Source organism: Aegilops tauschii, chromosome 3 (genome assembly GCF_002575655.3).
Source record: "Aegilops tauschii subsp. strangulata cultivar AL8/78 chromosome 3, Aet v6.0, whole genome shotgun sequence".
Taxonomy (NCBI): domain Eukaryota; kingdom Viridiplantae; phylum Streptophyta; class Magnoliopsida; order Poales; family Poaceae; genus Aegilops; species Aegilops tauschii.
Genome location: NC_053037.3, coordinates 244,020,401 through 244,092,489, shown reverse-complemented (window position 1 = coordinate 244,092,489; position 72,089 = coordinate 244,020,401). Strand labels below are relative to the sequence as shown.

The 72,089-nt window shown below is 46.0% G+C and overlaps 1 protein-coding gene across 1 annotated transcript; it reads right to left on the bottom strand.

Annotated features, from left to right (window-relative positions):
- Positions 1 to 37,645: 37,645 nt before the first annotated feature.
- LOC141042867 (uncharacterized) lies at positions 37,646 to 67,265 on the bottom strand. The gene is made up of 4 exons (XM_073511774.1): positions 67,176 to 67,265; positions 42,478 to 43,194; positions 37,968 to 38,676; positions 37,646 to 37,653 (listed from the first exon to the last, which is right to left on the bottom strand). The coding sequence occupies exons 1-4, from the start codon at positions 67,263 to 67,265 to the stop codon at positions 37,646 to 37,648; spliced, it is 1,524 nt and encodes a 507-aa protein (XP_073367875.1).
- Positions 67,266 to 72,089: the final 4,824 nt, after the last annotated feature.

Here is a 72,089-nt window from a genome sequence, read left to right as displayed (position 1 = left end):
GGTTCAAATGAACAAGATGTGTCTGATACGAGGCAAACAGGCCTGTAATTGGAAACGTGTGTGAAGACCGATAACAAAACAGACGGTTAATGCTAACAAGCTGTGTGTGTTGTGAGCAAATGATTGCTGGTATACAATTGTGAGTGATTGATGAAAACATCACCGACGGGTTCCATTGTTTAGTCCATGTGCGATGTGATTTTCTTTGTCCGCACAACATCTATGCTCTGTCCACAGAGCATCAACATATATACTTAAAAAGACAACATTGCATAACCAAATTAAGCATACAATTACACAAGTGACTACACACATAACATTTCCACACACCAAAGAAGGAAATTACATGCGTACTAAAGTAGGAGAAACGAGGATCTAATCATCTACTTATTGTTGCGATGACGCTTGCCATTGCTCTGCTTCCGGATGGATCCCTGGCCGTTTTGGGGAAGGAGGCACTTCCTCATGTCAACGATCCTCCTATACATGTCGTAGCTCGTGTACGCCTCCTTGGCCGCGTACACGACGTGAGCTTTGTCCAGTTTCTCCATCCAGGCCGAGTGCCAGGCACGCTTGTCCTTGTTGCATGAATCCTTCATGTCTCTGTAGTAGGGGTCGATGATGGCCTCGGCGAGGTGAACCAGTGAGTCCTTCTCATGCTCCTTGCTGCCCCAGATCTTGTATTGGCCCTGGATGTCGACAAGATTCTGGCAGGCGATGCCCGAATTCTCAAGCGCCTTTACATCGTTGGTGATGTCCACCGTAGCGAACATGTAGTGGGGGTTGTTGACAAACCTGGCGAAACGCTCGCAAGGCCTTGTGGCCAGGCAGTAGTGGTAGACGAGGACATGGTGGCACACGCACATCTGGGCGACGGCGACCTTGGGACGAGACCCGGCACGAGCGCTGGTGTACTCGAGGTCGAACCCAACCACCTTGTACTTCTCCGCGGCAAGCAATAGCTCCATGATGTGGATGGAGTGCTCCACCCAGACCGGGTCGTTGGTGTACACCACCGAGAGGTCCACGAACCTTCTGTGGGTGTCCACCACGGCACGCATGGTGAACTGTTGCTCGTCGTCGGCAGCCACTCGGAGCGCCATTGGAGCCGCGCATGATACCCTCTAAGAATTTCTCGTGGTGGGTGTGCTTCTTGCAATGGTGAGGCGCGATCGAAAGGTTGAAGAGACACAAGGGTAGGTTAAATGGCCACTGTAATAAATGGGGGCTGGCTGGCCTATAATTGTCACGTCTTGTCACATCGTTCATAGTGGAGGATTCCAGTGCACGCTTGACAACACCGCACCGCACGCGTGAGCTCAAAGAGGCGCCAAATGTATCATCGGTGAGCCTGTTCCCGCACTACTGTGCTGTTTACCGCGCAAGGTTCCCGCCTGGCTAGTTTGGCCATGCGTCGGCTAGAAGAGAGACAAATCGTGGGCGTTTATTGGTAAAAAGCTTTGTAAAAACAAAGTGTGTGGAATGACTTCGGTCATAAGTTTACCCTTGGGTGATGAGGTCAAAGTTACACAGAAGGGTGATGATGGACACTCGAGTGCGATAATTAATTCTGCACTCTACAGTGCAGACGGTGGAAGAAACCAACTGTGTGCAATAATGTCGAAGATCGCAGTTGAGTTAGCTATACAGATCGTGTGCTGTGAGATCGACAAGGTAAACTGATTCTAGAATGGTTAATAAAATCTAAGACCATTGCATATTAAGGTCAAAATAGTGCTAGCAATATACGAGTGTCATACGATGCCATTTCAACGATTGTACCACAAAAGCTCGAAATGTTACAAGGTTCAAATTCCAGAGTTATATGGCTCAAATTCGAAGATTATAAGGTTCAAACTGATATTAGAAATGAAATTCAGCTCATCAGCTACAAACGCTCGCGCTGATCCGCTGAACATGGATATCAGAGAGGTTCAAACTAATATCACCGCTTCTAAGTCTGGTTTCGAAACCTCACAATTTTTGCAAAGGGGTCAGCCACTGAGAATTCATGTATGGGGTTGACACGATGACCTCCGATTACTCTGTCATTTGAAGTTCCAAAATAAAATTCATCATTTTTGGAGCCTACTCCATTCTGTCATAGGCGCCGGCGCTGATCAACAAACCATTCATTTTTGCGAAATAAATGTAGGGCAAACCTCATTTCCTTCAGCACCCTTGCTCTGAGAACAAAGAACCCAGCGAATATAATCTCCGGTAAGGTCCCTCGGTAGGAGTTCAAAGTAATTTTTGAGAGATGCAGATCTAGGCATTCGACCAGATTGTTATATTGTATCACATTATCCACCACTGGGCCTAATCTTATCTACAAAAGAAGAAAACATGTTAGTGCCTACAAGCTGTTTTGAACATTACTACAGGCCTAGCTATTTGGTTTGCAGGATTTATAAAATGCACTAACATGCCATCTTTGATCTGACATGATTAACATGGGCATTTGATTACATTCTAGAAAAATGTAGCCTTCTTCACAAGAGGTTGGAGTGGATGAAAAGTTCCCTAAGAAAACTAGTACAGATGAATCCAAAGGAGAAATGCTTATTGATTGTAACCATATGGATCAAGCAACCAATATGGGGGGGGGCATGTATGTACTGAAATCCTCCAATAGAACCTTCAGAAATCGTAGTACATTGTCATTGTAAACTTGGAAAAAGGTGTCACAAATTGAACTCCCTTATGGTTAACATTTAACAAGAAAGGAACATCACCTCGATATATAGCTTCTCCAGGCACGGAAAGCATCTCAGGAAACTGACAACTTGCTCCAGTTCGGGGCCGATAGATTCTAGTGCCAAGACCTTCACTGTGCGCAGTTTCGGGGTCAAGCTTGTCGGAATCATTTTCTGAATGATAGACGAACACACATCTCCAAAATTAGAAATAATGTTAATTTGTAGAAGGAGAGGTAGAAGGCGGCTGTTGTACCTGAACGGGTGTGGATCCAATAACAAGTTAAGAGTATTTGTCAGATGAGTAGCCCACCACTGTCAATTTTGGCGCAGAAATACATTGATTCTTGTTGGACCTTCTTGATCAACTACAGGTAATCTCTCAAGTGCAGGTATGTCCTCAATGACCATACCGTGGTACCCATCTTGTGATGTCTTCCTGCCGCACCAACAACACACATAAATAGTCCGGAGAGTCATGGAGGTGATGTGGAAGGTACTCAACCCATTGATCGCCTGAAGACGAAGGTACTCGAGTGCAGTACAGCCATGGAGCAGGCGCTCCATGTCACCCTTTGAGAGGCAGATGACGACGAGCTCGAGGTGCTTCAGTCATGGTAGAATAAGAGCGGGCGCGTCATTAAGGGGCGGGAAATGGTAGTTCCTGAACTTGGCGACGTGCAGCGTGGGCGCGAGGCGGAGTGCGGATGTTGGCGGCGACTACATATGCCCATCATCAAAAGTGAGCTCCTCGAGCTGATCTAGGGCGGGGGATCGGAACCAGTCGTCAAGCTTTGCTCGGTCCTTGCCGTTGGAACGGAACTTGCCCATTCTAAGGCCTTTGGTTGGGCCAAGGTGACTGCCGAGGATCTTGGAGAACGCATCCAAGCTTTTTTGATAGCCATGGCAGAGCTCGTGGGTGTCGATGAGGTCGAGAGGGCTGGAGTTCCATAGGGGGCGCCACCGCCGGGAAAGGAGGGTTGTCCGCGCCCCATATTTGATTGGGAGGAGGGAGATGATGACTTTCAACATATCATCGGGGAGGCTGCTGATGAAGTCTAGGCCCGCTGGAGTCGCTTGCGGTTCTAGCTCGCCCTGCCTCCGCTTGTTGGCAGCCCCATTCTCCACCTCCGGAGTCTCCTTGTCAGCGGCGCTTTCTGATAGAAATGGGAGTACAGGGAATATTTAGTTAAAACAGGGCAATAGAAAAGTGTATTGGTAACTAGAAGTTATTAGGTAGGAATATAGTAAGAAGACAATTGGTTGCTTAAATACTACACAATACATTTGACATTGCTGGGTAAGTCAACATGTAGATAGTTAAAAAGAAAACTTACTTCGAACAAAGTCTGGACGGCTGATTTTGTCGGGGAAGTTAGCATATATCTCATGACCAGGCCCTTTTATGTGCAGTTCAATTTTAGTGCCAGCTTTCAGTACATAAAACTTTATAATTTCTTTCCAAAAGCCAGTGCCAAAATAGGAGTCACCACGTTCATCAAGTCTTACAGTAGTAACGATTGTAAATCCATGGTTTGTGTGCAGTATGACATCCATGGAGCCTTGATCTATGTAAAGGGAAAAATTGTGCACTACATAATCTGTTGCATAGCAAGGGATGTTCTGCAGAAAATGGTAGGATTGTTAAAGAAAATATGGTAACATGCAAATATGGGCCCAAATTGAAAGAACTGTACAATAGTTGAAATCGAAGGACAAAAATCTATAATTAAACAGATAGGGTAAACATGATATCATGCAAATATGAGAGTAATCGAAAGAACGATACATCATTAATTTGCCTAATATATAAAGAAGAGGGGAAAATCCCGTTTGACGTATATGGTGCATGTGGCACCTTTTATCCAAATATAGCAATATTCAGAATATGTTCAGGAAAGTAGGCCATGCCAACCGATTTAGGGTAAGATTGAACATACCGCGCGCGTCCTCAAGTTATCTGGTACGGAGAGATGGAATCTCTGGCGGTGGACGCAAAGTCCTAAAGTGTCGGCGCACTGTACATTCTATGAATGAAAGAAAACCCTCAAATCAGCTCGAATAAAAATGAATTCACAGCGATTTCCGCCGGGTAATTAAAGGAGGCAGATGAACTGGGATAAGAGATGAGATAATATCTCGTTAAATTAGTTACCTTGTCGTCCATGAGAAAGAACCCTCAGTACGACAGATTCCCCAACCGAGCAGAGCTGGGTCGACCACGAGCAGCGTCGATGGAGATAGGCTATAGCGACCCGACCTCAGACGGTCAAGTCTCTGTGCTTAAGTGTCATCCCCAGATCGGTATGCTGACACACACAGTACTCGAGGATTTATAACAGAGGTAAATCACATGTATAAATAACGTAAATACTATTACCTCAATCCAAATAGCGGAAGTAACGACAAGGTTGTGGATTCCCATCAACACCAACGACAAAGTTGAGTGTAGAAATCGTAACCCTAACGTATCACTTACTCGTCGTAAGATCCTGCAACATGAGACGTTGCAGCCACAAAGGGTCAGTACATTGAATGTACTGGCAAATTCACACCACAGGATACAAATGAATCATCGCTATCACTACATGCATATTTGGCTGGTGGAAAGCTCTAAGTTTATTTTTGCATAAAGCCAATTTTTTCCTACAACAAAGGAATATATTTTATTTAACTACAAAGTTTGTTGAAAACATTGAGAAGGTTCCTCCAACTCAATCCCAATTAAAGGTTAACAACCCAACAAATTAATTAAATAGAGTGATGAGATCAACATGATAATTCAAGAACCAGATACTCAAGATGTCCACAACCGGGGACACGGCTAACCATGATTAGTTTGTACACTCTACAGAGGTTTGCACACTTTTCCCCACAAGACTCGATCGCCTCCGTTTGATTTCTCGCACTACATGGTGTTTGAGAAACGGATGACCGAGACACAGTCTTTCAGAAGCAATTACTCTCTACTCCGGGCAGAGCGGTACACCTACAATCCCCCTACCTCTGCTAGTCCACCTCTTCAAGACCTCACGCAACTTACTCAACTATGCCAGAGCCCATAATGGCTTGTGGCTGCACACGGAAGTTTCTAGCATGAATAATCTTATGATCCCTTTGAGCCTGGGTGGCATTCCATAGGGTGATCACACGGGTCCTCCGGGATCCCCTTGGGCAAGCACTGGGTTCTCCAGGTGCCCGGGCAAACCACTGGATGCTCCAGGGTGCCCCAACCATTCCACCCAGATGTGTATTAAAGTAGCCACCTTAAGTTAACCATTAAATAATAATCTCACATCTGTCATGGATACACTCAAACCCAATCCACGTCTACAAGCATAGCATAGTAGAATAAGCATAACGTAGTAACTCCCAGGGGTTGAATGCAAGTCAATAGGTTCCTACCTCATCAACTACTTCCCAATACCCACATGTTATCAATCTTACTCAAGCAATTTTTGAGGGTGAAACTAATGCATAAAAACTGGGTATGAAAGGGATATGATCAAAGTGTGAACTTGCCTGCAATGTTGATGAAGATGATTCGCACTCAACACTCTTGATAGTTCTACTCGTCACACTCCGGTCAATCTAGCGTAAGCAAGCAATATTAACCACACATAGGCAATCACTCAAAAGATCGGAAAGAACGAAGAACAATTCGGAAAACATCAAAACCAAGCAAATAACTCTTGCAACATAAAACAATTTCTAACATTACCAAAATTATGTTAATTTGGCCTTATTAGAAGGTTTTAGGTCAAGAGCTTCGATTTGCAAAAAGAATCAACCAAAACGGAGTTACGAAACTCAAGTTATGATCAAACGAAGTTCAAATACAAAACTGGTTGAATTCAAATTTAAAACTTTCAAAAACATGTTTAAGTTGTTTTACTGGATAGAGGGGATCATAACAAAGAAGTGGGCGTTGGTTTCATTGGATTTGGACAAACGAGTAAAAAGTTATGCTAGTTTGAAAAACAGGGGCCAATCTGTAAATAAAATACTCACAAACGAGTCCCTGGCAGAAAACTAAAATAAAAGAACAAGACTAAATAGCGAACATTCGCTACAGAAACTTATATGACGAAAACGTTCGCTGCGAAGACTAAAACAACGAACGTTCACTACTTAACTAGGTTATTAAGAAAAACCGGGTTTAACCAAAAGAACCGAAGGCTGAAAATAAACTGGATCGGACCGGGTGGTTTTACCTGTCCACGGCGGATCAACGGGACGGCAATTTCCGGCGGCTGCAACGGGAAGTGCGGCAGCGGATGCGGCGCGGCAACGGCGAGACGGTGGCGGGGCTGCGCGGTGCGGGAGGTGGCTACGGCGGCGCGGGGCGGTGCTAGGCAGCGAGCGGCAGCTAGCGGCGCGGGACGGCGAGAGGCGGCGATGCGGGAAGTGCGGCGGCGGCGGCGGATCACGCCGGGGCGGCGGCGGTTGCTGCGAGGATTGGCGCGGGGCGAGGGGGCGGCGCTATTTATGGAGGGAGGGGATGAGATGGCGTGCGGGACGGGCAAGGGGGCGGCGCAGAGTCCGGAGGCGGCACGGACGTCGAGGCGGTGGCGCGGCAGCGGAGTCCCGCTCGGGGGCGAAGGCGATGGCGCGCTGGGCCTTGGCCTGGCTTCGGCTGGGCCGGCCCGAAGAAGTTTTTTTTAAAATAAACATTTTTTTTCAAACAAACAAAATAAATAAAAATATTATATAGGCATATAATATATCAAAATTTTCAGAAAAAGATTATCTACAATGTGAACATTTTTCTATCATCAAATAAAATACACAAAAATTCAAATAAATCAAACAGTGCTACTGCTATAATAAAATCCAATAAAAAATTATTTTAAAAATACCAAAATGCTTTCAGATTTATTTATCTCCAATTTTCTGATGTAGGGAATCATGTTACCCTAATTTCCATATATTTTATTTTTGGAGAAAAATAATTTGAATAAAAACCAAATAACTCCAAATTGAAAATAATTTCCAAAAAGGACTTTAAATTTGATCCTTTTAACTTCCAACAAATATTTCATATAATTTGAAGAAGTCATTTTATCTTCTCTCGTGAAAACCATTGAGTTGCATAAAGTTTCAGAATTGGAAATATTTTCAAATGAAATTCAAATATTTTCAACACCCATTTTCATTTAAATAAATGGAAGAAGTCATGTCATCTTCTCTCTAGGGTTTTGTATTTGAAAAGAATTTGAATTCACAGAGATCATAAATGAAAATGAAAGTTTGGGATAGTCCTTTTGTTCCCTCTCATTTAACTTTCAAAAAGTTTCAATTTCACTCACTTTCAGTCAATCAATCACACAACAGTCAAACAAACAATCAAATCTATCTATTTATTATAACATTCCAAAATTTAGAATTTTGGGATGTTACAAAACTACCACCCTTAAAATGAATCTCGTCCTCTAGATTCGGAGAGGCGAGAAAGAAATAGGTTAGGGGTTGGGGGTCTTCTCAAAATCCATCGATCATCACCGGGGTCTGGGGTGCTACCACCCTTAAAAGCATTGTTACGGTTCCATCAAAAACTCATATACTCCATCCTTATTCTTGACAGTGTCGGTCTTCTCATTCTCGGGAAAATTCCTTCTCCGGGCTCTTCCGGTAGTGGCATAACCTTTTCCTCAATTTCTTCTGTCCTTTCATCTTGGTAAGGTTCTTCCATGACTAGGTCTTCTTAGCTGATGGGTCTGGCGACAATACTAAACAAATATCGATATCTCATGGCGGTCAACAATTTTTGGTTTCTCCTGCAGGAAATGGGTATGGGCTTCATTCTCACTGTATATCCTACAATTGGCAAGAACTGCCTTGTACAAGGGGAAAATACTTATACCATTCTAAGGTTCAAACAAGGTTTTGATCGTCGTCGCTCTACTATAGGTAAGTCACTCAGATTTACCATCCCATATAGCAAGGCGAATAATAAGAGTAAGTCGGTATGGTGATCAATCCATCCCGCACCCAAATCATTACCCTGTATATGGTTTAGCGAATCTCGCATTCTAACACTCGGTCATCCTTACAAGCATTGCAGAATTTTGCTTGTCGATGAACCAAGTTCGGATAATTCCATTGATTCTACAAGCCAAACAAACATCTATTGTTCCTTCACAACTCTCAGGTTTTGCGTTACTCCTATAAGATCGTCTATCGATAAAATCGTAACCTCTTCCAGGGTTTTTCCTTCAGCAAGAATGTGCTTGCTTCTTGGCAGGTCATGGGGCTTGTGGGTTATGGCCCATCTCATCACTTGTAAACCTTGAACTCATCATCGGGGCCAATTGATCATTATCTCAACATCTAACTTCCGGCTTCCTAGCATTCTTAATTCCATCCAATTTTGTTGTCCTTCTTCCTTCTATTGGCACCAAACTAAGACGTGATTACTCAGACTTATCATGGATTTACAATTGCTCCATATTACCAACATTATACCCCTTTATATCCAACAGTACTTCATCCCTTCATATTCTTGGGGTATCCCACATACTGAGATAAAACTTATACTTATGAAGTCCACTTCGTGGAACATCATTATCCTTTCCAGGGGTCAAATCTCCTCACAGGGTACTACCACCCTTGAAATGCACAAATTCTTCCATAGACCATATCTCATATCCTCGAAAATGGTCAAAATCTTTCTTCATAGAGTAACTACTCATCAAATCCAAATCAGTACCAATGAGGCTAACTTTATTGATTCTCCAATGATTACAATCTCTTGCTTTTCCATTACATGCCTCAACTCATCACCTCAATATAAAAGAGTTGTTCCCACTACTACTGCTATACTTCTCACAAACACAACTAATTATCACAAGTCTTCTTCTCCTTGGGACAATCTCTGGCAAAGTGCCCTGCTTCCTTACAACGAAAACACATTACTTCCGACAAGTCTCGTGGTTTCCTTATGACTACATAGCCTCCTTGGGTCCTCGGCTTCCTTTTTGGGCAACTGTTGAAGTAGTGCCCTGACTCCTTGCACCTGAAACAGGTGATATGACTCAGGTCCTTCCTGGAATCCAATCTACTTCTCTTCCTGGACTTTTCCGTTCCAATCAGAGCTTCTATTTCCTGTGGGTCATACTCTACTTCCTCCGTCGGGAATTCTACTAGATCCCCATTCATACAATTCTGGGAGATGTGTCCTTCTTCTCCACATGAATAGCATGACTTGGTGCAGGGTTAATTGGTTCTTCTTTGGGTGTGTCCTCCACCTCTTCCTTCATCATTGGTTCTTCTAGAATTTCCATGAGGGCTCCTTTCATTGCTTCTTTCTTTTGCTGGATGGTTCTTTGTACCATGGGGTAAATGTGACACTGAGCAGGGTAGTGGGTAGTCCCTTCACATAAGAACAAGTAATCTGCCTAGTTGGGCATTCTTCAGCTGGGTGACTTCCTTCACAATGAGGGCATTCATCCTTGTGTTCTTTATGGTTGTGTCCTATTTCTCCACAAAGCTTGCATGCACAAGTTTTCTTCATATCCTTTCCATAAGGCTTCAATTTTTGGGACACAAACCGAGACTTTGGCAAAGTCAACTTAAATTCTTTCCAAGTGGTTACTCCTTGCCATCCATTGATGGTTTGGTACATCCTCCACCAAGTAGCAGCACCTCTTTCAAAGCACTGAAGAGCATGCCGGGTCATATCCTTTCCGACTATAGGGTTATTCTCCATACGATCTTCCATGTTCTGAATCCATTGGTCCGTCTCCAATTGACTTATCAATCCAGGAAAGGTGAGTTCATCTCCATTCATCCTCTATTGGGTCCAGGGGTTTTGGGGTGAGATAAGAGAGATAGAGAGGGATACACACAATGCAAACAATAGTTTTGAAAAGAAAGATTTTATTTGTGGCTGTCGGAAAGACATCAAACAAATGATAGCTCACAAACATCGCGTCTAACGTAGGTATATAACAGGGGTTTGGTCTTCTAAAGGTTAATAACTCCTCAAAGTCGTCAAACTCTTCAAGTCTCGTTCATGCCTCCAATGGCTTCTTCCGATCAGACTTGTCCTTCTCAAGTTCTTTTGCCAGATCATCTCTGTTGACGTGAAGTCTCTCGCGACGTCCTTTATTATTTCTGGAGTTGCATTCAAACTTCTGGTTTTCAATATCCTTGGCATGAACCCTGGTCCTACTGTCCTTCAGTTCCTGACGAATTCTCCGATGTCTCGAGGTTTTGCTCCTCCAGCTTGGCTACTTTCAGCTTCTAGGTTCCGAGTTCTTCACGAAACACTTCTTTGTCAAATACGGCTTCCTGAAGGTCCATCAAATTCTTGATGTAATACTCCAAATCCTGGCGATACACCAGCTAAGGTTAAAACTTCATCTTTTGCTGACAGATGCTCCATCAGCCTTCTACCATCCAATCCTTCCATGCATATGCATGCTTAACTCAGCACGGTGACAATAGCATAAGCGGGCGATAACATCATGGATAGCCGTGTTTATTCCCTTGTCGTTGCCATGAGCTATCATTCCATAGTTGATATCGCATGCCTTAGGGTTTTCTTGACAAAACTTTGAGTTTCTAACTCTCCATGTTCCGGTCTTTCTCCGACACACCTTGATCTCGGGTATTGATGGCTTCCATAGTCTGACAAAATCCATAAGGGTAGCCTTCCTATACCAATCTGGAAATTCTTCAAAGCCTTCAAATTCTCCTAGTCTTCGGAGTCTTCAACCGTTGTAGTTTCCATTATTATAATGCTCCGTAAAATCCTCTTCATTCCAAAGTGGTCTTAGTTGTCCGATATCTTGTACTTCTTGGAGTGGTCTCATCAGCCGAATCTTCGTGGTCAAAAGGGAAAAAGGTATGGTCTCACTAAAAGGGAATATTTGAATAAACTCAGAAGAGAAGAGAGGTAAAAGATCTTTTTCAAAATGAAGTTGTAGAGAAATCTTTACTATGGGCTTGCCAGTTTCTAGGGCCACGTCCTCCAGTCAACATGTGCTCTGATACCATCTTGTAGCGACCCGACCTCAGACGGTCAAGTCTCTGTGCTTAAGTGTCATCCCTGGATCGGTATGCTGACACACACAGTACTCGAGGATTTATAACAGAGGTAAATCACATGTATAAATAACGTAAATACTATTACCTCAATCCAAATAGCGGAAGTAACGACAAGGTTGTGGATTCCCATTAACACCAACGGCAAAGTTGAGTGTAGAAATCATAACCCTAACGTATTACTTACTCGTCGTAAGATCCTGCAACATGAGACGTTGTAGCCACAAAGGGTTAGTACATTGAATGTACTGGCAAATTCACACCATAGGATAATAATGAATCATAGCTATCACTACATGCATATTTGGCTGGTGGAGAGCTCTAAGTTTATTTTTGCATAAAGCCAATTTTTCCCTACAACAAAGGAATATATTTTATTTAACTACAAAGTTAGTTGAAAACATTGAGAAGGTTCCTCCAACTCAATCCCAATTAAAGGTTAACAACCCAATAAATTAATTAAATAGAGTGATGAGATCAACATGATAATTCAAGAACCAGAGACTCAAGATGTCCATAACCGGGAACACGGCTAACCATGATTAGCTTGTACACTCTACAGAGGTTTGTGCACTTTTCCCCACAAGAATCGGTCGCCTCTGTTTGATTTCTCGCACTACATGGTGTTTGAGAAACGGATGATGGAGACACGGTCTTTCAGAAGCATTTACTCTCTACTCTAGGCAAACCGGTACACCTACAATCCCCCTACATCTGCTAGTCCACCTCTTCAAGAGCTCACGCAACTTACTCAACTATGCCAGAGCCCATAATGGCTTGTGGCTGCACATGGAAGTTTCTAGCATGAATAATCTTATGATCCCTTTGAGCCTGGGTGGCATTCCATAGGGTGATCACACGGGTCCTCCGGGATCCCCTTGGGCAAGCACTGGGTTCTCCAGGTGCCCGGGCAAACCACTGGATGCTCCAGGGTGCCCCAACCATTCCACCCAGATGTGTATTAAAGTAGCCACCTTAAGTTAACCATTAAATAATAATCTCACATCTGTCATGGATACACTCAAACCCAATCCACGTCTACAAGCATAGCATAGTAGAATAAGCATAACGTAGTAACTCCCAGGGGTTGAATGCAAGTCAATAGGTTCCTACCTCATCAACTACTTCCCAATACCCACATGTTATCAATCTTACTCAAGCAATGTTTGAGGGTGAAACTAATGCATAAAAACTGGGTATGAAAGGAATATGATCAAAGTGTGAACTTGCCTCCAATGTTGATGAAGATGATTCGCACTCAACACTCTTGATAGTTCTACTCATCACATTCCGGTCAATCTAGCGGAAGCAAGCAATAGTAACCACACATAAGCAATCACTCAAAAGATCGGAAAGAACGAAGAACAATTCGGAAAACATCAAAACCAAGCAAATAACTCTGGCAACATAAAACAATTTCTAACAGTACCAAAATTATGTGAATTTTGCCTTATCAGAAGGTTTTAGGTCAAGAGCTTCGATTTGCAAAAACAATCAACCAAAACGGAGTTACGAAACTCAAGTTATGATCAAACGAAGTTCAAATACAAAACTGGTTGAATTCAAATTTTAAAACTTTCAAAAACATGTTTAAGTTGTTTTACTGGATAGAGGGGATCATAACGAAGAAGTGGGCGTTGGTTTCATTGGATTTGGACAAACGAGTAAAAAGTTCTGCTAGTTTGAAAAACAGGGGCCAATCTTTAAATAAAATACTCACAAACGAGTCCCTAGCAGAAAACTAATATAAAAGAAAAGGACTAAATAGCGAACATTCACTACAGAAACTTATATGACGAAAACGTTCGCTGCGAAGACTAAAACAACGAACATTCACTACTTAACTAGGTTATTAAGAAAAACCGGGTTTAACCAAAAGAACTGAATGCTGAAAATAAACCGGATCGGACCGGGCGGTTTTACCGGTCCACGGCGGGTCAACAGTATGGCAGTTTCCGGCGGCTGCAATGGGAAGTGCGGCGGCGGATGCGGCGCGGCAACGGCGAGACGGCGGCGGGGCTGTGCGGCGCGGGGGTGGCTACGGTGGCGCTGGGCGGTGCTAGGCGGCGAGCTGCAGCTAGCGGCGCGGGACGGCGAGAAGCGGCGATGCGGGAAGTGCGGCGGCGGCGGCGGATCTCGCCAGGGCGGCGGCGGTTGCTGCGAGGAGCGGCGCGGGGCGAGGGGGCGGCGCTATTTATGGAGGGAGGGGACGAGATGGCGTGCGGGAGGGGCAAGGGGGCGGCGCAGAATCCGGAGGCGGCACGGACGTCGAGGCAGTGGCGCGGCGGCGGACTCCCGAGCGGAGTCCCGCTCGGGGGCGGAGGCGATGGCGCGTTGGGCCGGCCCGAAGAAGTTTTTTTTTTAAATAAACATTTTTTTCAAACAAACAAACAAAAACAAAATAAATAAAAATACTATATAGGCATATAATATATCAAAATTTCCAGAAAAAGATTATCTACAACGTGATCATTTTTCTATCATCAAATAAAATACACAAAAATTCAAATAAATCAAACAGTGCTACTGCTATAATAAAATCCAATAAAAATTATTTTAAAAATACCAAAATGCTTTCAAATTTATTTATCTCCAATTTTCTGATGTAGGGAATCATGTTACCCTAATTTCCATATATTTTATTTTTGGAGAAAAATAAATTGAATAAAAACCAAATAACTCCAAATTGAAAATAATTTCCAAAAAGGACTTTAAATTTGATACTTTTAACTTCCAACTCATATTTCATATAATTTGAAGAAGTCATTCTATCTTCTCTCGTGAAAATCATTGAGTTGCATAAAGTTTCAGAATTGGAAATATTTTCAAATGAAATTCAAATATTTTCAACACCCCTTTTCATTTAAATAAATGGAAGAAGTCATGTCATCTTCTCTCTAGGGTTTTGTCTTTGAAAATAATTTGAGATCATAAATGAAAATGAAAGTTTGGGATAGTCCTTTTATTCCCTCTCATTTAACTTTCAAAAAGTTTCAATTTCACTCACTTTCAGTCAATCAATCACACAACAATCAAACAAACAATCAAATCTATCTATGCATTATAACATTCCAAAATTTAGAATTTTGGGATGTTACATAGGCGGCGGCAAGCCGAAGTGGCGAAACGCGGTGGGCTTTGCCTGCAGCCTGGCAGCGGCGGCAGACATCGAGGTAAGTGTTTACCGCCGCGATAGGCGATGCCATGGCATAGACGCGGAGGAGCTTGTGCAGGTGTGAATGGGGAACGTACCGGAGGGGCCGAGGGGGTGGCGGGCGGGGTGAGGGTTTTTGTGACGTGGGGATGGTGAGGGTTTTCTTTCTTCTTTTTTGAATTGGGTGGTGAGGGTTTTCTGTCCCACAAAGAATTTTGGGGGCGACGGTTTGCTAGAGCGAACCATGTGTGATTGACGCAGCAGGCAAAATGAAAGTCATTGCACACGGTTCCAATTTTGGGAACCGTGTGTGATTGACGTACTACCTCCATCCTGGTTTATTGGTCCCCCGTTGTAATTTTTACCAAAATTTGGTGAAATATTTAACATACTCAGACATAGATAATAAGAGTACACGTACATAAGCATAGTTCAACCATAAGTACATAGTTCAACCGTCATTAAGCATACTCAAGCGTACATAGCTCGATCCATCCCACATCTCATCTCACATGTGGCCGACACGATCCTGAAGCTTCTCCAAGTACTCGGCATACGCGTCGTGCGCCACCCTGCGAGAATACTTCTGCTTGAAGGAGCCAACGGCCCGTCCTCTTGCATGCGCCAGAACACTTAGATACGCGTCATGAAGCTTCTGGTTGCAAAATGGGCATCCATAGCCGCCGTTCCAGGTCCTAATACGCCTGTTATGCATTCCCGCATAAAGCTCCCTCAGGATTTGCCTCTTGTACCTCCTCTGGCCATCTTCATCCTCGTTGTCCACATCGTCAGACAGCACCTATACAAATAGTAAAACAAATTTGGCATCAAATCAATGATTACATGCCGTGAAGTAGGATTAGGAATTTATGGCTATTTATTTATACATATCCAGAGATTATGGTTCGATTTTTAAGCACACTCGTCTATGTACAGACCAATCTTGAAGAAAATAATGGCACAAACATATGTAGGTCATTCAAAATCAATTGTCAAGCCCTGGCTAGGAATTATTAGCACGAACACTAATCCTAGTCGGATTATTAGCAGAAATCATTTGCACAGATGAAACAACTAATGACTTATCACCTGTACCATTCAAACAATCAATACACTACAGGATCTAACGAAACTTACTCAGATTTCATGGATTGGGAGAACATAACCATAGGATTTCTATTCCAAAAAGGGGGAGGCAGGAGTAACCAGAGAAACCCTATGATCTATTTGACACATAAATGGGTATAGATGACTAACCAGCTGTCCGTCGTCGTCGGAGTCGTCGCCGGAGTGGTCGTCGAAGTCATCGCCGGAGTGGTCATTGAATTCGGTGTGGAACTCCGCCTCCGGCTGCGGAAGCTCTACACCGTCGACGACCTCAGGGTGCAACGATAACTCGCCAGCAGTGACGGCAACCTCTGTCTCCATCTCCACACCGTGCTCCGGTGCTTTAGCAGCCCTGGCGTCGCCACTCCTTCCGATGGGGCGCTTCGGGGCATCCTCATACACTGACGGCTTTGAGGACTGAGAGCGGCGTCGAGGATGCAAGCGGAGAGAGAGGATTGTGTGTGCGTAGCGAGGATGGGGGGTGCGGCCGCTCGGGCGCACCATTAATATGGAGTAGTGGGAGTTGTGGGAGAGAGGCGGGCGGCGGTCAAACCGATGGCTCGCCTCCCGGTGAGCCTGCGCACCGGACTGCTGGTATGCCTACCAAAGTTTCACACAGGTACTCGCACGCCTCCCGATGACACTGCGCAGCGAGCATGCCTCCATTAATTCACACACACCTGCACGCACGCCTCCCCGTCTGCCTGCGCGGCGGACTGCTCGCATGCGTCCTGTCAACTCACGCCTGCTCGCACGCCACATGGGTCGCGCGGAGGCACGTATATTGTTTTTCTATTTGGATGATTAATGTTGCCGCTTTATTGCTTAACCGAAGCATGGCACGTATCCATTGTTGGTCCAACGCTCACGGTTCGAATAAATAATCCGTTTGGGATATTGGTTCCCAATTATTAATAATCTCCCGTCTGTAATTAGATAAAGATTACATCAAAACTGATCTCAAATTTGACAAAAAAAGTACAATGCCACTTTGTATTGGTGTCCATATGACAACATGATAAGTTTCATGAACTTCAAATAAGTTTTGGATGTACTAGAATTTAAAAATCAAGATTCTCAATGTTTGAAATTTGTTGCACGGGGAGTAAACATGCATCCAGTAAGACACATGTGTTTTTGCAATCCATTTAGGTGCACTGTCACGTGTGCATGTAGCTCAAATTTGATTTTTGCACATTATACCCGTAGAAAATCAATCAATCAATGTACTAAAACGTCTTAATGATCTCTGTGATTTTTTTGAAATTAAAACGTCCCTCCTTTGGTAACATGTATGTTCACTGCGGGATAATTAATTTAACATGCATCGTAGTTGCGGTGGATTCGTGGTGTGTGTGTGTGGGTGTGTGCGTCTGGGGGTGGCGGGTGGCTTGCACTACACTACGAGTTGTGAGCCACAGTGTGGGTTGGCCGTTTTGTTAGGCAGGCCGGTGCCACATCAGAGTCGTGAAACCGTTATTTAAAACATTACACAACCCTTTCATACATAAATGTTTTGGCCACATGCAGTCGATGGTTGTCCTACACGACACTCGATACTCGCGTGTGACACTTTCTATGGGCCCGCGAGGTCGTCGTCCATCACTTTGACGAACAGCCGGCAGTGAGGTTAATTTGACCAGCAAGGTAGAATCCTTTTTGTTTGTCTTATGGTGGTATATAGTACGCGTCGAAGGGGTGGGAGGGGACTAGCATATATACTATACGTACGCGTCCGTGAAAAAGTACACCTCACTCAGTGTCAAGACTTTTTGGTTACCGAGGCACGTGCCACATCAAAATTGTGAAAGTGGTTATTCAAACATCACACAACACCTTTTTGGGCCACATGCATATCCTAGCTAGGACACTCCCGTGTGACGCTTCCATCTGTGGGCCCACGAGGCCATCGTCGATGCATGCATGCATCACCTTGACCTACATCGGGAGAGGTTAATTAATTTCACCATCGATGAGGATTCTTTTGGGTTGCACATATATTACGGCAGGAGCATATAGTATGCGGTGAAGAGGGGGGAAGGGGACCATCATATGTAATACGCTTGATATGAACCTCACTCTGTGTGGGTGCATGGTTTACGGTTTTTGAGGCATGTGGCACATTAAACTTGTGCATTTTGGGTATTCAACATATATATGTTTGGCCCACATGCAAAGCGGCGGTGGTTGTCCTCTCGCACCCACTTAAGCGGTTATCAGCGATATCGATGCTTTCCATTTGTGGGCCCACTTGGTCCATCACTACTTTTTGCCTGACAACAAGAGAGGTTAATTTGACTTAGGAGGGGATTATTATTTTTGCTCTGGGATGACATGCATGATACAGTTTGAGCACACACACATGCATGTGTATGCATGAATCCCTCCCATCGAGTCGAAGTGGCTAGTACAATGACACATCATGAACCGATCTCGCTCTATGTGGGGAGCTAGTGTACGATTTTTGACACACGCGCCACATCAATGTTGTATATTCAAACATGCATGCATGCATCACCTCCATACATATGCATGTAGAGGTTGCCTTCGAACGATACACTCCCTCGCGTGGTTATCGGCGACAAGCCTATATATTCGTGGGCCCACGTGGACATCCATGATCACCTTGACCAACAACAAGATAGGTTACCATGGCGGATTCTTCATTTGGTTCATGTTAACGAAGTATAGGTCATGGTGAGATTGAGACCTAATTAAGTTTGAGCCCATATACTATGCATGCATGAATTCCCGTCGTTGGCTTCAAGTGTGGTGTAACATACATATGCATCGTCAACCTAACCCTCACTCAGTGTGGGGATTTCTAGTTTGAAATCATGGTGCCACATCAAAGTTGTTCCATTGTTACTCAAAAACACACCTCGCCATACATATGTTTGGGCCACACGCATGTAGTGGTTGTCTTCGGGGACTAGCTACTTGCGTGATTATTGGCGAGCTAGCCTGTCTCCGGGGTCGCATGGACGACCATCACTTTGACCAACAACAAGAGAGAGGTTGTACGACCAAGGTGGATTATTCTTGGTACGTTTTACGATCCATCTTGGTGAGATATATGCCTCTCTGGCCCGCCGACTGAAAGTGTGTGGGGGGGGGGGGGGGTTGCTACTTCGCACTTTGCTAGGTGAACCTCGGTTGGGGGGCATGCATTCATAGCTTAGGATTCCCTTCGTGGCGACACGAGGGGATGGTGGGGGGCTGCTAGCTACTTCGCACTTTGGGTGAACCTCGGTTGGGGGGGAGGGGGCATGCATTCATAGCTTAGGATTCCCTTCGTGCCGGCACGAGGGGGGCTGCTAGCTACTTCACCCTTTGCTAGGTGAACCTCGGTTGGGGGGCATGCATTCATAGCTTAGGATTCCCTTCGTGCCGACATGAGGGAGGGGTGGCTGCTAGCTACTTCGCACTTTGCTAGGGTGAACCTCGGTTGGGGGGAGGCATGCATTCATAGCTTAGGATTCCCTTCGTGCCGACACGAGGGAGGGGGGCTGCTAGCTACTTCGCACTTTGCTAGGTGAACCTTGGTTGGCGGGGGCATGCATTCATAGCTTAGGAATCCCTTCGTGGCGACACGAGGGAGGGGGGCTGCTAGCTACTTCGCACTTTGCTAGGTGAACCTATGTTGGGGGGGCATGCATTCATAGCTTAGGATTCCCTTCGTGCCGACACAAGGGAGGGGGGCTGCTAGCTACTTCGCACTTTGCTAGGGTGAACCTCGGTTTGGGGGGCATGCATTCATAGCTTAGGATTCCCTTCGTGCCGACACGAGGGAGGGGGGCTGCTGCTAGCTACTTCGCACTTTGCTAGGGTGAACCTCGGTTGGGGGGGGGGGCATGCATTCGTAGCTTAGGATTCCCTTCGTGCCGACACGAGGGAGGGGGGCTGCTAGCTACTTCACACTTTGCTAGGTGAATGAACCTCGGTTGGGGGGCATGCATTCATAGCTTAGGATTCCCTTCGTGCCGACACGAGGGAGGAGGGGGGCTGCTAGCTACTTCGCACTTTGCTAGGTGAACCTCGGTTGGGGGGAGGGGGCATGCATTCATAGCTTAGGATTACCTTCGTGCCGACATGAGGGGGGTGGGGGCAAGCAATACCGTGCACTTTGCGAGAGAGATGCCACATCGAAGTTGCGTTTGGTATTTGAAAATCAAACCACCCTTTTGATACATAAATTTGGTCCACATGCAAGTGTGTTCTTGTTCTGACCCTCTCCCGCGTCATTTTTCACCAAATTTATGAACATTAGACAAGTCGGATGACACAACAGACATGGTTCACTCAAACTAACCGTGTGCCACGCCGGTGCACCTGTCACGCACACATCCGCATAGTACATTGGGCTCCACGAGGCTCCCCCTCTCAAAAATATCTGCCCGCCTCGAGGGTTTTTCTGTTTCATAACACATGGTTGTTATCTCCAGACCGTGTGTGATGTTTCTTGTTCCCAATCCCGCCTGCATACCTAGAAAATATCTACCCGCCTCAAGGGTTTTTCTGTTTCATAACACACGGTTGTTATCTCAAGACCGTCTGTGATGTTTCTTGTTCCCAATCCCGCCTGCATCCCTAGAAAATATCTGCCCGCCTCGCGGGTTTTTCTGTTTCATAACACACGGTTGTTATCTCCGGACCGTGTGCGATGCACTATCATCAAAATTTTCAATAGCCCGGCATTTCACCCCCGCGTTTGACTCCCGCGTAGTAAAATTTTCAGTACCCGCGTCATTTCCTCAAACACCCCGCCCCCCTCCACACACACACACACCAAAACCTCCTCGGGCGTGCGCGCGCGCACACACACACACCCCCTTCCTCGCTCGAAACCCTAGCAAGGTCCCCGACGCCGCCGACGCAAGGCCTCCATTGTCAACATCTGCTGGTTTACCCGTGCAGCTTACCCACCGATCTCCATACCCAGGCCGCCCTGAGTTTCTTAGATGACGCCTGCCAAACGCCCCCTTTCCCACAGATCCCCATCCCCATCCCCTACTCCAGAGCGTCGCAGCCTAAGCCCGGCTACGCTTCCCGTGGAGCTCGAGGAGCGACAAGCCCAAAAGAGGTGTATAGCAGTCTCTTCACTCGACATCGCCGAGGAAGCTGACGACCATTACTGGCGGCAGGCACTCAAGCAGCGGGCTAGAGTATGTGGGCATGTCTCGGCCGCTGGCTACGACATCGAGGTCATCGACAACGACGGCCTGAGGCGGCTTGTGTCACAGGTTAAGTGGCCCACCCCCAACCCCTCGGGTTCAACCGCTGTCGATCTCATCCATGGCCCCGCCGTCGATCTCATCCATGGCCCCGCCGCTGATTCCTCTGGCTCGCTGTCAACAATTTGCCATTCTACATCGCCATCGAGCCCCTTTTGTCATTTCTGAAGGACACGTTCTGCGACGCTGGCTTGGGATCCACAGCTTCCAAGTTAGACCTCATCGACGGCGACCACAAGGAGGGCACCTCTCCGGCTCTTCCAAGGGGAAAGAGCCCATCTGCTCTTCCAAGGGGAAAGCGTCCATCTGCGACATCAGGGAGGGCACCCTACAGCCGTGCTCTTCCAAGGGGAAGGAGCCCATCTGCGACAACATGGAGCGCATCCAGGGTCCGTGCTCTTCCCACGGGAACGAGCCCATCTGTGACAAGTGAGGAAACCCATGATTTGTTTTGTCGTGCCTCTTCACAGGGGGAAACCCATGATTTGTTTTGTCGAGTCCCTTTTGTAGTGTAGTGAGAATATGTCCGGTTTTAATTGTTGTATCTGGTTGTTTGCAGTATGCCTTGTTTATTTCAGCTGTTCACAATGTGATGCTCTATATGTGCAATTATTTATTGTGCAGTACATTTCATCAATCCAGTTTTAAACATACCGATAGGAATGCATATATTTGCCTGTTGTTAAGCCTGTTATAGCTAGCATATGCCTCTTTTAAAGTTTTTTGATTCTTCGGTTGTTTGTAGTTAGAATATGTTCAGTTTCAAATGCTACCTTTGGTTGTTCGTAGTATGCCTTGTTTATTCCAGTTATTCACAATGTGATGTTCTATATGTGCAAGTATGAACTGTGCAGTTCAATGCATCAGTACCAGTTTCAACAATACCACTATGAATGACTACATTTGGTTGTTGCATCTTGTAGTTAACACGCCTTTCCATTTTTATTTAACCATAACCAGTGTACTTAGACCGGCACAATACCAGATTGAATGACTATGTTTGCTTGTTGTTAAATGTTAGGCCTGTTGCAGTTAGCACACCTTTCCACTTGTTTTGCTTTACTAGCGTGCTTAAACCTACACACTGAAGCTATCTTTTGGAGATTATTTTGTCTGCCATGTATAATTTTGGTTGATGTTTAGCCTGTTGTGCATAACATGCTTCTCGATGTACCTACACAGGACAATTTTGGGAACGACTACTATTTTCCATCGAGGTTAGTTTCATCCCATGGCTTATATCTGCTCACTGTTCAGGATATCGGTAGCTAGTACCATATAGGCCGGCGGCTGATAAGGGACTAATCGGTGAATCGTACTTTTAACTGAATATATCTGCAACCCATTTTTCGTTAGGTTAACTAGGGCCATATGTAATATATCTGAGGCTACACAGCAACATGAACTGTACTTAATGTCTAAATATGCAATCCTAGGCTACATAGCAACAAGGAAGAGTGTTACATTAATGTTCTAATGATGTCTAGATATACGTAGAAGAGCAGCAGCAGCAAAAGCAACAACACAACCCTGTTTGGATACTCAACTTAGCTAGAGGTTAGAGTTAGTTTCTAGCTCATTACTAATCCTGAACTAACTCCATCCAAAGAGTTGTTTGGATGGCAGGGTTAGATTGACAATAAATGCACTAGGAGAACTAGCTCCAATTAGCACCTCTTGGGTTGGATATTTTTTTTGGGTGGGTTATAGATGCAACTAGCTCAAATTAGCCCTCATATTTACATATACTTTAGGGCTATTTAAGCCCGAACTAGCTCAAACTAACTGTAACCCATGGATACAGCAGCAGTTAATCAGCCGATAATTTGTAAGAATGAACTAAACTCCTTCCGGCCCATAATATAAGATGTTAATTCATCTAATATGTGAGTATATTGGATGTTATAAGATACTCCCTCCATTCCTAAATATTTGTCTTTTTAGAGATTTCAAATGGACTACCACATACAGATGTATATAGTCATATTATAAAAGAGTGTTGTACTACATCATTGTGCAATTGCTGTTTAGCTTCTAATATTAACTTGGTGCTTTTAGGTACATATGTCATTGGTAAAGATCCGTGTTTCGACCCTTTCTGCGTATGGGGCAATGAGATATCGATGAACCAGCATCAAGTGAGGAAGCTGATAAAGATTGTTAGTAAAATGGGTCCAAAGATGGCAATTAAACTATTTGTTTACACTTTATCCAAGACAACAACGAACTGCAGGATGGTAAGTAAGAACTCTGCAGCCTTCTTTTTACTGCCCATAATGAGTTGTGTTAGATGACAATGTCTGAATCTTTTTCCTTTGTAGTGGTTGCCAAAGCAGTTTACTCAAGATTACCTCTCAAACTACATGATTGGTGGGCATGCAAAGGTTAAAGTATTTCTACCAGAACACGATGATTATCTAGATGTTTTCATGAAGGCAGTGAAGGATGGGCGGTCGGCCATCACAAGGGGTTGGACTAGAGTCGTGCGTGCCTTCTGCATGGAGGAGGGCACAATATGGGCATTCCGCTTCACCTTGTTCAGCAACCAGAATATATTTTGCCTCTTTCTTTACCGTCTTTAATAGTACAAGTATACAACTGTGGTTCATCATTCTTTATTTGGTTCTTATGTAATTCTTGAACATATGTACCTATGAATCGAATAATGCATAGGTTGTTTGAACCCGATGGATATGAATAAAGCTGTAGCATACATTCAAATTTAAATCCAAATCCAAATCCAAATCCGGTACAATTTGGAAAAGCAGCAATTAAATTACAGTGAAATTACGCTCTCCAGGTTGTTACGGCACACACGGTTGGTAAAACACAAACGTTTGCGATATGCACCATAATCCGAGACGGTTCACAGAGAGGAAACATATGCAAGCATGCACACAGTTGCTGTTTGCAAAGCGTGTGCGATGTTAGACAATATCACAAACGGTACGGGCAAACTAAATGTTTGTGTTAGTTGCCTTATCATACACGATTCGCAACCATGCATTGTTTCTGATGAAGTATGCATTGTAAACGTTGCACCACAGAATAGCGGGTGCGATAATTGTCGTGTATGATGATGTTACGACGGTCCAACGTTTTGTAATCCTGTCCGACATTCGTACGACGATTAGCTAATCTTCTTAACGGTGAACCGTTTGTGATGGGCCACGCATCATACACATTCTATAATAGTGAACTGTTTGTGATGGGCCGCGCATCGTAAACGTAGCACCAAAGAATACCGACTCCGATGGCAATGCGAGCAGAAACGAGTAGGAGTACTGTAGGGGCCCTATCCGCGACAGTTTCTGGGTCGTGTGGGAAGGACCCCCCCCTATCGCCCACACTCACTTGGCGACGGTTCCAAATGCCGTCGCGGAAAGGGGTTAAAACCGTTTGTTTAGGACCGACGTGTACCAGTGTCACAACATGCCCTGCAAAAACAAGTTAGACGTCCTCTACTTTGTTGTTGCAAGTTTTACGTGGCTGTTACGGGCTTCTAGCAAGAACCGTTTGATGACCCACAAGTATAGGGGATCTATCGTAGTCCTTTCGATAAGTAAGAGTGTCGAACCCAACGAGGAGCAGAAGGAAATGAAAGTAGTTTTCAGTAAGGTATTCTCTACAAACACTGAAATTATCGGTAACATATAGTTTTATGATAAGGTAATTCGTAACGGGTACAAGTAAAAAAAGTAAACAAAGTGCAGCAAGGTGGCCCAATCCTTTTTGTAGCAAAGGACAAGCCTGGACAAACTCTTATATAAAGGAAAGCGCTCCCGAGGACACATGGGAATTATCGTCAAGCTAGTTTTCATCATGCTCATATGATTCACGTTCGTTACTTTGATAATTTGATATGTGGGTGGACCGGTGCTTGGGTACTGCCCTTCCTTGGACAAGCATCCCACTTATGATTAACCCCTCTCACAAGCATCCGCAACTACAAAAGAAGAATTAAGGTAAAACTAACCATAGCATGAAACATGTGGATCCAAATCAGCCCCTTACGAAGCAATGCATAAACTAGGGTTTAAGCTTCTGTCACTCTAGCAACCCATCATCTACTTATTACTTCCCAATGCCTTCCCCTAGGCCCAAATAATGGTGAAGTGTCATGTAGCCGACGTTCACATAACACCACTAGAGGAAAGACAACATACATCTCATCAAGATATCGAACGAATACCAAACTCACATGACTACTTATAACAAGACTTCTCCCATGTCCTCAGGAACAAACGTAACTACTCACAAATCATATTCATGTTCATAATCAGAGGGGTATTAATATGCATAAAGGATCTGAACATACGATCTTCCACCGAATAAACCAACTAGCATCAACTACAAGGAGTAAGCAACACTACTAGCAACCCACAGGTACCAATCTAAGGTTTTGAGACAAAGATCGGATACAAGAGATGAACTAGGGTTTGAGAGGAGATGGTGCTGGTGAAGATGTTGATGGAGATTTACCCCCTCTCGATGAGAGGATCGATGGTGATGACGATGGTGAGGATTTCCCCCTCCCGGAGGGATGTTTCCCCGACAGAACAGCTCCGCCGGAGCCCTAGATTGGTTTCGCCAAGGTTCCACCTCGAGACAGCGGCGCTTCGTCCCGGAAGCTTCCTTCTAATTTTTTCCAGGGCAAAAGACACCTTATACCAGAAGATGGGCATCGGGGGGCTTCTAGGTGGCCCACGAGGCAGGGGGCGCCCCTAGGGGGGTAGGGCGCGCCCTCCACCCTCGTGGACAGTGGGTGGCCCCCCTCTGGTGCTTTCTTCGCCCAATATTTTCAATATATTCCAAAACTGACTTTCGTGGAGTTTCAAGACTTTTGGAGTTGTGCAGAATAGGTCTCTAATATTTGCTCCTTTTTCCAGCCTAGAATTCCAACTGCCGGCATTCTCCCTCTTCATGTAAACCTTGTAAAATAAGAGAGAAAAGGCATAAGTATTGTGACATAATGTGAAGTAATAGCCCATAATGCAATAAATATCGATATAAAAGCATGATGCAAAATGGACGTATCAACTCCCCCAAGCTTAAACCTCACTTGTCCTCAAGCGTAAGCCAATATCGAAAAATATGTCCACATGTTTAGAGATAGAGGTGTCGATAAAATATAATACGGACATGAGGGCATCAAGATCATTCTTAGAATAGCAACATATATATATTGCCATATGATTCTTATGCTAAAGTAACAATATATTCACAATGTAAAGTATGAATCAGAAACTTCATTGAAAACTAGCAAACTATAATCTCTGTCATTGAAGCAATTGCAATTTATCATAACATCGGAAAGAGTCAATATAAGAGCTTTTCAGCAAGTCCACATACTCAACTATCATTTAGTCTTTCACAATTGCTAACACTCACGCAATACTTATGGGTATGAAGTTTTAATCGGACACAGAGAAAGATAGGGGCTTATAGTTTTGCCTCCCAACCTTTTACCTCAAGGGTAACATCAGCAATAATGCTTTATGAAAACCCACATCCAATTGGATATATATATATATATATCAGGATCTTTCCAACACATAGTGCTTGCCAAAGGATAAAGTGTAAAAAGGAAAGGTGAAGATCACCATGACTCTTGTATAAGGTATAAAACAAAAATAAAAAATAGGCCCTTCGCAGAGGGAAGCAGAGGTTGTTATGTGCTTTTATGGTTGGATGCACAAAATCTTAATGCAAAAGAACGACACTTTATATTGCCACTTGTGATAGGGACCTTTATTATGCAGTACGTCGCTTTTATTTCTTCCATATCACATGATCGTATAAAGCTTATTTTCTCCACACTAATATATCATACATATATAGAGAGCAATTTTTATTGCTTGCAACAATGACAACTTACTTGAAGGATCTTACTCAATCCATAGGTAGATATGGTGGGCTCTCATGGCAAAAATGGGTTTAAGGATATTTGGAAGCACAAGTAGTATCTCTACTTGGTGCAAAGAATTTGGCTAGCATGAGGGGGAAAGGCAAGCTCAACATGTTGGATGATCCATGACAATATAATTTATTTCGGATATAAGAAAACATAACACACTACTTTGTCTTCCTTGTCCAACATCAACTTTTTAGCATGTCATATTTTAATGAGTGCTCACAATCATAAAATATGTCCAAGATAGTATATTTATATGTGAAAACCTCTCTTTCTTTATTACTTCCTATTAATTGCAACGATGACCAAAACTATGTGTGTCAACTCTCAACAACTTTTATTCACCATACTCTTTATATGTGAAGTCATTACTCTCCATAAGATCAATATGATCTCCTTATTTCTTTTTATTCTTTTTTTATTCCCTCAAGATCATAGCAAGATAACCAAGCCCTCGACTCAATACTAATCTTTATTATATATAGCTCATGGACTCGATTACATAGATAAGGATCAACAGAAAAACTCAAAGCTAGATCATACTAAACTTTATTCTACTAGATCAAGATATAGCCAAAAGGATCGAACTAAGAAAACGGTAAAGATAGGAGTGTGATGGTGATACGATACCGGGGCACCTCCCCCGAGCTTGGCAGTTGCCAAGGGGAGTGCCCCCATGTGTTTATGTCTCCTTCTTCGGAGGTGGTGATGTGATATTCTTGGCGATGATGCCCCTTAGGATATGATTCTGTTCCTCGAGCATATTGACTTGCTGCTTGAGATCCATTATTTCCTTATGGAGCTTACTCATGACGGCTAAAGCTCCTTTCACCCATGGATGTTGCATAGCTGCGGGAGAACAAGTAACACTCTTTTTCAAATTTTCACAAGAAAGAAATCTACCATTGGGAGGGATGACCGAGTTTGGAATTGCTGAGCTCTGAAGTTCCTCCATCGTGCATCTAGCTTGGAGACGAGAGGTAACTTCTTGATCCTCCTCGATGGCATCTATCCTTTTCAAGTCGGCCTCCATCTCTTCCTCCGTTGATGGCCCAAAGTGGTCAGCATCACTGTTTGCTCCTGGCCCCGGTGTCGGATGAGACACTCGACTCTCCCCGACTGACTCTTGAGAAGCATCTTGCTCTAAATCTGCTGCAGAAATAGCTCGAAATAAAAACAGAGTATATTTGTGTGGTATGGTGGTCAAAACCTTCGGCAGATTATATAATGAATTTTTACCGACCAAAAGAAGTAGCGTGCAAGAAAACGGAGTCCGAAGGGCACACGAGGTGCCCACGAGGCAGGGGGGCGCGCCCTCCGCCCTCATGGATGCCTCATGTCCTTTCCGGACTACTTCTTATTTTCCTATTTTCTGAAGTATTCCAAAATGGAGAAAATTTTCTATTAGAACTGTTTTGGAGTTGGTTTACTTACCGTACCACATACCTATTCCTTTTCGGAGTCTGAAACGTTCTGGAAAGTGTCCCTTATGTACCCCTCCGGGGTTACGGTGTCAATGACATTAGTTTCAACATATATGGGGTTACCTGAGATATAATGTTTGATTCTTTGACCGTTCACCACCTTTGGATTTGTGCCTTCGAAGTTGTTGATTTTTATGGCACCAGAACGATAGACCTCCTCGATAACGTAAGGACCTTCCCATTTAGAGAGAAGTTTGCCTGCAAAAAATCTTAAATGAGAGTTTTATAACAAAACATAATCACCTACATTAAACTCACGCTTTTGTATCCTTTTGTCATGCCATCTTTTAACTTTTTCTTTAAACAGTTTGGCATTCTCATAGGCCTGGGTTCTCCACTCATCAAGTGAGCTAATGTCAAATAGTCTATTCTCACCGGCAAGTTTGAAATCATAATTGAGCTCTTTAATGGCCCAATATGCTTATGTTCTAGTTCGAGAGGTAAGTGACATGCTTTTCCATAAACCATTTTATACGGAGACATACCCATAGGATTCTTATATGCAGTTCTATAGGCCCATAATGCATCTTCAAGTTTCTTGGACCAATTCTTTCTAGATCTATTAACAGTCTTTTGAAAAATTAATATAATTTCTCTATTACTCAGCTCTACTTGACCACCAGACTGCGGGTGGTATGGAGATGCAATTCTATGATTAACATCATACTTAGCAAGCATTTTATGAAAAGCACCATGAATAAAATGTGAACCACCATCAGTCATTAAGTATCTAGGGACTCCAAACCTCGGAAAAAATAACTTTTTTAAGCATCTTCATAGAGGTGTTATGATCAGCACTACTAGTTTCAATAGCTTCTACCCACTTAGTAACGTAATCAACAGCAACTAAAATATGTGTATACCCATTAGAGGAAGGAACGGTCCCATATAATCAAAGCCCCAAACATCAAATGGTTCAATAACAAGTGAATAGTTCATAGGCATTTCTTGACGTCTACTAATATTACCAATTCTTTGACATTCATCACAAGACAAGACAAACTTACAGGCATCTTTGAAAAGAGTAGGCCAATAAAAACTAGATTGCAATACCTTATGTGCAGTTCTATCTCCAGCGTGGTGTCCTCCATAAGCCTCGGAGTGACACTTGTGTAGGATCTGTTCCTGTTCATGCTTAGGTACACAACGTCTAATAACACCATCTACTCCTTCTTTATAAAGGTGTGGGTCATCCCAAAAGTAATGCCTTAAATCATAGAAAAACTTTTTATTTTGCTGGTATGTGAAACTAGGTGGTATAAATTTAGCAACAATGTAATTAGCATAATCAGCATACCATGGAGCAGTACTAGAAGCATTTATGACAGCTAATTGTTCATCAGGAAAGCTATCGTCTATAGGTAGTGGGTCATCAAGAACATTCTCTAACCTAGACAAGTTGTCTGCAACGGGGTTCTCAGCTCCCTTTCTATCAATAATATGCAAATCAAATTCTTGTAGCAAGAGAACACATCTAATAAGTCTAGGTTTAGCATCTTTCTTTTCCATAAGATATTTAATAGCAACATGATCAGTCTGAACAGTTACTTTAGAATCAACAGTATAAGGTCTGAACTTATCACAAGCAAATACAACTGCTAAAAATTCCTTTTCAATAGTAGCATAATTTCTTTGGGCACTGTCTAGAGTTTTACTAGCATATTGGATAACATTTAATTTCTTATCAACTCTTTGTCCTAGAACAGCACCTACAGCATAATCACTAGCATCACACATAATTTCAAAGGGTAAATTCCAATCAAGTGGCTGAACAATAGGTGCAGAAATCAGGGCTTTCTTAAGTATTTCAAATGCTTCTACACAATCATCATCAAAAACAAAAGGAACATCTTTTTGTAAGAGATTAGTCGGAGACCTAGAATTTTTAGAGAAGCCTTTAATGAACCTCCTATAAAAACCGGCATGACCAAGGAAACTTCTTATACCTTTAATGTCCTTGGGAAACGGCATCTTTTCAATAGCATCAACTTTAGCTTTATCAACTTCAATACCTCTTTCAGAAATCTTATGCCCCAAGACAATACCTTCGTTAACCATAAAGTGGCACTTCTCCCAATTCAAGACAAGATTAGTTTCTTCACATCTCTGCAAGACTCGATTAAGGTTGCTTAAACAATCATCAAAAGAAGTTCCATACACGGAGAAATCATCCATGAAAACCTCAACAATCTTTTCACAAAAGTCAGAGAATATAGCAGTCATACATCTTTGAAAGGTAGCAGGTGCATTACATAAACCAAAAGGCATACGTCTATAAGCAAAGGTACCGAAAGGGCAAGTAAAAGTGGTCTTATCCTGATCCTCTTTTGGCACAGGTATTTGAGAGAACCCCGAATAACCATCTAGAAAGCAAAAATGTGTATGTTCAGATAATCTTTCTAGCATTTGATCAGTAAAAGGTAAAGGGTAATGATCTTTTCTAGTAGCTTTATTTAATTTGCGGAAATCAATTACCATTCTATAACCTGTAACAATTCTTTGTGGGATCAATTCTTCTTTATCACTAGGAACAACAGTAATACCTCCCTTCTTAGGGACACAATGGATAGGACTTACCCACTGACTATGAGCAACAGGATAAATTATACCTGCCTCCAGAAGCTTTAGTATTTCATTTCTTACCACTTCTTTCATCTTAGGATTTAACCGTCGTTGGTGATCAACAACCGGTTTAGCGTCTTTCTCCAATTTTATTGTGTGCTGGCATAGAGTGGGACTAATGCCCTTAAGATCATCAAGAGTATATCCAATAGCAGCACGGTGCTTCTTCAAAGTTTTCAATAATTTCTCTTCTTCCTGCTCTGAAAGGTTAGCACTAATAATAATAGGATATATCTTCTTTTCATCAAGATAAGCATATTTAAGAGTATCAGGTAATGGTTTAAGCTCAAACACGGGATCACCCTTGGGTGGAGGAGGATCCCCTAGAATTTCAATAGGCAAGTTGTGTTTCAAAATAGGTCTTTGTTTAAAGAATACTTCATCTATTTCCCTTCTTTCATTCATAAACATATCATTTTCATGGTCTAGCAAATATTGTTCTAAAGGATCATTAGAAGGCACGACAATAGAAGCAAGACCAATAATTTCATCTTTACTAGGCAATTATTTATCATGGGGTTGTCTACGAAATTTAGCAAAATTAAAATCATGAGACATATCCCCTAAACCAACAGTAACAATATCCTTTTCGCAATCTATCTTAGCATTAACAGTATTCAAGAAGGGTCTACCAAATATAATGGGACAAAACTCATCTTGTGGGGAACCAAGAACAAGAAAATCAGTAGGATATTTAACTTTCCCACACAAGCCTTCAACATCTCTAAAATCCCAATTGGTGAAATAGTATCTCTATTGGCAAGCTTAATTGTAACATCAATATCTTCTATCTCAGCAGGTGCAATATCATGCATAATTTCTTTGTATAAATAATGAGGTATTGCACTCGCACTAGCACGCATATCACATAAGCCATGATAACATTGATCTCCTATTTTAACAGAAACAACAGGTCTATGTTTATTTTTAGTATCGGGTATAGCAATTCTAGCAGCTTCATCACAGAAGTAAATAACATGCCCATCAATATTATCGACCAAGAGATCCTTAACCATAGCAATACTAGGTTCAACTTTAATTTTCTCAGAGGGTGTAGATGTTCTAGCATTACTCTTGCGAAGCACGTTGAAGCTTTAGCATGATCCTTTATTCCAACAGGGAAAGGTGGTTTCTCAATATAAGCGGTAGGAACAATAGGATCAACATTATAAGTTAGTCTTTTCTTCAACTTTAATAGGTTCAACTACTTTTACTTCAATGGGAGGATGATATTTAAACCACTTCTCCTTAGGGAGATCAACATGAGTAGCAAATGATTCACAGAAAGAAGCTACTATCTCAGAGTCAAGTCCATTTTTAGTGCTAAATTCACGAAAAACATCGGTATCCATAAAAGATTTAACACAATCAAACTTAGGTGTTATACCTGACTCCTTACCTTCGTCGAGTTCCCAATCTTCAGGGTTGCGTTTAATTCTTTCCAATAAATCCCATCTAAATTCATTAGTCTTCAAAGAACCAGTACAAGAAGTATCGAGCATGGAGCGATTATTGAGAGAAATCCGAGCATAAAAATTTTGAATAATAATTTCTCTTGAGAGTTCATGATTGGGGCATGAATATAACATTGAATTAAGCCTCCCCCAAGCTTGAGCGATACTTTCTCCTTCGCGAGGCCAAAAATTATATATATAATTATGATCACGATGAACGAGATGCATAGGATAAAACTTCTGATGAAATTCCAATTTCGATCGGTTGTAGTTCCATGATCCAATATCATCACATAGCCTAAACCATGTCAATGCCTTTCCCTTCAAAGATAAAGGGGAGACCTTCTTCTTGATAACATTCTCGGGCATACCTGCAAGCTTAAATAATCCACAAACTTCCTCCACATAGATTAGGTGCATATCGGGATGTAATGTTCCATCTCCTGTAAAAGGATTAGCTAGCAGTTTCTCTATCATACCCGAAGGAATTTCAAAGTAAAAAATTTCAGTAGGTTCAGTAGGTTTAGGAGCAACTATTTGCTCTACTAGTTGGGGTGAAGATACCCCGAACAAGCCCCTCAAAGGATTATTTTCCATAGTAACAAGTGACAGTAAATTTCAGCACATTATATAAATTTTTCCTTACCAAATTCCACCTACCAAAGGCGCTTCACTCCCCGGCAACGGCACCAGAAAAGAGTCTTGATGACCCACAAGTATAGGGGATCTATCGTAGTCCTTTCGATAAGTAAGAGTGTCGAACCCAACGAGGAGCAGAAGGAAATGAAAGTAGTTTTCAGTAAGGTATTCTCTACAAACACTGAAATTATCGGTAACATATAGTTTTATGATAAGGTAATTCGTAACGGGTACAAGTAAAAAAAGTAAACAAAGTGCAGCAAGGTGGCCCAATCCTTTTTGTAGCAAAGGACAAGCCTGGACAAACTCTTATATAAAGGAAAGCGCTCCCGAGGACACATGGGAATTATCGTCAAGCTAGTTTTCATCATGCTCATATGATTCACGTTCGTTACTTTGATAATTTGATATGTGGGTGGACCGGTGCTTGGGTACTGCCCTTCCTTGGACAAGCATCCCACTTATGATTAACCCCTCTCACAAGCATCCGCAACTACAAAAGAAGAATTAAGGTAAAACTAACCATAGCATGAAACATGTGGATCCAAATCAGCCCCTTACGAAGCAATGCATAAACTAGGGTTTAAGCTTCTGTCACTCTAGCAACCCATCATCTACTTATTACTTCCCAATGCCTTCCCCTAGGCCCAAATAATGGTGAAGTGTCATGTAGCCGACGTTCACATAACACCACTAGAGGAAAGACAACATACATCTCATCAAGATATCGAACGAATACCAAACTCACATGACTACTTATAACAAGACTTCTCCCATGTCCTCAGGAACAAACGTAACTACTCACAAATCATATTCATGTTCATAATCAGAGGGGTATTAATATGCATAAAGGATCTGAACATACGATCTTCCACCGAATAAACCAACTAGCATCAACTACAAGGAGTAATCAACACTACTAGCAACCCACAGGTACCAATCTGAGGTTTTGAGACAAAGATCGGATACAAGATATGAACTAGGGTTTGAGAGGAGATGGTGCTGGTGAAGATGTTGATGGAGATTGACCCCCTCCCGATGAGAGGATCAATGGTGATGACGATGGTGATGATTTCCCCCTCCCAGAGGGATGTTTCCCCGGTAGAACAGCTCCGCCGGAGCCCTAGATTGGTTCCACCAAGGTTCCGCCTCGAGACGGCGACGCTTCATCCCGGAAGCTTCCTTCTGGTTTTTTCCAGGGCAAAAGGCACCTTATACCAGAAGATGGGCATCGGGGGGCTTCCAGGTGGCCCACGAGGCAGGGGGCGCGCCCAGGGGGTAGGGCGCGCCCTCCACCCTCGTGGACAGTGGGTGGCCCCCCTCTGGTGCTTTCTTCGCCCAATATTTTTAATATATTCCAAAACTGACTTTCGTGGAGTTTCAGGACTTTTAGAGTTGTGCAGAATAGGTCTCTAACATTTGCTCCTTTTCCAGCCCAGAATTCCAGCTGCCGGCATTCTCCCTCTTCATGTAAACCTTGTAAAATAAGATAGACAAGGCATAAGTATTGTGACATAATGTGAAGTAATAGCCCATAATGCAATAAATATCGATATAAAAGCATGATGCAATATGGACGGATCACCGTTCTTACCTACGCATCAAAACCACAATGGTGATTTATCACGTTTCCTGTTTTAACCTTCAACAATGACCGGTCGCAGTCAAATTCGATTCAACTAAAGTTGGAGAAACAGATACCCGCCAGCTACCTTTATGCAAAATGATAGAGGCAAAGGTGTCCCGTCTTTCGATGAGATGATGGATATCTCCTTGGTGGAAGTCGACTTTGACGATCCGACTACGAACGTGCGAGGTCGACGTGCCTTAGCAATCGCTAAACCAACTCCGAGAGGTTATTGACCATGCGGGAGCACGATCAACCTGACCACGAAGGTCTATTTCCTGCAAGCAAACAAAGAACAAGCAAGAAACTAAGATTGCAATCTGGATATCGCGAATATAAGATGAAAGCTTTATTGATCAAGGTGGGGTTCTGTGACGTCTTGGTCTGGTCGTTGAACACAAACGAAGTACGCGAAGTTGCAGCTATGGTGAACTTTTAATCTAAACAAAACCCAAAGTCTAAACGACGCCCTAAGGGCTGTATATATGGAGGAAGAAGGGGTAATTTCGTGGCCCTTGAGGGAGGGGTCTGAAACCAACTCTAACTCTTGTTTCCCCACACATACGGACTCTAAAAACAACCTATAATCAAGTATTTCGAAATTACATGGGCCTGGCCCAATAATAAGGTGACGTAGCACCTATAATAGCCTGTGGACGAAATTTGTGAAGTGGCATCTTATATATTTCGTCCAACACTTCATGCACTCATTACGGTGGCTTCAAAGTCCTGAAATCATCACTTGAAACTCCGTTCTTGTTTCCCTTGCGCATGCCATCATCTTCATGCTTGTTCTTGCTCCACTGTTCATCCTTCTCCAAGCTAGGCCCTTCATTTGTAAGCAAAACAAATGTATCCAATTTAGGCAGCATCATATTTTCATGAACATTAGAATCATTACCAAGAAACAAAAGTACCTGGTAATTTAATTGGCGTGCACGAGCTCTAGTAATTGGTCCAATATGTATAGTAGCAGGGGCTGTGGGTGTAACAATGGTATTGATGTCCTCATCATCCTCCTCTTCTTGAAATGAAGTCATCCTCGACGGAAGCTCATCTTCCTCACCCAAATAAGGCTTCAAATCTGCAATGTTAAAAGTGGGACTAACCCCAAAATCTGCAGGCAGCTCAAGTTTATATGCATTATCATTTATTTTCTCTAACACCTTAAAAGGACCATCAACACGTGGCATTAGGTTTGATTTGCGCAAATCAGGAAATCTATCCTTACGCACATGTAACCAAACAAGATCTCCAGGTGCAAACACAACATGTTTTCTACCCTTATCTCCAGCAAGTTTATATTTAGCATTCATACACTCAATGTATTCCTTCGTTAACTCATGCATTTTTAAAATCAATTCAGCATGTTGTTTAGCATCAAAATTAACCTTCTCCGAAGATGGAAGAGGCAACAAATCAATAGGTGCACGAGGTAGGAAACCATACACAATCTCAAAAGGGCACATCTTAGTAGTAGAATGCAATGAACGGTTATAAGCAAATTCAATATGAGGCAAGCATTCTTCCCACATTTTCTTCTTATTCTTCAAAACAGCCCTAAGCATAGTAGACAATGTTCTATTGACTACTTTAGTTTGTCCATTAGTTTGGGGGTGACAAGTAGTACTAAAAAGTAGTTTAGTCCCCAACTTAGGCCATAAACATCTCCAAAAGTGGCTAAGAAATTTAGTATCACGGTCTGAAACAATAGTATTTGGCACACCATGCAAGCGAATAATTTCACGAAAGAACAGATCAGCAACATTAGCAGCAGCATCGCTTTTATGACATGGTATGAAGTGTGCCATTTTCGAAAATCTATCCACGACACAAATATGCTATCCCTCCCCTTCTTTGTTTGAGGTAATCCTAAAACAAAATCCATAGCTATATCCTCCCAAGGAACACTAGGTACAGGCAAAGCCATGTATAAACCATGAGGATTGAGTCGTGACTTAGCTTTTTGACATGTAGTGCAGCGAGCAACAAAACACTCAACATCCCGTCTCATCTTTGGCCAAAAGAAATGTGTAGCAAGTATATCCTCCGTCTTCTTCATGCCAAAGTGTCCCATTAATCCTCCTCCATGCGCCTCCTGCAACAAGAAAAGACGAACAGAGCTAGCTGGAATGCATAACTTGATAGCACGAAACACAAATCCATCGTTAACGACAAACTTGTTCCATGTTCTCCCTTCTTTACAATTCTGCAATACGTCTTTAAATTCAGCATCATGCAAATATTGATCTTTGATGGTCTCCAAACCAAATATTTAAAAGTCAAGTTGTGAAAGCATAGTATAACGATGAGACAATGCATCAGCAATAACATTTTCTTTACCCTTCTTGTGTTTAATGACATAAGGGAAAGTCTCAATGAATTCAACCCATTTAGCATGTCTACGATTCAGTTTGGCTTGACTTTTAATATGTTTCAAAGATTCATGATCAGAATGTATAACAAATTCTTTGGGCCATAAATAATGTTGCCATGTTTCTAAAGTCCGAACAAGAGCATATAATTCTTTATCATAAGTTGAATAATTCAAACTAGGCCCACTCAATTTTTCAGAAAAGTATGCAACAGGTTTGCCATCTTGTAATAACACACCTCCTAATCCAATTCCACTAGCATCACATTCAAGCTCAAAAGTCTTATTAAAATCAGGAAGCTGGAGTAAAGGAGAATGTGTCAACTTATCTTTCAATACCGTGAAGGCTTCTTCATGTGCGGTACCCCAAACAAAAGGCACATCCTTCTTTGTAAGCTCATCGAGAGGTGCAGCAATGGTACTGAAATCTCTCACAAGACGCCTATAGAAACCAGCGAGTCCAAGAAAACTCCTCACTTGTGTGACCGTTTTGGGCTGCGGCCAACTCTCAATAGCTTCAATCTTGGCTTTATCAACTTCAATTCCCTGTGGAGTAACAACATAGCCAAGAAAAGATACTCGGTCGGTGCTAAAGGTGCACTTCCCAAGGTTACCAGACAAACGTGCATCATGTAAAGCAATAAAAACAGCACGTAAATGTTCCAAATGTTCCTCCAAAGATCTGCTATAAATCAGTATATCATCAAAATAGACTACCACAAATCGTCCAATGAAAGCACGTAAAACTTCGTTCATTAATCTCATGAAAGTACTAGGTGCATTAGTTAACCCAAAAGGCATGACTAACCACTCATATAAAACAAACTTAGTTTTAAATGTTGTTTTCCATTCATCCCCCAATTTCATACGAATTTGATGGTATCCACTACGCAAATCAACTTTGGAAAATATTGTAGAGCCACTCAATTCATCAAGCATATCATCTAGCCTAGGAATAGGATGACGATAATGAATAGTAATATTATTAATGCCTCTACAATCAACACACATACACGATGTACCATCCTTTTTTGGCACTAGAATAATAGGAACAGCACAAGGACTAAGGGATTCGCGTATATAACCTTTGTCGAGAAGCTCATGTACTTGACGCATAATCTCCTTTGTCTCCTCTGGATTGGTACGGTATGGCGCACGGTTTGGCAGCGAAGCACCGGGAATTAAGTCAATCTGATGCTCAATCCCTCGAATAGGCGGTAATCCCGGTGGCACGTCTTCTAGAAAGACGTCAGTGAACTCCTGCAAAATGTTAGTGACAGCAGGAGGCAAAGAGGAAGGCACTTCCTCGAATGAAAATAATGCCTCTTTGCACACAAAAGCATAGCAAACGGATTTGCTGAAATCTAGCTCATCAATATCAGATTTGGTGGCAAGTAAACATGCAGTTTTCAATTTAATTTCAGAAGCAACACTAGATGGTTTATTATTAGGCTTCATTTGTTGCGCAAACTCTTTTGCCACAATCTGATTTTCACTCTTATTTTTCTCCTATTTTGCTTTATTAGCTCTATTAATATCATCTTTCAAAATGGAATCAAGAGACATAGGAAGCAAAGTAATATGTTTATCCTTATGAACAAGAGTATACTGATTGTTTCTACCATGGTGTACGGAATTTTTATCAAATTGCCATGGTCTACCAAGTAATAAGGAACATGCTTGCATGGGTACCACATCACAATCAACATAATCAGCACATGTAGAGATACTAAAATGCACACGAACAGTACGTGTTACCTTAACCTTGCCGCTGTTATTGAACCATTGTATATAGTAAGGATGTGGATGTGGTCTTGTGGTGAGAGATAGCTTCTCCACCATCTCCATGCTAGCCAAGTTGTTGCAGCTTCCTCCATCAATGATGACGTGAACAGAACATTCCTTCACAACTCCCTTTGTATGGAACAAATTATGCCTCTGATTTTGCTCAGCTTGTGTGACCTGTACACTCAAAACGCGTTGAGCAACTAAACATTCATACCTGTCAGCATCTTCAGGAGCCATGTATTGCGTCTCATGTTCAGAATCATCTCCACCGTGTTCTTCACATGCAATAAAGAGCCAAAGTCTCCTCATCATTGTCACTAGCGGACTCATACCCAGCATCCTCAGTAGCAATCATAACACGCGGAGATTGGCATTCTCTCGCATAATGACCTCTTGATGTAGGGCGGAACCCTAGGTGGCCGATCTTTCACGAAAGGAGCGGATCCCAAAGAGGAACTCGGAGAACACGAGGGGGAACACGAGGGAAAACACAAGAGAATCACTCAACCAACAAGAAAAGATCACACATGCGCTAGATCGGTGAACACAAAGGTAAGATACAAGATCCAAATCCAAGAAAGGACGATACAAAGGTAACCGGTTCTTCTCCGTAAGGAGGTCTTCATGGGGGTCTTCTCCGTGAGGAGGTCTTGAATCCAAGGTGGATCTTCTCCATAGAGGGGCCGCGGTCTCTCTCATGGAGTAGATCCGTAATGGATGAGCAAAGCTCTATCTCTAAATGAGCTAATCCTTTGCTTCACCCTAGAAAGAGGAAGAGGATGGAGTATATATAGTCTAGGGGGTGAAGGGGTACATGGGCCTCGGCCCTTTACTGTGCGCAGACAGGCGGAGCCGGATGTCTGGGTGTCGGGCCGGATGTCCGGGCCTTCAGGAGGAGCCGGATGTCCGGGCTGGGGGCGAATGTCCGGGCTGGCGGTGATAACTTCTATAGGTTCTAGTGCATGGCGCCGGATTTCCGGGCTTCTGGCTGGATGTCCGGGCTGGACGCCGGATGTCCGGGCCCTGTAGACTTGGACGGCTTGGCGGCTGCTGATGTGGGCGCTCCAGGGGCCGGATGTCCGGGGCCTGGAAGGTGAACTTGCCTTCTTCCGTTGGTTCTCTTCATCCATGGACTTGGTGGCTTGTCCGTCTTCACGTGCATCTTCGTGAGGGTCCTCTTGACACCTGATAATGCATAGCATATCGGACTTAGGTAGTAGCCATGTCTCGAGTGGATCATATGCGATATCACTAAGGAAGGAAGTCACCTCGTTCTCGAGAGCTCTAGCTCGTGCTCATGTCATGGGTCCTCTTGGCTCTTGATGAGATGATGGTAGGTCCATGGGGATGATCATGGGATGCTCCGCATCATCTCCGCTCCCTTGGGAAAGATCCGACCTCGGATCGAAATCCTCATCACCATGGTACGGGGAGAGATCTTTGGTGTTGATGATGTCGCTCATGGAGTACTTGTCGCGTGGGATGTCGATCTTGTATGCGTTGTTGTTGTAGCGTGCAATCACCTTGAAGGGTCCATCCGCTCAGGGTAGTAGCTTGGACTTGCGTTCCTTGGGGAAGCGATCCTTGCGAAGGTGTAGCCACACAAGATCTCCAACATTGAACATCATGGGTTGCTTGTTGACGTTGAGCTTGGTTGCGAGTCGTTGTACTTGGCGCTCGATGGTGTTTCTTGTATCTTCATGCATCTTCTTGAGGAAGTTGACTCGGGCACTCGCATCCATGTTTGTGCGCTCTTGTAGCGGTAGAGGTAGAATGTCCAAAGGTGACAATGGGTTGAAGCCATAGACGACCTCGAAGGGGGACTTGCCGGTAGTCGAATGTCTTGTACGATTGTAGGCGTACTCGGCGATGGGTAGGCACTCCTCCCACTCCTTGATGTTCTTCTTTTCCAACACGTGTAGTAGAGTGGAGAGCATGCGGTTCGTCACCTCCGTTTGGCCGTCAGTTTGTGGATGGTATGCCGAAGAGAACAAAAGCTTGATTCCGAGCTTGACGCACAAGGTCTTCCAAAAGTAACTCAAGAACTTGATGTCGCGGCCCGAGACAATTGTCTTTGGCACTCCATGAAGGCGCAAGATTTCCCTACAAAACAAATTTGCAACATGTGAAGCATCATCTATCTTGTTGCAAGGAATGAAATGTGCCATTTTGGAGAATCGGTCCACAACAACAAAAACGGAATCCTTGCCAGTTCGAGTTCTAGGCAAACCAAGCACAAAGTCCATGCTAATATCTTCCCATGGTTGATATGGAATTGGAAGTGGCATATAGAGGCCATGAGATTGGGCTTTAGACTTAGCTTTGCGACATGTAGAGCTTCGGTTGGTGAAGCGATTGACGTCGCGAAACATCTTGGGCCAAAAGTAGTTCTTGGAGAGCGTAGCAAATGTCTTGTCGCATCCAAAGTGTCCCATGAGTCCGCCTCCATGAGATTCCTGCAAAAGCAACAAACGAAGAGAGGACTTGGGGATGCAAAGTTTGTTAGCTCTCATAAGATATCCACCTTTGATGTAGTATCGATCCCAAGAAGTATGCGTCAAACACTTGGCATAAGGAATAGCAAATGTGGGATCATGCTCATACAAGTCTTTTATGTGCTCAAAACCAATGACATTCAATTCAAGTTGAGTGACAAGCATGCATATACGGGAAAGCGCATCCGCCACAACATTTTCCTTACCTTTAATATACTTGATGACATATGGAAACAACTCAGTAAACTCACTCCATTTAGCATGACGCTTGTTCAACTTAGTTTGACCCATAAGGTATTTAAGCGTTTCATGGTCGGTATGGATGATGAACTCATGAGGGCATAGGTAATGTTCCCATTCATGCAAAACTCGCACTAAAGCATATAGCTCTTTGTCATAGATGGGGTAATTGAGTTGCGCTCCGGAGAGTTTCTCACTAAAATAAGCAATTGGGCGCTTCTCTTGTGTTAACACACCTCCTATGCCATTACCACTAGCATCGCAATGAATTTCGAAAGGTTTGTCAAAGTTGGGTAATGCAAGCACGGGAGCATGAGTAAGCAAATTCTTAAGCTCATTGAAAGCGATATCTTGGGATGTTCCCCAAACAAACGGTGCATTTTTTTACTCAAAGCATGCAAAGGTGAAGCAATGGTGCTAAAATCCTTCACAAATCTACGGTAGAAACTGGCTAAACCAAGAAAACTACGCACTTGTTGCAAATTGGTTGGTTGGGGCCAAGTTTTAATAGCATTGATCTTAGATTCGTCAACATGAACACCCTTGGAAGATACTACGAAACCCAAGAAAACAAGCTTATCAACACCAGATAGGCATTTACCATATTAGCATAAATTTGCTCATTTCGAAGAGTTTGTAGCACGGTGCGAAGGTGGGTGACATGTTCTTTGAGAGATTTGCTAAACACAAGGATATTATCAAAGTAGACAACAACAAATTCACCAATGTAAGGGCGAAACACGTAATGCATAAGACGCATGAAAGTACCGGGTGCTTCCGATAAACCCATAGGCATGACTAACCACTCATATAGACCAAACTTTGTTTTGAAAGCGGTTTTCCATTCATCACCCTCTTGTATGCGGATTTGATAGTAACCACTTTTAAGATCAATTTTGGAAAAGATAGTGGCACCGCAAAGTTCATCAAGCATATCATCAAGGCGTGGAATGGGGTACCTATATCGAATGGTGATAGCATTGATAGGTCTACAATCGGAACACATGCGAAAACTACCATCTCGTTTTGGCACAAGAATGACCGGTACGGCACAAGGACTCAAACTTTCACGCACATGTCCATGGTCTATGAGATGCTTTACTTGCCTTTGAATTTCTTTGGTTTCTTCGGGGTTGACGCGGTAGGGCGCTTTGTTTGGAAGCGGCGCTCCGGGGATGAGATCGATTCGGTGCTCAATGCCTCGTAGTGGAGGTAGACCCGGAGGTAGCTCATCGGGGAAAACATCTTGGAATTCCTGCAATAAAGAAGATAACACCAAAGGTAGATCGTGAGAATTGTTAGTTTTTGGTGCCTCGTCCTTGCACAATAGGACATAGTGTAGGACACTTGATGGGTTCTCACACACTTCTCTCATCTCACGTTTGGTGGCAAATAGGACTAAGTTTTTCTTGTCGCTCATCGTGGAGGCACTCAATTTGGTCTTGTGGCGCTCACTCTCTTTTTGGTGGTTCTCTCTCTCACTATTCTCTCCACGATGGGTGTTTTGCTTGTCGGCGAGCACTTGGCTTGGAGACATAGGACGTAGCACAAACTCTTTCCCTTTCATCTTGAAGCTATAGTGATTTGTACGCCCATTGTGAATGACACCTCGGTCAAATTGCCATGGTCGTCCAAGAAGGAGGTGGCACACGGTCATCGGAAGGACATCACACTCCAAAGTGTCTTCATAGGCGCCGATCTTGAAAGAGACTTGTACCCTATGCTCGACTTGGATGGTGCCGGTGTCGCTTAGCCATTGAACCTTGTAGGGGTGCGGGTGCTTCATCTTGACCAATTGGAGTTTGGAGCATAGTTCTTCACTTGCCAAGTTATGGCAACTCCCTCCATCGATGATGACCTTGACGGACCATCCATTGATGCCGGCCTTTGTGTGGAAGATATGGCATATTTGATCTTCGTCTTGTTGATGTTGAAGAGTCAAGACCTTGGAGACAACAAGAGCGGGACTTGAGCCTTCGTCACAAAAGATGTGATCATCTTCTTCTTCATTGTTCACTTGTCGGTGCATGGCCACTTGCTCAAGGGCTTCCATTTCTCCTTTACTCATGGAGTCATAGGTTCCGTCGTCGTTGAGGATCATGGTGCGCTTGTTTGTGCACTCGAAGGACTTGTGGCCTCGGCCTCCGCATGTGAAACATTTGATGGAACTTGTCTTGATGGTCTCATCGGTTGGAGTAGATGATGATGAAGCTTTCGGCTTGAAGTTGCTTGTAGTAGGAGGACAACTTGAGCTTGTCGAAACTTTCTTGTAACTTGACTTGTCGCCGTTGCTTGTAGATTGCTTGGTTGAAGGTGTTGGAGTCGTCGAAGCTTGATTGTTGGAGAGGCCATAGGACTTGGATGAGAACTTGGCATACTTGAAGTCGTCTTGTCTTGCCGTTCCGCTTTGGTAGCTTGATGCACTAGCTCGATGAGGTTCGAGTATGGTTGGAAGTCGGCAATCTTCTTGATAGGGGGATTGAGTCCATTCAAGAAACGTGCCATAGTTTGCTCATCATCTTCTTTGACATTGGCTCGTATCATGGCAATCTCCATTTCCTTGTAGTACTCTTCAACGCTCTTGGTTCCTTGCTTGAGTTGTTGGAGTTTCTTGAAGAGGTCGCGGTTGTAGTAGTTTGGCACGAATCGTGCTCTCATGACATCCTTCATTTGTGCCCAATTGGTGATGGGTGGATCACCTCTTGCCGCTCGGCGCTCAATGACTTGTTCCCACCAAATGAGGACGTAGTCTTGGAATTCGAGGGATGTCATTGCGATCTTCTTCTCTTCTTCGTAGTTGTGCAAGCGGAAGATTTTGTCAACCTTCAATGCCCATGATATGTACTCTTCGGGGTCATTGCTTCCGGTAAACTTGGGCATGGTGAACTTTAGCTTGCCATATCGTTGCTTTTCATTGTGTTGGGGTCGGGGATGATGACGCCCATGTCGTTGAGGATTGGCAATCTCATGTTGCTCTTGGCGAGGAGGGTTGTCTTCCTCATGTTGCTCTTGGCGAGGAGGGTTGTCGACCTCATGTTGCTCTTGGCGAGGAGGGGGTCCATTGTCTTCTTGCTCTTGATGGACTTGACGTTCTTGTCTCGCTTGAGAAGGAGCTTGTCGATCTTGATGAGGAACTTGTCGATGCACACATGCTTGGTAAATTCTTTCGTGAGCTTCATCGCGAAGTGCTTCTTGATGTAGTCGAGCTTGTCAGCCTCGATTGGCTACGGCACGACTTGAATCTTGAAGGGCACGTTGCGCCTAAAGTGCTTGAGCTTCACGTAGTTGTTGTTCTTGACGTTGCGCCTCGGCATCTTGTGCATCTTGATGTTGTCGCGCTCGCTCCTCTTGTTCTTGTTGTCGTTGGCGTTGCCGTTCTTGTGCTTGTGCGAAAGCAGCTTGGTTTTGACGATGTCGATGCTCTTGAGAGTCGGTGTCATGTATAGGATTGCGGTTAGCTTGACGGTCTTGACGCGCGGCACGACGAAGAGTGTTCGATGTCGGTGTACTTGAACTGGAGAGGGTGTCGTCGGAGTGACGACTTGAGCGGCTCCGTCTTGATGAGGACGAAGTTGTAGAACAGCGGACCATCATGGTTCGGATATCTTCTTTGAGGGAACTCATGGATGTGTCGAAGTAGTCTCTTGTACATTGCTCGGATTGTCGTAGGTCGGTGGCGAGATTGTCGATGTGGTCGCCCAAAGCAAGTTGTTCTTGATGCAAAGCTCAGTGTGCACCAAATAGTTGAGTCTTGGTGACGTAGGATGACATGTCGTCGTCTTGCTCCAAGAAGAGTGGGTTGGTAGAAGTACTTGGCATATCCATCATTCCAAACAAAGATATGTGAGTGGGAGAAAGAGAAGAACCAATACCAAATGTACCTTGACCGATGTTGAAAATGGATCAAAGATCACTCCAATGTGTAGCAAGGAAATAGCACAATTGGTACCAATTCTTGTCGGTTCTCACACCTACACAAGTAAAAGCTTATGGTGGAGCTTGGTTAGGATGGTGGCACAAAATTTGATGCAATTGTAAGTGAGACTCAATAATGTTGGAAAAGATTCACAAATTTGCAAATGCAACAAGTAGACCAATAGCAAGATATGGTACACGGAAACACACACGCAAATAGATAATGTGGGGTTGTGCAACCAAGGGTGAGCCAAAATGTGGAATCCACCAAGATGCTCTTGTTGCACAACACTAGAGAGACGCTAGCACGATTGCACAATAGGCGGATACGAACTTGTGCACAGCCTACTAAGCAAAAATGCAACGACTTCTATCCCAAGTATGCTATATGTATGATGTTTCTATGCTTTGATCCAAGATGGTCGAGTATGACAATCTTAATGATGTATGATGCTATAGTTCTTGCTTATAAGCTCTTTGCTTATCTTTCCCTTTTGCTTAAAAGCTTGTTTCACTCTTTGTTGTTTGAGCTCTTTTCTCATGCAATGCTTCACGAACCAAGATAGCAATTGTGTATGCGAAGACAACTTTGTGACACAAGAGATGATACCAAGATATGCAACTCAATGATGGTATGTATGCTATGGGAAGTATGAACACTAATGTGCACAAGTCACGTTGCCGGCAATACTCAAAGGCTAGTCTCGATGGGTAAGCTACGCAAAAGTAAGGCTATGGGGTATCAATGCAAATGCAAGAGAGTATGATGATATCACGATACCACGATGATATGAAGGTGAAGGTGATACCAAAGTGATGTAGCCGTTCGTAGTAGTCCTTGGCGAAGATGAGCGGTGGTGATGTTGATGCCGAACCGTACCTAGATAGCCAAAACACAATAGGACACGAAAACCACAAATCAAATTCTCAAAGCAAAACGGGTCAAAATTGTTGGAGTTCGTAGCGGGAAAAGGCTAATGGTGGTGCTATGCGGAAGTGGTGGTGGTATGCGGAAGTGTATGTGGGCTCCGGAACAAAATTGGACGAAAGTTAGGCGGTAAACGGAGTGAGGGATGGAAGTAATGCTGTTAGGGGCCGGATGTCCGGGCTGATGGCCGGATGTCCGGGGCGGGCCGGATGTCCGGGCTCGGGATCCGGGGACGAACTCGAAGAACACCGCCTGGAGAGGTCAAATCCGGGGCAAATTTCGAAAGATTTTGTGGATAGAATTTGGGAAAAAGATGGGGAAAAGCTAGATCTACCTGCAACACACGAAATCCGCGGATCAAATCCAACAAAACTTCATCACACCAACAAATCACAAAAAAATTTGGGGCTATTTTTGTGGGGCAATTTTTGGATTAGGACGAGAAACAACAAAATCAAGCTAGAAAACAAAGAGAGGGGGCTCCGAAATCGTGATCAACGTGGCTCATGATACCAAGATGATGTAGGGCGGAACCCTAGGTGGCCGATCTTTCACGAAAGGAGCGGATCCCAAAGAGGAACTCGAAGAACACGAGGGGGAACACAAGGGAAAACACGAGAGAATCACTCAACCAACAAGAATAGATCACACATGCGCTAGATCGATGAACACAAAGGTAAGATACAAGATCCAAATCTAACAAAGGACGATACAAAGGTAACCGGTTCTTCTCCATAAGGAGGTCTTGATGGGGGTATTCTCCGTGAGGAGGTCTTGAATCCAAGGTGGATCTTCTCTGTAGAGGGGCCGCGGTCTCTCTCGTGGAGTAGAACCGTAATGGATGAGCAAAGCTCTATCTCTAAATGAGCTAATCCTTTGCTTCACCCTAGAAAGAGGAAGGGGATGGAGTGTATATAGTCTAGGGGGCGAAGGGGTACATGGGCCTCAACCCTTTACTGTGCGCAGACAGGCGGAGCCGGATGTCCGGGCGTCGGGCCGGATGTCCGGGCCTTGAGGAGGAGCCGGATGTCCGGGCTGGGGGCCGGATGTCCGGGCTGGCGGTGATAACTTCTGTAGGTTCTGGTGCATGGCGCCGGATTTCCGGGCTTCTGGCCGGATGTCCGGGCTGGTCGCCGGATGTCCGGGCCCTGTAGACTTGGACGGCTTGGCGGCTGCTGATGTGGGCGCTCCAGGGGCCGGATGTCCGGGGCCTGGAAGGTGAACTTGCCTTCTTCTGTTGGTTCTCTTCATCCATGGACTTGGTGGCTTGTCTGTCTTCACGTGCATCTTTGTGAGGGTCCTCTTGACACCTGATCATGCATAGCATATCGGGCTTAGGTAGTAGCCATGTCTCGAGTGGATCATATGCGATATCACTAAGGAAGGAAGTCACCTCGTTCTCGAGAGCTCTAGCTCGTGCTCGTGTCATGGGTCCTCTTGGCTCTTGATGAGACGATGGTAGGTCCATGGGGATGATCATGGGATGCTCCGCATCACCTCTACCCTTACAGCGACGACAAATAATATCATGCGTGTGCCCTGTTGATGCCATGGATGAAGAAGAGCTCTGTGCAGGCCCGGTAGGTGTGCTCTTGGCAGATAGTGGTGGTAGTGCCTGCTTTCTTGTATCATGGCTGGAGGTGGCGGCTGACGGAGGTGCCGGTGTAGCAGAATGTGTGGAAGTAGAAGATGCACGCGGTGTCGATGATGAAGGTCGACCTGCAGAAAAGTTAGTCCGCGCCAATGCTTGTCGATCCTGCACTTCACGTTCAACTTTGCAAGCAAGATGGAATAAACGAGTGATATTATTATATTCCTTATACTCTAAAATGGTCTGAATCTCTTTATTTAAACCACCCATAAAATGTGCAAGCATAGCTTCGTTATCCTCAACAATACCACATCTAATCATACCAGTTTGCAATTCCTGATAATATTCCTCTACAGAATTTTTTCCTTGTCTTAAACGCTGCAATTTTTGAAGCAATTCACGTTGATAATATGGTGGTGCCCCCAACGAGTACACATAGCAGTTTCAAAGCAGCCCAAGTAGCTGGAATAGGATATAATCTACAATGTTCAGACCACCAAACACATGCAAAACTAGTGAAAGCACAAACAACAGTAGGAACACGTCTCTCCTCAAGATATTGTAAACATGTAAAACGTTGTTCGGTTTCTAACCCCAAGTAAGATATATACCAGGAACATATCTACCCTCAAATGGTGGAATATTCAATTTTAGTTTAGGAAGATGGTCATGATCTCATACCTCAGGTGGTGGTGCGGTCCTACCGTTGCGATGATATGCATGAGGACGACCTGGTGGTGGTGGTGCTGGTGGTTGCACGTAGTTCTGATTTTGATCAACCTCATCCTCGTAAGAGTCATCCACCTCAGTAGCAGCAGGAGCTATAGAACCAGCAACAGTAGGTACAGCGGCACCGGAAGTTTGACCAGACTCAAGGGGAATGTGTTGTGCTCATCCCACTTGATTTGGAAGGCGATGTTGTTGTTGTTGTTGTAGAGGTGCGACAGGTGCAGCGGGCGGTGGTTGGGGAAGACGCGCGAGCAATTCATTAAATGTTATCGAGCTTTGTTTCGAACGCCTTCTCAATGCCATCTATCTTCTCCATGGCCTCTTCAAATCTGTTTAGCACATCTTCCACCTGTCCACTCATCATTTGCTGAAACTTATCATGTAACTCGTTGTTCGTCATGTTCTCCCAGCCAGTCTCGTCGACTTGTGATCCTGCCATGGTTAGCAGCAATAGAAACACACAAGAATATGATCCTACAGACTGCTAGAAAGTGGCGGTGGTGGGGTGTCACAAATCCGTCAAGCAAATCTCAAATTCTTACCAATTCTTACCCAGCAGCAGGTGGTGATCGGCAACCGTTGTAGTCAAAACTCTCAAAGCTTGGATAGAGCGATTACCAGGGAGAGTCAAACACACAACATAGATGTATGTGGAGCTGGGATGGCTTATGATATGGTAGAAAATATGTCAGCAATAATCAATTCAGAGATGCAAAGTTGAATAAATGCTCAATGACGGTATTGTGCTTGTCCTAGGCTAGACTGTGCTAGAGACGCGAGCCTAGAACACTAACAAAATCACGGCGCTGCACTTAAACAAGGGAGGAGCACACTGAATTTTTTTATTTTTTTTCACTTTTTTGCACTTTTTTCCTCACTTTTGTTTTGCTCCGCAACAATTTTTTGTCGAAAAAGTCTACAAATAGTCTAAAAACTGCCTAGCCAGAATTTTCCAGACTTAGTTTTTCTTTTTTTCAGAACTGGAACTATTTTTCTTGTACGGGTAGCACAGAAGTTTGGGAATCCAACTTGTTCACGACTCGTAGTAGCGCGTGCTCTGGAACTCGAAAATAAAGGAACAACACTGGACTCGGACTGGTGGCAGAGATGAATCTAGTGGAACTCGGACTGGTGATGGTATATGATGGTGGTATATATGGACTCGGATTCGTGGTGGTATATGAACTCGGATTGGTGGTGGTATATGGACTCGGATCGGTGGTGGTATTGTAACGCCCGGATAATTAGGCTACAGTAAAACTCTCCTGATGATGCCGTGTCATCTCTGTTACTGTTGCTAATCAAGTGTTAGTTCAAAACATTTCAAATTCAAAAAATGAATTAGTGACAAACACCCAAAGTTTTCAAAAGTCAAAAAAAATTGTTCGGTGGGTGCCAAATATTGCACTGGTAATTATTGTGGAGAAAACATTTTTTAGAAAGTGCCTAAGTATTTTAAAGTGAAATAAAACAGAAAAGAAAAATAAAGAAAAGAAAATAAAAAAGCAGAAGACGAAACAGAAAAAAGAGAAAATGACCCCCTGGACCAGACAGCCCAGCTCGCAGCCAGGCCGGCCCACCTGGCCCATCCGGCCGGCCCAGCCGCCTCCCTCGGTCGCTCCCTCCCCTTCCCTGTTCCCCCGACCAGGGTCGGAACAGGGACGCGTCCCCGCCGGACCCCCTCGCCGGCGTCGAGGATAAGGTCGCCACGCCCCTCGCCTCCTCGATCCCGCCTCCCACTCGCCCCCGCCCTTCCTCTAGGCCTCTGCGCCTCCCCCTGAGATCCACCTCCCTCTCCCCTTCGTTCCCCACCGCGTCCGAACGCCGCCATGGACCCGCCGCCGTGAAACGCGCGGCCACAGCCATCGCCTCGCCTCGCCAGCGTGTCCGTCGTCTCCGCCATCGTCTTCCTCGTCGACCGGTGGCCGCAGCTGGAGCTCGGAGGCGCTGCTGCAATGCTCCCCTTCTTCCACATCTCCTGTCGCCGCAGCTCTTCACCAACTCCGGCGACGCCCCTCTGCTGCTACTAAACCTTTCACCGGCCTCCGTGTGCACCGCTCGGTGAGCTCCTCTGCCTCCCGCCCTCTCCATTAGCTTCCTAGCGCACCGTAGCTAGTTTGCCACCGCGCCCGTTTCTGCCCGCCGCCGACGAGCTCGTGGTCGTCGCCACAGCCGTCGTCTTGCTCGCCTGAGCTCGTCACCGTGTTCCTGGAGCTTCCAGGAACCCAACACGCGCGCGCACATGCCTTCTCGTGCCCCCTAGCGCTGGATCCACTCACGCCCGACTCCGGCCGTCCGCCGATGTGCTCGCCGCCGCCGCTTCCGGCCACCTCCGGCCACGCCACCGCCACCACTAGACGCGGGGCACTCTCCTCGTTCAAACGCAAGAGACGGTGCTCGTTTTGGTGCCCCGTATGCGAAACCCGACGCTCGCCGGCATTTGGCCGCTGCGCGCGAGCTCCCCGGAGCTACTCCGGCGGCTCCGCTGAGCTGGCACACCTGGGGCCACCCCTGGGTCACTACCTGGTGGCCCCGAGGGCCCGGCTGGCCCAGTTGACCAGGGTCAACGTGCTGATTGGACTGGTCCCAGCAGCTGACCAGTGGCCCCCACACTATAAACTAATTAATTAGTTAATCTAATTAATCTGGGCTACTTAGTCACTGACTACTAGGCCCCGCCCGCTAATTAACCCATTTAGTTAGTCTAAACCCTCTGTTAGTGCACCTGTCAATGACATGTGGGTCCCACTGGACCCACAAGTCAGTTTTTACTCCAGTCAACCGCACTGTTGACTGCTGACATCACACATACGTCATGCTGACGTCATCCCATACTGTTCTGGATAATGTTGGATTTAAATAAATAATTAAAATCAGAAAATGATTAAATCTTTAGAAGATCATATAAAATAATCCGTAACTCGGATGAAAATACTTTTTACATGAAAGTTGCTCAGAACGACGAGACGAACCAGGATACGCAGCTCGTTCGTCCGCCACACATCCCTAACATATTGAACTCGCAACTTTCCCCCTCCGGTTCATCTGTCCGAAAACGCGAAACACCGGGAATACTTTCCCGGATGTTTCCCCCCTTTGCTGGTATCACCTAGTACCGCGTTGGGCACACCTGGCATCACGCTTTGTCATGTCATGCATCGCCATGCATTTGTTTGCATTGTATTTATTGTTTCTCCCCTCTCTTCTCTCGCTAGACACCGAGACCGACGCTGCTGCCACCCAGTACGACTACGGTGTTGACGACCCCTCCTTCTCGGCTGAGCTTCCAGGCAAGCCCCCCCCCCCCCCGTGATCACCAGATATCGCCTATTCTTCTCTATACTACTTGCATTAGAGTAGTGTAGCATCTTACTGCTTTCCGTTAATCCTATCCTGATGCATAGCCTGTCCTTGCTACTACTGTTGTTACCTTTACCTGCAATCCTACATGCTTAGTATAGGATGCTAGTTTTCCATCAGTGGCCCTACATTCTTGTCCGTCTGCTGTGCTATACTATCGGGCCATGATCACTTGGGCGGTGATCACGGGTATATACTTATATACTCTATACATGATACCTGTGGTGACTAAAGTCGGGTCGGCTCGTAGGAGTACCCGCGAGTGGATCTTGTGGTGGGGCGACAGGGCAGGTTGAGACCACCTAGGCGAGAGGTGGGCCTGGCCCTAGACGGCGTCCGCGGTTACTTCAAAATAACACGCTTAACGAGTTCTTGGTATTTGATCTGAGTCTGGCCATTTGGTCTATACGCACTAACCAACTACGCAGGAACAGTTATGGGCACTCGACGTTGTGGTATCAGCCGAAGCCTTCGTGACGTCAGCGACTGAGCGGCGCGCGCCGGATTGGACTGGAACGCCTGCTAGGCTAGGTCTGCTTTCGGCCGCGTTCGCAACGTGCAGGTGTGCAATGGGCGATGGGCCCAGACCCCTGCACCACAGGATTTAGACCGGCGTGCTGACCTCTCTGTTGTGCCTAGGTGGGGCTGCGACGTGTTGATCTTCCGAGGCCGGGCATGACCCAGAATAGTGTGTCCGGCCAAATGGGATCGAGCATGTTGGGTTATGTGGTGCACCCCTGCAGGGAAGTTTATCTATTCGAATAGCCGTGTCCCTCGGTAAAAGGATGACCCGGAGTTGTACCTTGACCTTATGACAAGTAGAACCAGATACTTAATAAAACACACCCTTCCAAGTGCCAGATATAACCCGATGATCGCTCTCTAACAGGGCGACGAGGAGGGGATTGCCGGTAGGATTATGCTATGCGATGCTACTTGGGGGACTTCAATCTACTCTCTTCTACATGCTGCAAGATGGAGGCTACCAGAAGCGTAGTCTTCGACAGGATTAGCTATCCCCCTCTTATTCTGGCATTCTGCAGTTCAGTCCACTAATATGGCCCTTTACACATATACCCATGCATATGTAGTGTAGCTCCTTGCTTGCGAGTACTTTGGATGAGTACTCACGGTTGTTTTTCTCCCTCTTTTCCCCCTTTCCTTTCTACATGGTTGTCGCAACCAGATGCTGGAGCCCAGGAGCCAGACGCCACCGTCGACGACGACTCCTACTACACCGGAGGTGCCTACTACTACATGCAGCCCGCTGATGACGACCAGGAGTAGTTAGGAGGATCCCAGGCAGGAGGCCTGCGCCTCTTTCGATCTGTATCCCAGTTTGTGCTAGCCTTCTTAAGGCAAACTTGTTTAACTTATGTCTGTACTCAGATATTGTTGCTTCCGCTGACTCGTCTATGATCGAGCACTTGTATTCGAGCCCTCGAGGCCCCTGGCTTGTATTATGATGCTTGTATGACTTATTTATGTTTTAGAGTTGTGTTGTGATATCTTCCCGTGAGTCCCTGATCTTGATCGTACACGTTTGCGTGCATGATTAGTGTATGATTGAATCGGGGGCGTCACAAGTTGGTATCAGAGTCGACTGCCTGTAGGAATCCCCCTTTCCACACTCCTTCGCCGAAGTCGAGTCTAGACATTACAAAACTTTTACTAACATGGATGTGTGTCTTACGGGCCCACGTCGCCATTGGGTGGTACTAGGATCTTTTACTCCTCGACCTTTACTCTGGGACTCTGAACTCTCTTCTACTCGGGTTAAACGAATTTACTAACTCTAACACTAGGATCCCATGACCACATTCACCCCAAAGTTGGATAAGCCATAGTTATTTCTTAGAATAGTATTTTGAACAATTCCCACACTGTCATTTAACTCCTTTGAAACATCTTTGCTTTCAGATGGAACCCACGAGGCAGGTCGTGCGCCACACGACTGCCATTGGTGCCTCGGGATCACCTGCTGTGCTAGCTGAGATGATGACCTATCTGGGTTATCGCTGGCACCCTGAGTACGCCGTCTACGAGGATACCAGGACTTTAACCAGGAGCAGTACCGTGCCATCGTCCACCTCTACTCTCGGGAGTATGACTCCACTACTGTGCTGCACACCGCTCATGGTGTTGGAGTGACCATTGATATGGCTGTCCATGATGCTGCATATGCTGCTCTGACATGTCTTCGTGGAGAGTATCGGGAGTTGGACACCTCCCCTTTCAGGCACATTGCTATCGCATCTGATGTTGGTGCGGAGGGATACTATACTGCTGCCTACTCCACTATCACCCGAGAGCCCTTCTACCATCAGAACCTGGTTCTGCATGCTGATGGGCTGGATCGAGCTAACCGAGCTCTTCGCCACGAGTTGTACACCACCCGTCAGCACCTTTACCGTGCTCTGACGCTGTTGCACCCCTTTGTCCGATCTAGAGAGCTACCCCGTTCTGCGATCTACCCAGCCAGAACTGTGATGCCCCAGGGTGTCGGCTGGCCAGATGCGGGAGGCTACTCTCCCGCACTTAGTCCTCTTCTGCCACCTGAGCGTCAGGTTCTGCACCAGAGTATTCGCGGACCCCAGGTTGCTGACGTGGAGTTCCCAATGCGACACTACCAGCTTTCAGGCTACACCTACCTCCACAGTACCTCTTGGGACTAATGTAGGCTTGCTTGTTAGTGTTAGATGCATTCGCCGCGAGCCTGTGTGCCGCCTATGGTGTTTTAATCTATGTACTGAACTCTGTGTACTGAACTCTGTGTACTGAACTCTATGCATGACCCCTTTTGTAAGTTATGCCGACTACTATGTAGCAGCTATCGTGCTCCTTTCATTATGCATGTTTCATCATGAATGATTCTTGTCTTTGCAAATTTCTCAATGCTGAACTACCCCTGTTATATATTAGCAGGATGGTTAGACCAGGTGGTCGTGGTAGTGGTGGCAATCCCCCACCACCACCTGAGTACATGGCTGGTATGATCCAACAGTTCGAACTGAACCGCCAATTCATGGAAAATATGATGGCTCAGTTTCCTCGCCCCAATATGGACCAGCAGCCAACCCCAGTAATTCTGCAGGATTTCATGCGCCTCAACCCAACTGTGTACCGTAGCTCAACTCAGCCTCTGGATGCTGATGACTGGCTCCGTGACATCACCTATGAGATGGATTCTGCCGATGTAGCCCCTGCCAGCTATGTCACCTTTGCTTCCTTCTTCCTAAAGGGACCCGCAGCTCAATGGTGGGACAGCCACAGGCGTACTCTGCCAGCTGGAACAATCATCACCTGGCCAGACTTCCAAGCTGCTTTCCGTGCCCGCTTCATTCCTCAGGGAGTCATGGACCGGAAGAAGCGTGAGTTCCGTAACCTCACCCAAGCCAACAAAACTGTTGAAGCTTATCAGCGGGAGTTTCTGGACTTGTCTCGCTATGCTGAAGAGGACATTGCAACTGATGCACGCAGATAGGAGAAGTTCCGTGATGGCCTTCAAGCTGACATCAAGCTCGCACTTCTAGTGCATGACTTTACTGATTTCGCCACCTTGGTGAACAAGGCCATCAATGTCGAAACTGGTCTGCAGGAATACCAGAGCTCTCACAGGCGCAACCGTGACACGGGCTCATCTTCAGGCCCGCCCTCGCAGAAGCGTAAGATATGGATTCCCAACAGCATGTACCAGCCAACTGCACCTGCCCCAAGGCAGACCTATGTGCACCTCGACTGCCTACTCCTCCAACTAGGCAGCCAAGGCTTCCAGCACCACCACCCCGAGCTCCTGCTCCCACTCCCAATAATGGTTTGTGCTTCAGGTGTGGTCAACCAGGGCACCGTGCTAGGGAATGCAACCAGAACCAGAATCAACTGGCCCTTCCAGCAACTGGCCATGGAAGCAACCAGCCCCGCAACAACACTGCCAAGTCTTATGGTCGTGTTCATGCCAACCACGTTGATCTCAACGAAGCTCAAGACCAGCCTGCTACCGTGATGGGTACTCTTCTCGTAAATTCAGTACCAGCATCCGTTTTATTTGATACAGGAGCATCCCATTCATTCATATCAGCAGAATTTGCATTCATGCATGGCATTAAATACGAAGAGATGAACACTCCGCTAGTGGTACACACCCCTGCGGGCCAATGTCAAACCCCTATGGTTAGTCACGACGTTCCTATTGAAATTGAAGGACTGGAATTTCTTGTCTCTCCCATCGTACTGAAGTCCTGTAGCATTGATCTCATTCTGGGAATGAATTGGTTAAAAGCGCATACTGCTTCTATTGTTTGCGCCACCAAGACCGTCCATCTGCTATACCCTTCAAATGAAATAGTTACTTACCAAGCTCATCTGGTGCAAAATGCCGAGGCAAGGCTCTATGCATTGAATGCATTGAACGCTGCACCACTCGAGGGCATTGAGAACATTCCCATCGTGCGTGAATTCCTCGACGTCTTTCCTGAAGAACTTCCAGGGATTCCCCCTGTTAGAGCTGTTGAATTCATCATCGACTTGCAACCAGGCACCACTCCTATAGCCAAGCAACCCTACAAGATGCCGCCGCATGAACTCCTTGAGCTTAAGGAGGAAATCGACAAATCCCTTCGCAAAGGATTCATCCGCCGAAGTTGCTCTCCTTGGGGAGAACCTTCTCTCTTTGTCAAGAAGAAGGATGGGACAAACCGATTAGTTCAAGACTACCGTCCTATAAACCAAGCTACCATTCAGAATAAATATCCTCTTCCTCAGATCAATGATCTGTATGATCAACTGGCGGGTTCATCGGTGTTCTCTAAGCTCGACTTGAGGTTGGGTTACCACCAGATCCGTGTTCGTGAAGAGGATATCCCAAAGACCGCCTTCGTGACTCGATATGGTTCATACGAGTACACCGTCATGTCTTTCGGTGTAATCAATGCTCCAGCCACCTTCTCTCGTCTGATGAACTATATATTCATGGATTACCTCGACAAGTTCATCGTGGTTTATCTGGATGATATCCTGGTATTTTCCAAGAACAAAGAGGAACATGCTGAACATCTTCGTCTTGTGCTGGAAAAGCTACGAGAGCATCAACTATATGCCAAGTTCTCCAAATGTGAATTCTGGCTACCCGAAGTAACCTATCTGGGGCATGTCATCTCTAAGGATGGTATTGCCGTCAACCCTGAACGAGTCCAGGCTATTCTTGATTGGACTCCTCCGAAGAACGTTAAGCAAGTCAGAAGTTTTCTCGGTCTCGCCAGCTATTGCCGTCGATTCGTCGAGAACTTCTCCAAGATCGCCAGGCCTCTGACTAACCTGTTGCATAAGGGCGTCAAGTTCCAATGGACAGACAAATGTCAGGAAAGTTTCCAGGCACTCAAAGACAAGTTGACTTCTGCCCCAGTTCTAGCTCCACCTGATACTAAGAAGGACTTCATCATTTACTGCGACGCTTCCCGTCAAGGATTAGGCTGTGTCCTAATGCAAGACCGCAAAGTGATTGCTTATGCCTCTCGGCAATTGCGCCCTCACGAAGAGAACTACCCAGTTCACGACCTCGAACTTGCTGCTATCATTCATGCGCTGAAGCAGTGGCGACATTACCTTCTCGGTAATCGTTGCGAGATCTTCACTGACCACCAAAGTATGAAGTATATGTTTACTCAGCCAGACCTGAACCTCCGTCAGCAGAGATGGATGGAGATTGTTGCAGACTTTGACTTGGGTATTTCCTATACGCCAGGCAAGGCTAATGTAATGGCTGATGCCTTGAGCCGCAAGTCTTACTGCAACCACCTCCAGGTTCACAAAGTTCAGCCCTCGCTTGTTGAAGAATTCAGAAAGCTGAACCTCCATATTGTTCCTCCGGGTGCACTCGCTCCCCCTCCTAAGGAGTTTCGCAAGATGAACTTCCGTGTTGTTTCCCAGGGTTCCCTCAATACCCTGGCTGTTGAACCAGATCTCTTGGACTCCATCAAGAGAATACAGGGATATGACTCTGAAGCCCACAAGATTAAGCGCTACCTCGCAGAAGGAAAGCCCTCATTCTTCACTATTGCTGATGATGGCACTTTGTACTTCAAGGGCCGCCTAGTGGTGCCATGTGCAGAGAAAAACCTGGATATGACTCAGGAAGTTATGAAAGAAGCTCATGATATGCATCTATGTATCCATCCTGATAGTACAAAGATGTACCAAGACATCCGTCAGAGATTCTGGTGGTCTAATATGAAGCAAGACATTGCTCGTTATGTTGCTGAGTGTGACGTTTGCCGTCGTATCAAAGCAGAACATCAAAGGCCTGCTGGAACTTTGCAACCTATATCTATTCCTTAATGGAAATGGGACCATGTTGAGATGGACTTCGTCACTGGATTTCCCAAATCACAGAAAGGTAATGATGTTATTCTTGTCGTCATTGACCGGCTTTCCAAAGTTGCACATTTTCTGGCGGTCAAAGAAACGATCACTGCTAGTCAGCTGGCAACGCTCTATATGTCCAGGATTGTTTCACTCCATGGTATTCCATTGGTTATTAGCTCAGACCGTGGCAGCTTATTCACTTCAAGATTCTGGGCAAGTTTCCAAGAAGCTATGGGAACTCATCTGTCATTCAGTACCGCGTTTCATCCTCAGTCGCAAGGGCAAGTTGAACGCGTCAACCAAGTTCTCGAAGACATGCTTCGAGCTTGTGTTATTTCCTTTGGCAAGAAATGGGAGGAATCTCTCCCGTATGCTGAGTTCTCTTATAATAATAGCTATCAAGCTAGTCTGAAGATGGCCCCCTTTGAAGTGTTATATGGACGAAAGTGCCGAACCCCTCTGAACTGGTCAGAAACTGGGGAACGTCCACTCTTTGGTCCGGATATTATCCAACATGCCGAAGAACAAGTCCGCATTATTCGTGAGAATCTCAAGACTGCTCAGTCGCGTCAGAAGAGTCAGTATGACCGTCATCATAAAGACATGGTCTATCAACCTGGCGAAAAGGCTTATCTTCGAGTCACACCAATGAAGGGTGCTCACCGCTTCGGAATCAAGGGCAAACTAGCTCCTCGCTATATTGGCCCATTCACTATTCTGGAAAGGCGTGGAAAAGTGGCATACCAACTGGAGCTTCCGCCGAACCTTTCTCAGGTTCACGATGTGTTCCATGTGTCACAGCTCCGCCGTTGCTTCAAGGACCCAATCCGAGCAGTGGATCATGAAGTGCTCGAATTGCAGCAGGACCTCTCCTATAAAGAGCATCCGGTCCGCATTCTCGACCAAGCTGAATGCCGCACACGTCAGAAGGCGATCAAGTTCCTCAAAGTCAAGTGGTCGCACCATTCTGAAAATGAAGCCACTTGGGAACGCGAGGATCGCCTGTGTGATGAATACCCCGCACTGTTTCCTTCTACCTCCTAAATCTCGGGACGAGATTTCTTGTAGTGGAGGAGATTTGTAACGCCCGGATAATTAGGCTATAGTAAAACTCTCCTGATGATGCCGTGTCATCTCTGTTACTGTTGCTAATCAAGTGTTAGTTCAAAACATTTCAAATTCAAAAAATGAATTAGTGACAAACACCCAAAGTTTTCAAAAGTCAAAACAAAAATGTTTGGTGGGTACCAAATATTGCACTGGTAATTATTGTGGAGAAAACATTTTTTTTAGAAAGTGCCTAAGTATTTTAAAGTGAAATAAAACAGAAAAGAAAAATAAAGAAAAGAAAATACAAAAGCAGAAGACGAAAGAGAAAAAAAGAGAAAAGGACCCCCTGGACCAGACTGCCCAGCTCGCAGCCAGGCCGGCCCACCTGGCCCATCCGGCCGGCCCAGCCGCCTCCCTCGGTCGCTCCCTCCCCTTCCATGTTCCCCCGACCAGGGTCGGAACAGGGGCGCGTCCCCGCCGGACCCCCTCGCCGACGTCGAGGATAAGGCCACCACGCCCCCCGCCTCCTCGATCCCGCCTCCCACTCGCCCCCGCTCTTCCTCTCGGCCTCTGCGCCTCCCCCCTTAGATCCACCTCCCTCTCCCCTTCGTTCCCCACCGCGTCCGAAACCTGCCATGGACCCGCCGCCGTGAAATGCGCGGCCACAGCCATCGCCTCGCCTCGCCAGCGTGTCCGTCGTCTCCGCCATCGTCTTCCTCGTCGACCGGTGGCCGCAGCTGGAGCTCGGAGGCGCTGCTGCAACGGTGCCCTTCTTCCGCATCTCCTGACGCCGCCGCTCTTCACCAACTCCGGCGACGCCCCTCTGCTGCTACTACACCTTTCACCGGCCTCCGTGTGTGCCGCTCGGTGAGCTCCTCCGCCTCCCGCCCTCTCCGTTAGCTTCCTAGCGCACCGTAGCTAGTTTGCCACCGCGCCCATTTCTGTCCGCCGTCACGAGCTCGTCGCCGTCGCCACAGCCGTCGTCTTGCTCGCCTGAGCCCGTCACCGTGTTCCTGGAGCTTCCAGGAACCCAACGCGCGCGCGCACATGCCTTCCCGTGCCCCCTAGCGCTGGATCCACTCATGCCCGACTCCGGTCGTCCGCCGATGTTCTCGCCACCATCGCTTTCGGCCACCTCCGGCCACGCCACCGCCACCACTAGACGCGGGGCACTCTCCTCGTTCGAACGCAAGAGACGGCGCTCGTTTTGGTGCCCCGTAGGCGAAACCCGATGCTCGCCGGCGTTCGGCCGCTGCGCGCGAGCTCGCCAGAGCTACTCCGGCGGCTCCGCTGAGCTGGCACACCTGGGGCCACCCCTGGGTCACTGCCTGGTGGCCCCGAGGGCCCGGCTGGCCCAGTTGACCAGGGTCAACGTGCTGACTGGACTGGTCCCAGCAGCTGACCAGTGGCCCCCACACTATAAACTAATTAATTAGTTAATCTAATTAATCTGGGCTACTTAGTCACTGACTACTGGGCCCCGCCCGCTAATTAACCCATTTAGTTAGTCTAAACCCCTTGTTAGTGCACCTGTCAATGACATGTGGGTCCCACTGGACCCACAAGTCAGTTTTTACTCCAGTCAACCGCACTGTTAACTGCTGACATCACACATACGTCATGCTGACATCATCCCATACTGTTCTGGATAATGTTGGATTTAAATAAATAATTGAAATCAGAAAATGATTAAATCTTTAGAAAATCATATAAAATAATCCGTAACTCGGATGAAAATACTTTCTACATGAAAGTTGCTCAGAACGACGAGACGAATCCGGATACGCAGCCCGTTCGTCCGCCACACATCCCTAACATATCGAACTCGCAACTTTCCCCCTCCGGTTCATCTGTCCAAAAACGAGAAACACCGGGAATACTTTCCCGGATGTTTCCCCCTTTTGCCGGTATCACCTAGTACCGCGTTGGGCACACCTAGCATCACGCTTTGTCATGTCATGCATCGCCATGCATTTGTTTGCATTGTATTTATTGTTTCTCACCCCTCTTCTCTCGCTAGACACCGAGACCGACGCCGCTGCCACCCAGTACGACTACGGTGTTGACGACCCCTCCTTCTCGGTTGAGCTTCCAGGCAAGCCCCCCCCCTTGATCACCAGATATCGCCTATTCTTCTCTATACTGCTTGCATTAGAGTAGTGTAGCATCTTACTGCTTTCCGTTAATCCTATCCTGATGCATACCTGTCCTTGCTACTACTGTTGTTACCTTTACCTGCAATCCTACATGCTTAGTATAGGATGCTAGTTTTCCATCAGTGGCCCTACATTCTTGTCCGTCTGTTGTGCTATACTATCGGGCCGTGATCACTTCGGCGGTGATCACGGGTATATACTTATATACTCTATACATGATACCTGTGGTGACTAAAGTCGGGTCGGCTCGTAGGAGTACCCACGAGTGGATCTTGTGGCGGAGCGACAGGGCAGGTTGAGACCACCTAGGCGAGAGGTGGGCCTGGCCCTAGACGGCGTCCGCGGTTACTTCAAAATAACACGCTTAACGAGTTCTTGGTATTTGATCTGAGTCTGGCCATTTGGTCTATACGCACTAACCAACTACGCGGGAACAGTTATGGGCACTCGACGTCGTGGTATCAGCCGAAGCCTTCGTGACGTCAGCGACTGAGCGGCGCGCGTCGGATTGGACTAGAACGCCTGCTAGGCTAGGTCTGCTTTCGGCCGCATTCGCAACATGCAGGTGTGCAATGGGTGATGGGCCCAGACCCCTGCGCCATAGGATTTAGACCGGCGTGCTGACCTCTCTGTTGTACCTAGGTGGGGCTGCGACGTGTTGATCTTCCGAGGCCGGGCATGACCCAGAAAAGTGTGTCCGGCCAAATGTGATCGAGCGTGTTGGGTTATGTGGTGCACCCCTGCAGGGAAGTTTATCTATTCGAATAGTCGTGTCCCTCGGTAAAAGGACGACCCGGAGTTGTACCTTGACCTTATGACAACTAGAACCAGATACTTAATAAAACACACCCTTCCAAGTGCCAGATATAACCCGGTGATCGCTCTCTAACAGGGCGACGAGGAGGGGATCGCCGGGTAGGATTATGCTATGCGGTGCTACTTGGAGGACTTCAATCTACTCTCTTCTACATGCTGCAAGATGGAGTCTGCCAGAAGCGTAGTCTTCGACAGGATTAGCTATCCCCCTCTTATTCTGGCATTCTGAAGTTCAGTCCACTGATATGGCCCTTTACACATATACCCATGCATATGTAGTGTAGCTCCTTGCTTGCGAGTACTTTGGATGAGTACTCACGGTTGCTTTTCTCCCTCTTTTCCCCCTTTCCTTTCTACCTGGTTGTCGCAACCAGATGCTGGAGCCCAGGAGCCAGACGCCACTGTCGACGACGACTCCTACTACACCGGAGGTGCCTACTACTACGTGCAGCCCACTAACGACGACCATGAGTAGTTAGGAGGATCCTAGGCAGGAGGCATGCGCCTCTTTCGATCTGTATCCCAGTTTGTGCTAGCCTTCTTAAGGCAAACTTGTTTAACTTATGTCTGTACTCAGATATTGTTGCTTCCGCTGACTCGTCTATGATCGAGCACTTGTATTCGAGCCCTCGAGGCCCCTGGCTTGTATTATGATGCTTGTATGACTTATTTATGTTTTAGAGTTGTGTTGGGATATCTTCCTGTGAGTCCCTGATCTTGATCGTACACGTTTGCGTGCATGATTAGTGTACGATTGAATCGGGGGCGTCACAGGTATATGGACTCGGATTGGTAGTGGTATATGGACTCGGATTGGTGGTGGTATATGGACTCGGAGCGGTGGTGGTATATGGACTCGGATCAGTGGTGGTATATGGACTCAGAGAAGTAGCGGATAAGCGGTGGTGGTATATGGCAGGGCAATAATGATGGTGCGACGGCAGCGTGACGACTTGTGAACAAAACTCGAAACTCTAAAGAACTAGACGCTAAGACCAGCAACTTGACACGATGATGCAAACGCAAATTAAACAATGCAAATATAGAAATGATTATGCAATGGCTCAGATTGGTTTGGATATGATGAACTAACCCTAATTTTTTGTGGCTTTTTCGTGGACTGTAGGTATCAAGAACAGACTCGATCTAAACTACAAAAAAACTGTAAAATCTCACCGAGCAACCTGGAAATCTGATACCACTTGATAGAGGCAAAGGTGTCCCGTTTTTCGATGAGATGATGGATATCGCTTTGGTGGAAGTCGACTTTGACGATCCGACTACGAACGTGCGAGGACGTCGCGCCTTAGCAATCGCTAAACCAACTCCGAGAGGTTATTGACCACGCGGGAGCACGATCAACCTCACCAAAAAGGTCTATTTCCTGCAAGCAAACGAAGAACAAGCAAGAAACTAAGATTGCAATCTGGATATCGCGAATATAAGATGAAAGCTTTATTGATCAAGGTGGGGTTCTGTGACGTCTTGGTCTGGTCGTTGAACACAAACGAAGTACGCGAAGTTGCAGCTATGGCGAACTTTTAATCTAAACAAAACCCAAAGTCTAAACAATGCCCTAAGGGATGTATATATGGAGGAAGAGGGGGAATTTCTTGGCCCTTGAGGGAGGGGTCCGAAACAAATCCTAACTCTTGTTTCCCTAATCATACGGACTATAAAAATAGCCTATAATCAAGTATTTCAAAATTACATGGGCCTGGCCCAATACTAAGGTGACGCAGCACCTATAATAGCCTCTGGACGAAAATTTTGAAGTGGCATCTTATATATTTTGTCCAAGACTTCATGCACTCATTACGGTGGCTTCAAGGTCCTGAAATCATCACTTGAAACTCCGTTCTTGTTTCCCTTGCGCATGCCATCATCTTCATGCTTGTTCTTGCTCCACTATTCATCCTTCTCCAAGCTAGGCCCTTCATTTGTAAGCAAAACAAATGTATCCAATTTAGGTAGCATCATATTCTCATGAACATTAGAATCATTACCAAGAAACGAAAGTACCTGGTAATTTAATTGGCGTGCACGAGCTCTGGTAATTGGTCCAGTATGTATAGTAGCACGGGCTGTGGGTGTAACAATGGTATTGATGTCCTCATCACAAAACTAGTTGCATGTTTGTCGGTGGAACCGGTCTCATGAACGTGGTCATGTAAGGTTGGTCCAGGCCGCTTCATCCAACAATACCGCCGAATCAAAATAAGACATTGGTGGTAAGCAGTATGATGATCACCGCCCACAACACTTTGGGCTCTTTTCATGCATATCATCTATGCATAAACCTGGCTCTGATACCACTGTTGGGAAACATAGCATGCAATTTCAAAAAAATTCCTACACTCACGCAAGATCTATTTAGGAGATGCATAGCAACGAGAGGGGGAGAGTGTGTCAACGTACCCTTGTAGACCGAAAGCGGAAGCGTTTGACAACGCGGTTGATGTAGTCGAACTTCTTCTCGTTTCGACCGATCAAGCACCGAACGTACGACACCTCCGAGTTCTGCACACGTTCAACTCGATGACGTCCATCGAACTCTTGATCCAACAAAGTGTCGAGGGAGAGTTCCGTCAGCACGACGGCGTGGTGACAGTTGGCGGTGTCAAAACCGGCCGATCTCGGGTAGGGGTTCCCGAACTGTGCGTCTGAGGATCAAAGGTAACAAGAGACAAGTGGGACACAATGTTTACCCAAGTTCGGGTCCTCTTAATGGAGGTAAAACCCTACGTCCTGCCTGATTGTATTTGATGAGTATAGGGGTTACAAGAGTTGACCTACCTCGAGATCGTAATGGCTAAACCCTACATGTCTAGCCTATGAGAATGCTGACTGTCCCTACAGACTAAACCCTCTAGTTTATATACACACTGGAGGGGCCTACAGTTGTACAAAGTCGATTTGTAGAGGAAGGAAATTACATATCTGGACACTAATCATGCCATCCACGCATAGGGGAGTCCTACCCGGACACGGGGAAAGGTCTTCCTCTTTGTATCTTCACGGCCCATCAGTCCGGCCCATATCGAATAGCCTGGACACCCGAGAACCCCCCCCCCCCCCAATCCAGGACTCCCTCAGTACCCCCTGAACCAGTCTTCAATGACGATATGTTCGGCACGAGGATTGTCTTCGGCATTGCAAGGCGGGTTCCTCCTCCTAAATACTTCAAAGCAGTTTTCTGAACAAAAGAACTATATCCGGCTCTGTATAATTGTTACAACCCTTAGCCACAAAGGCAAGACATCAAATAAAACAGTGTCTTTTTGCTGACAACTTTTTTCAGCGAAACGTAACGTCTAGCCTCTTAATATTTCGAACCGTTTTCACGGCTCTCGCTTCACGTTTCGAGGCACAGCCTCCATTGGCACGTCTTGTCAAAACAGAGATCGTGCCCGCCAATTACGGGATCCTCATCAATACGGTTTTGGGTAATCCAACCGTGCCATTCGCACGACCCCTTGGGAACTGGCTAGTTATAAGGCTTGACGGGGGCGCTTGATATTCACCTCCTATATAAGAGGGTAAAGATTCCTCTTTTTCCCCACGCCTTCTTCCTTCTCCTGCCTTCCCATCTTCAAGCTCCAGCGCCCAAACTTCAATCTTTCCCACCACCACCAGCCTCCCCAGCCATGTCAGGATCTCATTCAAAGGGCAAGTGGGAGGCCTCCTCCATCATCGAGAAGGACATCAAGGAGCTCCGGGGGCGGGATATCTGTCCGCAGACATCACGCACAGGCTCCCTGCCAAGGATAAAGTTATCCCCACTCCGGAGCCCGGCGAAAGGGTCGTATTCATCCCCCAATTCTTTCGTGGGTTAGGGTTTCCCCTCCGTCCCTTTGTCCGGGGCCTTATGTTCTACTATGGGCTAGATTTCCATGATCTAGCCCCGAATTCTTTCCTCCACATCTCGGCGTTCATCGTCATGTGCGAGGTGCTACTCCGCATCCCCCCACACTTCGGCATATGGCTCAAGTCTTTAATCTGAAGCCGAAGGTGGTGGATGGGCAACATGCGGACCGCGGCAGCGCCATGGTGAGCAAGCTCCCCAATGTCGTCTGGCCAAAGGGGGCCTTTGTGGAGACTGTCAAGGTATGGCAGCAGGAGTGGTTCTATATCACCGAACCCCACGATGCCAAGTGGGCGGCCGCTCCTAAGTTCAGATCCGGACCCCCTACGAGGCTTACCTCATGGACCGCTAAGGGCCTGGACTGGGGATCCACAGTGGAGGTGCAGATGCTGCAAAAACGCATCACCAACATGACAGGCAAGAACACCGGACTCACAAACGTGATCCAGGTGATGCTTTTCCACCGCACACTCCCCTGCCAACTCCGGGCCTCTCCCATGTGGGAGTTCAATCTGGAGGGGCCACGAACCTTGAAGCGCTTCTTCAGCACCACGCACGAAGACATCTGGAAGCAGCTCTTCAAGGCCCAAAAAACATGGCCAAAGAAGAACGAGGACATCGGACTCGACATCGAGCATCCGGCCTCAGAGGTAAACATATCCTTTCCGAAGACATATCCGGTTAGTATTTTGAACATTACCTAAGTCATATTGCATGTCTTTTCGTGCAGGGCTGGACGGCGAAGGCGGAGCGGATCAACTGTCCGGCACCGCTGCCTGAAGACCCAGCTAACAGAAATGCTGGTCTCGGCGCCGTATCAGGCGCCGAAGAAGAAGGGCAAGGAGGGAAAGAGCGGCCCCCGCCACAAGGGTTCTTCGGACGCTATGTCTGGAGAGACTGAGGCCCCCTCTTCCCATGAGGGAGACAAGGAAGAGGAAGAGGAGGTGGAAAGCGACTCCCCCTGCAAGGGGATGAAGAAGAAGAGGGCGGCCTCCAAAGACCCGAAGGGGGAAGCGCCCAAGAGGGGGAAAATGATCCTCCAGGACAGTTCAAACTTTGACGCCGAACTGGTCTCCAAAAAACCGCCCCTGGCCAAAACGTAAGTATCTAGATACTACTTTTTTGGTTTTATTATTTTCATTATATAAGTTATCATGTGATGCATTTTTCAGCCTTCCCCGCGACCTCCCAAACCCCTCGCTATCGGAGGGGAGTTCTTTGCCACCTGAGATGGCAAAGAGCGAGACGCCGCCATGTGCCCCCTCGCCCCTCACCGCGGATGGCACCGAGGTGTTATCCCAAAGGACCTCTCCTGGCTGCGGAGGGGCGAGTGAGGCCATCGAGAAGGCGCCCGAAGACATGGTGGAGGCCACCCCCATGGCAACTAACGGTGGGGACCGTCAACAATCCAGGCCCCAGCCGTACACTCTCCCGGAGACCAATGTGGCTCCGGGATTGAGCAAGCAGCTCCCTTCGAAGGAGGGGGGAGGATCAGCTCCATCGGCGACCTCCACTAATCCGGAGGCGCCGAACACTCTAGTGGAGGCACTGCAATGTGCTTCCATCATGGAGGAGCACCGCACGCTGAAGGGTGCCGTAGTAGAGAAGGTTCAGTCCACCAAGAGCTGACTGAATGAAGCTTTTACCAGCCTACTGACAGGCTTCGAGGTATGCAACGTAATGCTCTAGACGCTTTTTCATATAAAGGAATATACCTGTGCATAGACAGCCCCTGAGACTCCGCCTGGTTTTGGGAAAAGCCGGACAGAGGATCACATAATATTCGGAATAACTAACATACTTGTCTATTTTGTAATAGGCTTCCCTGTTGGTGGCAACCGCCCAGGCCGCCGAAGTTTCCGAGCTCAATTGGAAACTGAAGCTGGCCGATGAAGAAATTGACCGCGTGAACAAGCGGTTCGATGACACGCAAGGTATGCGTATTGAAAAGTTTGGTTATATATTGCAAGCGATAGTGTATATCCAGAGATGAACTCATATACTGCTTTTGATTATGGGCATAGTTGGAGCAGCTGAGGTCCAAACCCTCAAAGGAGCCCTTGCCCAAGCCCAAAAGGAGGCGAAGGCAAACAAGGCAGCCGCTGAAAAAGCGGCTGCAGAACTGAGGACCGAACAGGCCGCCCGCCGACAACACAAAGCTCAGGTGGCCGAGGTCGAGCAGGAGCTAAAGGAAGCCATCCTCAAGTGCGAGGGTTTGGAGCAGAAGGCTTCGGCTAAATCTTCCAAACTTGCCAAAGCACTGCAAGATGCTAAGGCAGCACGGGTCGAGTCCCGAAGTGCTCGTGAGGAGATCCACCAGGCGAAGCAAATAGCGGCTGGTAAGGTCTTTCTTTTGCAGAGTATTTTTGGAGGTCAGCGGTATGCGTTACACACACGGTTGTGGAGTTCTCCGGACGCGTTTGCAGATCTTCCGAAGAGTGCCACTGATGTCGCAAAATTCTTTCGAGCGCAGGAGGGGAACTCGACCGAGAAGCTGTTCTGGTCGCAGTTTCTTGCGCCGGAGCATCCGGCGCCTCTGAATAACCAGATGAAGCAGCTGATGGAGCTACATAGGATGGCCGACCATGAAGGACCTAACAATCCGGCTTTGGCCAGCCGAATCAATTCCTAGCAGCTACTTCGGTTTGGTGAGGCGACTCGTCGATGCGGTGCCTCGGGTTGAAGCTGTGAAGCGCTCGGCATGCATAGAGGGTACTCGGATGGCCTTCGCCCGTGTCAAGATGCATTAGGCAAAGATGAAGGCCACCGACGTGGCGACCGCAGTCCCGCCCAAAGGCAAGGACCACCGCAAGCCGGAGAGATACTTTGAAGACGTCATGGCGGGTGCCCGAATAGTAGAGGGCCAATGCTCGAAGGACGTCATATTTGAGTAGATGTATCCGGGTTGTAAAAACTTTGTTTTGTGAACCAAGGCTTGTCATATATTTATGCCTTTATCTTGAGTTATTTTCCTCTTGTGCGACCGTTTTAATTCTGAAAGTTTGCCAGTCGTCGGCTTCATCCCCCACGTAGATGCTACAGGGGTGCTCGGTATAGCGCGTCATCACACTTTGTCCAACGTCTTGGTCTGTAAAGGAGGTGTCCGCGCAGTGAACTAGGCAATCAGACTATGCGGCTTTATTACTTTCACTTAGCCATAGGAGTTTGACGATGGGGCTAAGTACTAGCCCCTGGTGCGTATGCGGCAATCTGAACTAGGATGCCTTTGTCGCATGACTGGGCGAAGACCAGCCCTTCGTATAACACGGAGTAAATCACTAATGATTTGTAGTAAGCCACCGAATCGCTGACTAGCTCTCGCCATATCATGACAGTCAGTTTTCTGCTTTCTCTACTGAGGTGTTTGACCGGACGAACTAGGAACACAATCGTAGTAGTTATCCCTTTACTACCTTAGCCGAACTAGCGGAACGTAAGGTGGTAATCACAGGAGCCGGGCAACCCAACGATAGACCAAAGACATGACTCGGAGCTGATGCATATAATGCAATATTCGGGACGCCGAAGAGTACCCTATAGGTGTTCGGACTTTTTGAAAATATGCATAGCCGGATAGAGCCCCCGGCATTTAGGCTGGACCAAAGCATATGAGGCAATCTGAAGCAAGGAGGGAATACAGATGGTAAAATAAACCAATACCAAACAGAATTTGGTGATCAACTGTTTCCTTTATACCCTGATTAATACGTCAATACGTGCTATTACAGATATTGCCATGAACATCAAGGCTATTTGACATGGCAAGAATTTTTACACGAGGGGAAGCTTTATACAGGGCCTAAAAGAAAAGGTAGTCTTGAAGATCCCAGTGGTGCCCTGCCGCACGTCTGCGCCATTTTTCCTTCGTGAAGAATCCTTTAAGAGGAGAAGCCGATGGTCGTCTATACGAAAGGGGGCCTCAAAAGGTCCCTTGCACGACCGTAGGGTAGGTAGGTTTTTAATGAACCTGTAGTACGAGAGAGGAAGAAAAAAGAAAGAAGGAGAAAAAGGTTAAGGTCCAAATAGGGTCAAGTCGCACTATAGACCTTTTCCGCAGTGTGCCTCCGTCGCCGCCCAAGGTATTTTAAGTGCGTAATTATGCACGCGCGGTACGTATGCCGCGGTTTTATGGGGCGGTCGGTGGAGGCGAAGCTGCTATTCAAGCTCTAGATCCACCGAGCTGTCGTTCTGCAGAGTGGACCGGACTCGCTTGGCAGTGTGAGGGGTCTTGATGACCGATGAATTGTTCGGCTTGATGAGGCCGTTCTGTACTATGGCTGCAAGGGCCGTGGTGTGCTCCTCGGTATGGAAGGAGCACTCCATATTTCCATTGACTGTGATAACGCCGCGCGGTCCGGGCATTTTCAGCTTTAAGTAAGCATAGTGCGGGACTGCATTGAAACAGGCGAAAGTAGTTCGTCCGAGCAGCGCGTGATAACCACTTCGAAAAGGGACAATGTCGAAGATCAAGTCTTCACTTTGGAAGTTATCCGGCGAACCGAAGACTACTTCCAATGTTAAGGAGCCCGTGCAGCAGGCCTCTATGCCGGGAATCACTCCTTTAAAGGTAGTGTTACTAGGCTTGATTTTTGATGGGTCAATACCCATCTTACAGACAGTGTCTTGATAAATCAGGTTAAGACTGTTGCCGCCGTCCATAAGGACTCGAGTGAGATGGTATCCATCAATGATTGGGTCGAGTACTAGGGCCGCCGAACCTCCATGACGGATACTAGTTGGGTGGTCCCTGCGATCGAAGGTGATCGGACAAGCCGACCATGGGTTGAATTTTGGGGCGACAGGCTCTACGGCGTAGACGTCCCTTAGTGTGCGCTTGCGCTCCCTCTTGGGGATATGTGTGACATATATCATGTTCACTATTTTCACCTTGGGGGGAATTTCTTCTGTCCCCCTGTGTTCGGTGGACTGGGCTCATCGTCGTCCTTGCTTTGAGGCCCTTTCCCCTTCTGTTCGGTATTTAACTTACCGGCCTGTTTAAAAACCTAGCAGTTTCTGTTGGAGTGGTTGGCAGGCTTGTCGGGGGTGCCATGAATCTGGCAAGGCCTGTCTAGTATCTTATCCAAATTAGATGGACCGTCTCTATTTCCTTTGAATGGATTCTTCCACTGACCTGGTTTGGAGCCACTGAATAACGGCGGTTCTTCAGTTTCTTCATTGTTGTTCCGACGCTTGTTTTTGTTACGTCGTGGCCTTCCGTTGCCATCCCTGGCTTCAGAGGTGCCAGGGTCGCTGGTACTGTTGCTTCTATGAGCCAACCAGCTATCTTCGCCTACGCAGAAGCGGGTCATAAGTGCAGTAAGAGCTGCCATAGTCTTTGGCTTTTCCTGACCGAGGTGTCGGGCGAGCCATTCATCACGGATGCTGTGTTTAAAGGCCGATAGGGCTTCGGCGTCTGGACAGTCGATGATTTGGTTCTTTTTAA

Excerpts from the sequence above, each read along its gene's own strand:
- LOC141042867 (XM_073511774.1), bottom strand. The coding sequence starts at position 67,265 with ATGTCCTCGTTCTTCTTTGGCCATGTTTTTTGGGCCTTGAAGAGCTGC. Across the intron at positions 43,195-67,175 it reads TGCTGAAGAAGCGCTTCAAG|GACGAGGCACCAAAAACTAA; the intron begins GTTCGTGGCCCC and ends CTATTGTGCAAG. Across the intron at positions 38,677-42,477 it reads AGCAAATTTATGCTAATATG|GCATTATTTTCATTCGAGGA; the intron begins GTAAATGCCTAT and ends GTGTGCAAAGAG.